The following is a 67600-nucleotide window of genomic DNA, read 5'->3' as shown; positions in this document are numbered from 1 at the left end:
TCTTCTAATGCAAGACAATACTAGACCTCATGTGGCTGGAGTTCCTGCAAGATGAAGGCATTAATGCTATGGACTGGCCCACCTGTTCCCCAGACCAGAATCCAATTGAGCACATCTGGGACATCATGTCTTGCTCCATCCACCAGCACCACCACCACCACCACATTGCCCCACAGGAGTTGGCGGATGCTTAAGTCCAGGTCTGGGAGTAGATTCCTTTAGGAGACCATCTGCCACCTCATCAGGAGCATGCCCAGGCATTGTAGGGATGTCGTACAGGCACGTGGAGGCCACACACAACTAAGCCTCATTTTGACTTGTTTTAAGGACATTACATCAAAGTTGAATCAGCCTGTAGTGTGTTTCCACTTTCATTTTGAGTGTCACTCCAAATCCAGACCTCCATGGGTTAATAAATTTCATTTCCATTGATAATTTTTGTGTGATTTTGCTGGATAAATCTTTTGATGGTTACTAGGGTGCATCAAACGCCCTGACATCTGGAAAGCTTGCTGTCCCTATTCTTAAAATGTTCCTTTTTAGCATAGTACGATGTACAATTTGACTTAGGTGGTCCACCTCCACACCCAAAAATTATCTGTATCTTGGTACTAAAATACTATTGTATTATTCAAAACATCTAACTTTTGCAAAACAAAGCCAATTTTTGTATGTGTGCCATGAATGCATGTCTTACATCGATTTAAGAACATAACAAAGAAAGGGAACAGCATGAAGCTTTATCGCACTGCAACTAGTTTTTTATAGAATAGAATAGAATCAACTTTATTGGCCATGTGTGCTTGCGCACACTAGGAATTTTCTGCGGATTTACAGTGCAGCATCAAGCAGGGATAGGGGGGGGAGAGGAAATTGCATACATTACATTGAGGACATTACATGTAGGGAACACATGCCCGCCGAGCTGCCCAGCGCCTAGGCAGCCATCATCTGCGCCACTGGTCGTTGCAGCAGTCGGTAGGTAACAGTATAAGCAGGGACAGTTACAGTTATCACACAGGGGACCCATACCCGCTGAGCTGCACAGCGCCTAGGCAGCCATCAGCGGCACCACTGGTTGCTGCACCAGCCAGGCAGGTAATATTGGAGCAAAGACACAGGGTTACATACAGTAGCTGAGTGCACAGTTCCTTGGCAGCCATTTGCGGCGCCATCTTGTAGGCCTCAACGGGCCATCTTCCTGTAGGAGAAACCAGCGTGGAAAGCTGGTTTGGTGGTGGGGGCAGAGAGAGTCACTGGGGAGAGACAATGAGGCCTGGGGCTATAGTTGGGCCCTCCCTGGGCTGAGAGTCACTGAGGGGGGGTGATCCTGCTGGCCTCTGGGTGTCATGCCGGGGCCCCCATGGTCAATGTGCCCCCTGACCTGGCCGGATGATAGCTGGTGTGATGCAGGTCCTGCCCTTCCCCCACCTGCATTGTTCTGGCATTTCCCCAAATGCAGTGTGCGGGGTGATCGTCTGATGGTGCTGCCAGGGGAGGAAGGCCACAGTGCTGCCTGATGGTGCTGCCAGGGGGGGGAGGCCACAGTTCTGCCCGATGGTGCTGCCGGGGGGGCCCCCAGTGCTGCCCGATGGTGCTGCCGGGAGGGGCCCGCAGTGCTGCTCGATGGTGCTGCAGGGGGGAGCACAGTGCCGTCCGCCTCTGGTCGGGTGTCACCGCATCCTGCGCCAGGGACACAGCGCTCGCTTCCTCACAGTCTCCTCCCTCAGATCGCCTTCTCCGCTCTGCTCCCTCCGACCGCCTCCTCTGCCCACCGCCGCCGCTTCCATCGCCACGCTGCTCCAGAGGCCGGGGATGGTGGAGCTCCGTGGATGGGAGATCGGAGCTCCACGTGATGCAACCATCCCCGGCCCCACCAGATATCACATTCCACATGATATACTCAAGAGTCCAAAACTGGTTTCATTATCAACTTGTTTAAAGAGGACTCAAAAAGTATGTCTTCTCTATCTGACCAAAATATCAATGAAGAACACCTTACTGTTGTGGTTGGGAATTAAAGAGATTTGAAACTACTTGGTGTTCCATCTTATCAACGTGGCTCTGATTGAAAATCCGGTGATATGATTGCTGAATCTTCAGGGACATGGTAGCATACCCTCCAACATGACCCATCCATGGGTGGACTCACAAGGCTGAGAAATTCACATCATTGTAAGTAAACCCGAATAAGGTCCATTGTATAGCTCAAATTGCACCTGGCACACATCTCAGTATGTGGGCACCACAACAATCTTACATATATTATATACAATATTACATATCACCCTATACTCACTCTGTAAATTAATCACTTGTGGCAGGCATTGTGCAGGACTAAGAGTCTAATCAGTTAGTATTAATCACAAAATAATAACAAATGTAAAATTTACTATACTTGGACATGCAGTTCTGTAGCATCTTCATTTGCATTGGACAGGACCAATGCCAGTAGTGGATCGGCACCCTAACCACTACTAGTAAGTACCTGGTGTCATGTGCTACAGGGTTAGGAGGCATAAAAACCAAGTGATAACACCTAAAATATTAGGTCACAGCCATCCATTCAGGATAAAAACACACACTAGACCTCCATATAGTACCCCTGATATATAGGGCACCCCTCTCCTTCATGTACTGCTACATATCACATACAGTACTCTGCATCTCCTCCATGTACTATGCTGGACCCCAGGACTCAGCAACAAGTAGCAGCAGCAATCAGGAAACTGATGTATGAACCACCAGACATTCCCTCAGAGCAGAGACAGGGCCTGTTACCATAGGGTGAGATGGTAGTCTGTCAGAAACAGGTGAGCAATGCCAGTGAGGAGGAGGGGGTTTGTGCTGGTGCGATAACTGCCCCTCTGCTGGTGTGCACTATAGCCAAAGCAGCAGCATCCAGTATTTGCCACAGGCCTTGGCCAGACCCCACTAACCATGTGCAGTTGGCTACTGGTGTCTCCTACCCCCAGCCTGGCTGGGAGCCCCAACTCCCAGTAGCTGGAGTTCTAGAAACCAACCAATTCCTATGTGAGTGGCATGTTTTCAGTAGAATATAGGATAATGACACTGGTGTTTTAGTTTCTGAATAAAAGTTTCTGCTGCATCTTTGCACAATTGATCTTCCAATATAAAACCATTAGAATCCTGAAGCAGGTGCTGTTGGTATAGGTATATAAAGTGGGCAAGCTTCAAACACTTTCCACCCACTGTACACTCATGTCATTGACAGGATTGCATTAAAAAGCTCTGTAATTGTTAGCAAGGTAACCAAGCAGCCATTTCAATGCACACTACTGTACCTGCCAAAATACTATACATTTTAAAGCATATAAAATCAAATGGGTGGTATTTTGGATAAACGTAAGTTTTAACGACTCCTTCTATTACCACCAATACACCTGCTTTTGCCATAACTGCATAAAATGTGTTGAAACAAATTTCTAACATATAGATATAGCCACACTAATTGTTGCTGCAGTTATGCCAAAAAAAATGCTCATTAAGGCGCACTAAGGCATGAGAATCCAAAACATGTAATTACACTGCTTCACCACTGGGTGGTGATTGCTCCACTATTGGAAAAAAATTAAAGAAATGCAGTACAACACAGTGCCCAGCAGCTGCAGCGGATTATGATGCTACAGTATATAACATAAAATGCACTATAGCAATGCCTGAAAAACACAGCATAGCCCAAAAAAATAAGAATTAAACAAATATTAATTCTCACAAGTCTTTATGATGGCAAATTGCATATATTCCAGAATGTCATGAAGAATGATCAGATGAATTGCAAAGTTCCTCTTTGCTATGACAATGAACTTAATTCCATAAACGTTTCCACTGCATTTCAGCCCTGCCACATAATAAAAAGCCACTAACATACCAATGATTTTCTCATTAACATGAGCAAGTGTGTGGACAAGGCTGGAGGTCACTGTTATTCTGACTCAATCAGCATGACAGACTGGAAGCTTTAAAAATGTGCAAGGAGACACATGAACCTTTCAAATAAATTTAAGGAGAAAGGATTTGTAGTTGTGAAGAAGGCTTCAGGGCCCTTCAGAACGCCCAGGAAGTTAAAGCTAAAGTTGATTCAGCTGCAGGATCTGTGCACCAACAGTGCAAAGCTTGCTCAGGAATGGCAGCATGCAGGTGTGAGAACATCAGCATGCAGAGTGAGATGAAGACTTTTGAAGGATGGTGTGATGTCAAGAAGGGCAGCAAAGAAGCCACTTCTCTCCAGGAAAAATATCAGGGACAGACGGATTCTCCTAAAAAAAAGGTACAGGGATTGGATTGCTGAGGACTGTGGCCCTTATTCAGATCTGATCGCAGTACAAATTTCTCAAAATGGGCAAAACCATGTGCACTGTAGGTGGGGCAGATGTAACATGTATAGAGAGAGTTAGATTTGTGTGAGTTATTTTGTTTCTGTGCAGGGTAAATACTGGCTGCTTTATTTTTACACTGGAATTTAGATTTGTTTCAACACACCCCACCCAATGTAACTTTCTCTGCACATGTTACATCTGCCCCACCTGCAGTGCACATGGTTTTGCCTATTTCGAGAACAAATTGGTACTGCGATCAGATCTGAATAAGGGCCTGTGTTAGAAATGTGATTCATCAGAGAAAATTACTGATTCTTTGGTGCATCTGGAAAAACACTAGTCCTGAGAAGGAAAGGTGAGCATTACTATCCGTCCAGTAAAGCATCCGGAGAACCTTCATGTGTGGGGTTGCTTCTTAGGCAAAATTATAAGTGAGCCCACTCCCTTGGCAAACACCACAGCAATGAATAAAGAATGGTACCAAAACATTCTCCAAGAACAACATCTAACAATCCAAGAATAGTTTTGTGACAAACAATACCATTTCCAGTAAGGCACTTATCACTTTTGCCTTATATCAAGGTGCTCCAAGTGGCTTGGGGTACAAAACATCAACATTTTGGGACCAGGCCAGGAAACTTCCCAACCTTAATCCCATTGAGAACTTGTGGTCAATTCTCAAGAGGCAGGTGGACAAAGGAAAAAACACAAATTCTGACAAACTCCAAGCATGGATTAGGAAAGAAAGGGTAGCAATCAGTAAGTATGTGTCCCAGAAGTTGATTAACAGCATGCCAGGGAAACCTGCAGGTCTTGAAAAAGAAGGGTTGACACTGCAAATATGGAATCCTTGCATAGACATAATGCAATTGTTAATAAAAGCCTTTTTAACACTTATGAAATGCTTGTCATTTTACTTCAATATACCATAGTAACATCTGACAAAAAAAAGTATAAAAACACTGAAGCAGGAAGCACTCAACTTTTGGTTGCAGAGAATACAGGTCTCTTTCAATACAATAATATTGCAGGACAAACTACATAATGAAATTCTACAAGCCCTGAGGATCATTTTCGAGGCTCCATGTTTGCTTTGTATAAGGAATGGCTCATCTTCAGGCTGGTGTACATGGCACAGTGGGAAAAGCTTTACATAGCAATCAGCCAGGTTAAGGGAAATTGGTGGCTGCAAATCTGTTTTCATTTCAGAATCACACTGTACATACATTTTTTATGAATCTATTTATATATTTTTTATCAGGAAGAGATACTTGCAAAGCATTTTCCATATGTATTCATGTTCGGCTACACTGCTAAACTCTTAATACTGTCACAAGGTACTGTAGGCACCTCAAATCATGCTTTGATTTCTATTGTTACTGTACTGTATGTCCCCAAGCTGGTAAAGAAATCTAATTTTGCAGAAGAGAAGCTCGCAAAGCATTTCAAGCCTTGAGCTCAGTTTAGGGTGTGGAACTGGCTGCATGCTCAGCCCTCCCTCCCCCTGTTCAGTACCACTGAGCCAGAGCTTATCAGAAACAGCTCAGCGCCTCCATCAGTTTCTTGCATTTATTGTAGCTATTGAGCCTACAAAACATAAATCAGTTTAGATAGAAAAATATGGTACATTATATTGGGTGTACAATAAAAACGTTTGCAAGTGTAGGTAGTAACTTAGCATACTAGTATATTGTGGATATTTTAAACATGAATACATTTGACCTAGATCTGAATCCATTTTTCCAGAAACCACATCATCAGCATGCAGGGAAAATACAACTTCCAAGCACAATTTTACTTTGTTCTATTAAAATGGTCAGAGATGTGCTATCGTGGCACGCGGTTGAAGCAGGCAGAGCTATAGCAGCATGAGGAGTCAGGAATAGTCAGATGCTTTAACATCTTGCCAAGTGGAGTAGGGATGACACACCCTCGACAGTAAAAATGCCCCAGCAATACAAGCCAAGTAGGCAACGCTTTGTCACAAATGAAATTCATAGGAAATAATGAAGAGAATTCACAACATTCGAAGTTTTAGAATTAACCCACATGAAACATCACAACCTGAAAAGAACCTTCATGGTCTGTATTATATTAAAATCACAACCCAGTTATGGGTTCTCATGGCACTGTATTACATACTGTAGAGTAGTTTTTTTTGTCTTTAATAGGAATATGCAAATACCAATTGTGCTTTTAATACTGACACTGGTAATTTACATGTGGAGTAAAAAAAATAAGATAGTCAAAACCCCTATTATTAAAATTGGCAATTATCCATTATTAGGAAGCAAAAATAATAAAGGAGATTATATTAGACTGGTATGCAGTCATTATTTCATTAGGCATAGGGTCTGCATGTAGATTGTCAAAAGGTTGACATAGTTATAGATGTTAATAGTACATTATTGTTCGTTTTTAGGGTATTTAAGCCTTAATCCTAGGTTGACAAGTACAATTTCAACATTATAACTAGGTCAACATTCTGAATATCAACATTTTGTACCACACCTTATTCAGCCATAAAAGCTAAATTGAATAAGGAATTGGGCATAGTTTATTACATGTGTAATCATCAGAAAACTGATTTTCCAAACTACTTTTAGTCCCAAATAAATTCTCCTGTATTTACCCAACTAGTGGGCCAAGGATGAGAAAATGTAGTGGTGTCAAATATACAGTAAACATTTAATGCACTCATTTTTTAAATAAGTTAATTTATCCTCGGCTTCTTGAATAAGAAATTAGAGAAATTAACATTACAAAATATCCACCTCCTTTCCAGCATCCACCGCAGGCCTAACAAAAGGTATGCAGTTGTTGCCAATGAATGCAATCATATACTTACTGTGGCATTCGCTTATCAAGTATATTGAGCAGAATAAGAGATTGTACATTTACAATCATCTGATGGCCTTAGACCAGGCATGTCCAAACTATGGCCCTGCAGCTGTTGTGAAACTACAAGTCCCATTATGCTTTGCCACAGTTTTGCTATTAGGGAATGCTAAAACTATGGCAATGCATGCTGGGATGCATAGTTTCACAACAGCTTAAGGGCCACAGTTTGGACATGCCTGCCTTAAATTGCCCACACATGCACCGATCCCGGCGTGCGTTGTGGGCTTAACTAGCACACATAGCATCGCATCGTATGCCTTGTGCATACGATGTGCATGCGATGCTATGCTAGAAAAAGCTAGTACAAAAAGTATGTGCAGCACATACTTTTTGTACTGTGCAATGAGGTGCCACGGGAGCGCGCACCCCATCGCATAGCATCGCCAGGATCGGTGCGTGTGTGGGCACCTTTAGGACTGAAAGCCCAGTAAACCAGTGGTTCTAGTTGCTTCACCAATGGATAAACAATTCTAAATGTTAGCATTCTGGCAACAAGACTAGTGGGGGATATCACTCAGACAGTCGGGATTACAACGTATGACTAATGAATGACTGTCGGAATACTAACTGCCGAGACTCAGACAGTGGGGGCGAGTGCAACAAAGTCCCTTGCGGGTTCAGGATTTTAAACAGTCAGGATTCAAACGTTGTGTAATGGCTGTCAGAATCCCAACTGTCGGGATGTCATTCAGCACCCAACAAGACATGCAGTTACCCTAATATTAAAACAGGTTTCTACAGCCAACATAATACATTCAATTGCAATTTTATTTCAAATCAAAATTAGTGCTCAGTCTGTATTAAATAACAAAGATACCAGAAATCTAGCATACATCAGATATAACAAACTCATTTTTTCCTATTAGTGATTTCCATTTTAAATCTTCTGTGAAAATATACAAATCTCCCTGTAAAAGTGAACTTACTAAAAACACAAGTAATCAAAATTTACATTACAGTCACCACTGAAAGAAATCCAAGTGCCTGGATTGTGGTAAGGCACGGCATGACTGGATTTTTGAGGTAAGGTTGTATAGTTTTTATTCTCAGCATGATGTGCAATCCTTCTGTGCAAACACAAAAGTGGGTGTTAACCGATAAAGTGTCAAATCTGTAGTGACTTTTTTTTAGGCACAAATAACACCCACAACATCGAACACACGAGCTGGAAATAATCCAACAATGTTGAAGCTTCCCATGAACCCAGTTTCCACTTGTTTTCAAAAGAACAGAACAAGTAAAGTAAATGTGATGTGGTTTCATCTATTACAATTAGAAAGAGGTTTTTCAGGAGGGCTAGAACGTCAATATTCTTGCAAAAATGTAAGCATTTCCATGGAAATTGTTGCCCTGCAAGAAAGCCAGTCATGGAAGCATCTTCCTTATAGAAAGGAAAAAAAACAGTACGATTCCATAATTTCAGCATGTTTCATTAGGAACATGATTATGGCTGCATTGCACTAAACAGATTAATAAATTATAAAATTGCTAAGCGCTTGTTACAAACGAACAATGATTTTCATACATACAGTCTTTCACGTGGTACATATTTCTGAATCATAAAGACTTAAGAAAAGAACGGACCTTATATGCACTTTTTTTTTATATGCGCACCAAAAAAAAAAAAAACAAGTAACAGCAATATATTTACAAAAAAGTGAGAGTCAATTGGAGTGGAACGGTCAGTAATGTATATACAGCGTTAAATAGTGCTTAATGTAGTGTCAGCATAAATTATATCAAACAAAATGAATCTGAAAAATGCGCAATTTGTACATTGCAAACAAATCAACAGATTGTGGTCATTAACGGCTTTGTATGTACAAAGCAATTAGTGTTTTCTGTGGAATAAAGTACAGTAAGATAAAGATTCTACAGTTTTCTCATGCTTTACAAATACATTTTATATACAAATCGTTCAACATATGGTTTTACAAGCATCCGATTAGTAGCCAGAAATGCGGGATGAAGAGTGTGCTTCCTGGACCTCTTTAACCAGTAATATACGAGTCAGCATCTGCTCCATCACCTCTTCATTTACAGGCTGCCCAGAGTACCAGATGGGGCTATTTGGTGCAACCACAGGTTCAGGAACCAAATAAAAGGCATCTGTGGGTCCTCGGGCCCCCTGAGGACTAAAATAAAAAAACAATATTAAACCAGAGATTGGCCCCATTAGAAATTACAACTACATAAAACATTAAAAGAAAAAAGTAGGTCGACAGGGTCAAAAGACCACTTTAAAAAAAAAAAAAAACCTTCATCCTAACCCACCTCCTAAAGCAGGGGTGGACAAACTTGTCCTTAACATGTATAAATCAGTTCCTGTTTTCCAGGCCACCTGTGGATCTTTACAATGCATTGTTTAGAAATAAATGCAGCACATTTGACAAGGTGTAATGACCACATCTGTGCACCAGCTAGGTGGTCTGGAAAACACAATCTGCTGGTAAGCCAATCAGAGAACGGCCAGTCATTTGACAGGTATTTTAAAAATCAAATGGGTGTGGTATGGGACTCGGACAGTCGGGATCCCGACAGTCATTATCCCGACGTCGGGATCCCGACTGGCCAGAGTCAAACAGCATGGCGAGTGGAAAAAAGCCCCTTGCGGGCTCGCTGCGCTCGTCACGCTGCGGGCACGGTGGCTCTCTACGCGAGCCACCTATTCTATTCTCCCTCTATGGGGGTCGTGGACCCCCACGAGGGAAAATAGCGGGTGGCCGTCGGGCACCCGGCTGTCTGCGTTTTGACAGTCGGGATCCCGACGTCGGGTAAATGATTGTCGGGATCCCGACTGTCGGGAACCCGTCCGGCACCCAATCAAATACCCGCGCCACTGCACGTCCCATCCTTCAGCGCTGCCGAATTATATCTGATCATCACACCGCCCGGCCAGGTCAGCACTCGCCGGCGCCGCCAGCTAAGCGCTCAGGGACCCGCTGCTCCCCCTGATAAGGATCACCGCCGGCCCCCTGCCCCTCACCGCCCGCTGCTCCCCGACGTGATAAAGCGCAAGCGATTTATCACATGTAAAATTTGGCTCATCAAGTGCTAAAAATTGTATGTGAACCTCCCGGGCGGCTCACAGGAGAATTGGGTCCGACTTGTCCAAAGGACAAGTTGGCCTAATGTATGGGGGCCTTTAGTGATTTGAAGGAGTCTGAAAAATCTGTTGAATGGTCTGTTACTTCAGGCTCCTCCCATCATTTTGTGCCTCCACAATGCTGCCATGTATGTGCTGTCTGCTGCTTACACATGTGATGTGATGACCTTCTGCAGTAACTTGCTGGTGTCCCGCAATTATTTTTATTATCTGATGGGTTCCCAGAGCAAAATAGTTTGAGGACCCCTGATCTAATTTAACATTGTACAATCCATAAAAACATTAAGCGTGCAACATTTCAAAAACGTAAATATTGTGCTCTTACTTTGAAGCTTGGTCATTCATTTAATAAATGTAGAGGAAAATATTTGTTCCACTTACCATTTAAAGCGGTAGAAATCATACAACTTGATTGGACACTGTAGTGGGTTATCTGGATTTTCAAGCTGCTCCACATAAGTTTCTTCAGTTACTAAATCAGAAACCGAATGTACGTTAAACTTCTCTCCAGGCAGATTTTCATAAATACAAAAAAAAAGCCATGAGTGCTTGAAATCACCATTTAAAAATAAGGTACTTGTGTAGTATCACGACGCCCACGATGTTGATCGTACTGCATCGCATTGTATGCAATATAGCGGCATGCGATGCTATTTTTAATTGTACAAGCACCCTGATGGGTGCTTACAATGTTAAATGCACCCCCATGCGCAGCGAGTCCGCAAGGGGTGGCAGTACGCGTCCTCCGACCTTTTCATACCCCCACTATCCACGTCGGCGTGGAGTTGATTTTAGATCGTGTGGAGAGTGCAGCGCGCCACCAAGCCCGTGGCGTGTATTACTTTACATGTATTCCGCGTGCGCTCACCACGCTTTGGTCTCGGTGGCTCCCTGCGCTCGCCACACTATCTAAAATCAACTCCACGCCGACGTTGATAGTGGGGGTATGAAAAGGTCGGAGGACGAATAATGCCGCCCCTTGCGGGCTCGCTACGCTTCAGGTTGGCGTTGATAGTGGGGGTGGCATTGACAATGGGGGGAGGGGCATTTAACATTGTATACACCCATCAGGGTGCTTGTACAATTTAAAAAAAAAAAAATCGCATGCCATATGCTGGCATGCGACGCAATGTGATATTTAATTGTACATTTGGGATTTTTCACACGAAAATCGCATCACATACACTATTTAGTGGGCGCCGTGATAACACACAAGTACCAAAAATAATAATAATAATAAAAAAATCACAGAAGAGTCATATGCAACAGGATTTAATTGCTATTAAATAAAAAGAACATTTTTTTAACTAAATAGGGAAAACATGGATGTATCAAATATCCAGCACTGAATGCCTTTATTGGATTGCAGGGTGATTCAGGACAGACTGTTGATTACAATTATATGATCTCCATGAGAATGTGTACTTTCAGGTCACCACTGCATTCTAAAAGATCATTTTGCCATCAGGTACAAAATGCTCTGCTCCTGGAATTTCTTCTTCAAATTTTTATTTCAATCACCTGTATTGAACTACACAATTGATCAGAAAGTATGTGTAAACATAAAGTGAGTGGGAAGTGCAGAAGCAGAGCATTTTTACCTTGTTAAAGGAAGATGGAGGGTCTAACTAATGTAAGAGACAGGGGAGTGTCACAATGACAATTATTCAGCTGTCGTCAGTAATAAAAACCAAAACAAATCATTGCAAATATATTCCCAATGATATAAAATTAAAATGTGACTGAAAGTTACCATACCAACTATTTATCTCTAGACATGGATTAGTGTTTTAGCTAGTGTGTATAAAATACTAGTAAAAAGAGCTATGGCTTCAACAGTACAGTGTTTGACCATTATCAGCTTTATAGATTTTTTTCTCTGCACATTTAAGGCAGTGTTAAATTAGAGTCGGATCCATTCCGACATGGATTTGACGGAATGGATCAGACAAACAACATTTAATGAACGGCCAAATCAGACTGCGGGATTTGGCCCTTCCTGGAGTCCCATCCTGCTGCTGTTGGGGGTCAGGCAGCCGGGGAGCCGCCCGTACACGGGTGAGCAGCAGCCGAGTGGTGGAGAGTGTGGGTCGGGGGAATCAAGGTACCAGATGCATGAATGAGCGGCGGTAGCAAGAGCTGCAGGGTAAGCACAGCAGACTCTGCGGACCCCCAGGAACTATAGCCTGCCCACCGCTGCTGCTGCTGGGATGCAGTTACAATCCCGGCGGTCGGGATCCCGGCGTTCAGAATCCCGACCGCCGAAATGCCGACACATTCTCCCTCCGGGGGTGTCCACGACACCCCTGGAGGGAGAATAAATTAGTGGGCCGAGCGTAGCGAGGCACCGGGCCCGCTGCGTGGCTAGCGCAGCGAGCCCACAAGGGGGGGCGATCCACGTCCCCCCCTTGTCGGCATTTCGGCTGTCGGGATTCTGAACGCCGGGATCCAATACTGAATCCGCTGCTAACCCAGCACCGTCCTCCCCGCCTCATCTCTCCAATGCAACTTTTTTTTTTTAGTTGAATTGAGATGGTCAGAAACAGTCCAAAACAGGTTGAATTTGGCCCAGTTTCCGGCAAAAGCACACGGATTGCCGGCTATCCCGCAAATCCACGTGTCAACAGGTTGGAGCATTTCGACCTGTCGGTAAAAAGTCAAAGAAAATTAATAAGTCGAATCATGGATTAGACTAAATAAAGCCAAGTGGCATTTTCAGACTAAGAATTTGCAGGAACTGAAGACATTTGGGTACTTGTGTATTATAACGGCACCCCCGATGTACATCGCGCGATGTTTTTATCGCATGCCATGCACCCGATGGCATGCGATGCAATTTTGGCCCCCTATGCGATGAAACATTGTATAAGCACCCTAAAGGGTGCTTTTAAGCACCCAAATGGGTGCTTACAATGTTAAATGCACCCCCACGCCACCCCCCCCCCCCCACTATAAACGTGAACCAAAAGCGTGGCGAGCACAGTGAGCCCGCGAGGGGCGGTGGTACGCGTCCTTTGACCTTTTCATACCCCCACTATCCACGTCGGCGTGGAGTTTAGAATAGAAAGTGTGGCGAGCCACCGAGCCCGAAGCGTGGCGAGCCCCGCGAGGGGACGTGGATACCTGTGAAGCCCGCGAGGGGACGCCGATACCTGTGAAGGTATCCGCGTGCGCTTGATACACTTCGGGCTCGGTGGCGAGCCACACTTTCTATTCTCAACTCCACGCCGACGTGGATAGTGGGGTATGAAAAGGTCGGAGGACGCGTACCGCCGCCCCTCGTGGGCTCGCTGCGCTCGCCACGCTTTGGGTTCACGTTTATAGTGGGGGGGGGGGGGGGGTGGCGTGGGGGTGCATTTAACATTGTAAGCACCCATTAGGGTGCTTGTACAATTTTTAATCGCATCGCATTGTATGGCATACACAATGTCATACAATTTAAAAATTGTATGACATTGTACAATATCGCGCGATATCGCATACCTTATGGTATGCGATGCGATGGGCGCCGATATAATACACAAGTACCGACATTTGCATTAGAGGCCTGGGATAGCATCACTAGGGATGAAACCCAGCATCTGGTAATGTCTATACGTTCCAGAATGTAGGCTATAATTGACTGCAAATAATTTGCTACAAAGTATCAAAGTGAAAGTTTTCGATTTAGGATGGTTTAGTTTGTCCTTACGGTTTAGTTACTTACTCCCTTCAAAAGTGAGAGTCACATATAGAAACCGTTGTCATTCCTACGCAGTCCACCTGATTTGGATGTAAATACCCTCAAATTAAAGCCGAAAGTCTGAAGTTTAAGCACATCTTGGTTCATTTCAAACCCATTGTGGTGGTGTATAGAGCCAAAAATATGATAATGGTGTCAATGTCCCAATATTTATGGACCTGACTGTATTTACTTCACTATTTACACGTGACTTATTATAGAAAAAGTCTGTTCTGTGTAATTTGGCAAAAACTTGATGGTTAGTCATGTATATGTTGAGAAATTTGAAAATCGGTGTTACATCATACAAGCCTAGCTGAGGCATCAGCTGCTTCAGTTATTGTTAGTGCTCCCCTCAAGATCACAGCTAAAAACTTATTTAGACAGGTTATAATGAGCGCTAGTAGGTAATGTCACTACAGCCGCTGTCTGGATGGGACCACTCACTCCCAAAAAGAAAAACCAGGGACAAAAAAAAAAAAAAGAGAAGAGAACCAAGACAGCGCTAAGGACAATGTAGGTACAACACATTTAAAATAATGAATTTAAGAATAATTAGATACAATATTACAAAATTAAACAAAAAAAAAACAAAAAACACATGTACTGGCCGATTCAACGGTTAGATTTGTTAAAATCTTATTCATAATATTTAGTTTTTGCAACAGTGGAAGTAATTAGTAAGTAGATTAGTATGCATTCTTTATTAGTGTCAGTGGTTTCCCAAAGAAAGAAAGGTGGTCATGAGCAGCACTGTGGCAGGAGTGTTAACGGGTTCCAAAAACTTAGTCATAGAAGGCACTGTAGCAATATTGTTATTTACCCCTACTATACTCCCAGAGTCTCTGCTGAAACTGGATTGCAATCCACTGACAAGCTTCCCCACTTACGTATGTCAGCGTCTATCTCAAAGAACGTGTTCTCATTCTTCAGAAAGCCGCTGACATGCGCAAGCAGGGAAATGCGTTAGATGTATCTGTCGGCAGTGGGTGAGCAGGCTAAAGATTACAGATCTATTAGTGGACGGACACCGAAATGAGCTTAGCCTTTAACCCTTCATTACATCAAAGTTTTGTACCTTTTAAGCCGCTCTGAACTTGACCATAGAGCCGCAAAAAGCGTATTGTACAGTTTTTGTCTTTTCCTATTCCTGGGTTCTTCCTAGTCTGCTTTGTGATCTTGGAGAAGGCCAACTGTGAATGCTGTTCTACAGTTTTCAAAACAAAGTACCTGAGAAAGAAAGAAGGGAATCAAATTGACAGGAGAATTAGCAATCACTTCTGCCTTAAAAGCAAATATAAACAATTTGCTGTTACATCTATAGTTATAAATTAATTGAAAAAAAAAAAAAAAAAGTTACAGCAGTGCTCAGACATGAATACATCCATAGGGGCTGTTGCCAACTATAATCCCTATGGGTGGACCCCCGATTATGCCAGAATTTTTAACTTTCATTTTTTTTAAATTTGCAGTATCTTCTGTAATATCAGTGACATATTATATGTGTTCTACATAATCTTGCACAACCTTGATACATGCTCAGTGAGTAATGCTGATGCATGGCTTGCATTGTACTTTGGAACACGAACTGTATCAGACCACGTATGTATAAGCATATAAGTGGTATGTGCAGTTCAAGAACCAAGTTCCAATAACAGTAGGAATGAAGTTGTATACAGAGGTTAATATACACTATAATCTTATTTGAATGCTATATATGATGAACATGCACACATTTCCTATATATTCTTACTTGGTGTTGAAATACATCAGAGTGAAAAGTAAAGTGGTTGGTGAATGGGCACCCAACTGCTTGCAGTCCCAGAGCATTTCTTCACAAATATAACTGGAAATGATGTATCCTGTAGAAACATATTGATAAAATACAATGTACCAAAACACTTTATTGAAAATACTAAAAAGGGTCATTTTAATAATGGTTCTAAAAATAAAAAACGGTGATGTTGCCCATAGTAACCAATTAGGTTAGTTAGGTCTAACATTTTCTAGGATGTAATAGAGGAATTATAGTCCGCATCTGTTTGGTTGCTATGGCCAACATCTCATTTCATTTTTAGATCCTTTAGTGAATTTACCCCTAAAAGTTCATTTAAAGTTGCCTTACCGAAAGCATTTACTCTTGGACACCATTCCTTAAGCACTTCATGAAGCTTTTCCAAGAACTTTGAATAGTAAAGATCAGCAAAAATATTATCAATCCTATTGTTATCAAACATATGCTAGAAAGAAAAAAATGAAACCGGTTACTTAAACTCACAGACACATTATATTATTTCCCATTATCAATAATTAAAATCAAGCACTTGTTTGTGGTCATATAGCCTGAAATTTAGTGTTCATAAATTAAATATAGCATAAATAGATACTGTAGATCTAGAATACCCTGATAAAACATTAGGAGCCATATTTTTCCTCAATGTTTCACCAATGTTTTTCAGTGAAACATGCTTGCTTTTGGCAGTCGCAGCCCTGTTTTTCCTGGAAAATGAGGCGGTTACAAGGAATTTTGCTTAACAAAATCTTTGTTACGCCGCGGCATACACCGGCTTATCGGGGCTAACTGGATAGCCCCTCCACCCACCCAAGTCAATTACCCAATCAGCAACTGCATATAATTGAATGCCACCTATAGTAGTACCTCAATTTCAAATACAACCAAATTACTTTATATACAATTGGTCTGATCTGGGTATCCGTTAAGTCCAATTTAGTTTCACAAGTGATTGTGTACATTAATTAATAGAAGACAAACAAAGGACACTGAAGGAATATACCGATTTCTAAAATGCAACAAGAATACACATAGAAAGCAGGGAACAATTTGTAGTGGGTCTGGTGGGCAGCATTCGAAGGCCAAACAAGTCAATAGGGAGGGTGCCACGGCGGGTCAATACATGACTCCTTTGGGACCTGAATCCCCGTGCCCGGCACTCACAAGCATCCAAAAAAGAATTTCTTCTTATATTATTTTATTTAAACAGTACATTGAAGAGCTGCTGGTGTGTTGGAAGGGTGAAGGCAAAATGTTAACTAATGCTTTAGAACAGGGCTTGACAAATGTTTTTAAAATCTGGGAGCCAGGATTAATGTGTAGGAGCCAGACAAACTAAAAATAGGGACAGTGCACGCCGAAGGTGTGGAAAAAATTTACAATGCAATGCCTATTCGACATGTCACACACCCATTGCATGTTATTCCACATGCCATAATGCCCATTACACGTTATGCAACACACCGTAATGCCCATTACACATTCTACCAAACACCAGCATGCCCATTACACATTAAGCCACACTGTAATGCCCATTACACACACCATGCAGTATACCATAGCACCCACTAAATAGGGGTAAGTCATAAACAAAATTTCTAGTTTTGCGCAGGGCCATGTAGCCTCACCGGGGAGGTATTTCGTTCAGGCTGCCGCTAGATCCCACCCATACAGAGCAACAATTGAATTGTTCTGGGTAAGAACAGACACCAGCATTTTTGCTTGCTGGCACACAAAAGTGATCGGATGCCCCAACATTTCTTGCATTTTGCCCAGCACGTTAGACTGGTGTAGTTGTTGAACGCCACTAAAACTAGTCTATTTGGATGCAATCAGATAAAAACATTTTAATTATGGGAAAAAAACAATTGAATCACCCCCTCAGTGAGTGTAGATACAGAAGCCACCAAGGCTGCTGGATGTGCTGGCCGCTGTATGCAACTGTGGAGTTTACTGCCATGCGAATCCCCCCAGTAGTGACACAACCATAATGCCTCCTGTAGTGGCTGGGCAAAGGGGGGACTGAGCTCCTGTGGCTGGGCGGAGGGGAGTGAGGTCATGTCGCGGAGCTCACATGGCCGGGTGGAGGAGGGGGGGGGGTTGTCACAGAGCTCCTGCAGGCTGCTTCCACGTGGAAGGGGGACGGAGCTTCAGCAGCGGGGGGTGTCCATGGAGCTCCCGTAGCTGGTCGGAAGGGGGACGGAACTCCTGCAGCCGGGCAGAGGGGGCGGTGAAAGATCTCCTGCAGCCAAGCAGAGGCAAGGACGGAGCTCCCGTAGCTGGTCGGAAGGGGGACGGAACTCCTGCAGCCGGGCAGAGGGGGCGGTGACAGATCTCCTGCAGCCAGGCAGAGGCAGGGACGGAGCTGCTGACAGTAAGCAGGACCTCCCTGATAGGTCCCGCAGCCGCCTCATTTAATTTAGAAAAAGGAAACAGCAGCATGCTTGTCCCATACACGAGAGCGCATTTCCTATACCTGCTGCCTGTGCCTGACAGGCGGGGGGGGGACCACGCTGCCGCTGGCCTGAAAGGAGGGGGAGAAGGGTGATCGGGCTGCCGACGACCAGATTCTGCTTTCTCCCTCCCTGCAAAAAATCTGGTCGCCAGGAAGCAGAATCTGGTCGCCGTGGCGACCTGGCCCCCGTATTTGTCGAGCCCTGCTTTAGAAGTACACAATTCTACTGCAAGCCTGGTAGAGTTCACTTTTGAATTTAGCCAGGAACGTATACACTTTCTTGATATTGATATCAAAATCAGTGACACCAATATAGTAACATCAGTATATACTTAAAGCACAGATCGCAACACCCTCCTCAAACCCCAAAGCGCCCACCTAAAAAAAAAATCTTATTACCGGTTTATCGTATTCACAAATGATACGGATATTCTGTAATTAATAATAACAGTGAGGCTTGCAACCAACAGCTGAACAATCTGATTAAAAAACTTGAGTATAGAGGTTATCCGATGAAGCTTTTATTGGACTGTAAAGAAAGTCCTTAGTTTGGCTCTTGCCAAAATGCTAGCAGATTAAAACAGCCAAAGACTCGGTTCAAAATAGATCCCAGACACATCTTCCGCGGGTCAACAGATAGAATACCTCTTCATCTACTATTATATCTACCATTAAAAAAAAACATTGGCCAATAGTGCAAACCGATACCACTTTAACGTTCTCTGACTAGACAATAATGCCCTGTTTCTCCAGAGGTCAGAATTTATGTGCTCTTCTTGTTAAGACTGAGGTATCTATACCTAACAGCACCTCTGTATCAACTTTCGCGAGAACCCCTAAACCTGGTTGTTTCAGATGCGCATGCGTCACCTGCCAATTCTTATTGGCAGGAGACACTTTTAGCCATCCACATACAGGTAAAAAATACCAGATCAGACACCATTTCACCTGTGACGACTCCTTCATTGTATACCAGATTATCTGCTCTTGCAATTTAACATATATAGGAAAGACAGAACATAAAATAAAAGAACGCATGGCAGCGCGATTAAACAAGCTTTAAATTCTGGCCATTCGCACGTCATTTTTAAGAACAAAGGCATCTTCTAACCAGCCTCAGGTATCGCATTATAGATTGCGTTTTACCCAATATAAGAGGATGCGATCGCTCAAGAAAACTTCTCCAGTGTGAGACACGCTGGATTCATAGATTGGACAGGATTTCCCCTATGGGATGGAATGAGAGCACCTCTATTTCGGTGTTTAAATAATCTATTATTTCCATGTAATGTTCTACACTTGATAATATGTTATGTATTTTAGCCTATTTTATTGGATTGTACTTCCAGCACAGGTCTGGTTTGCATATCAGTGCTGATATACAGGCCACACTGTGCTAGAAGCACTACAGCAGACAGCGACACCCCGGGAAGAGGAACTGCATGGGTTTTTAAAAATAGCGGGTGCTAGAATGAACACTAAATATTATTCTCCATCTAGAACATAGTAAAGGGGGCACCTGATCGTGCAGTATCTTTTTTATTAAAGACGGGTTTTTTCAATAGTAAAATATTTTTCAAGTATGGTGCCCTGACGAAGTCCTATGACGAAACGCGTAGGGGCGTGGCCTGCGTGAGAAGATTCTGCTGCTGGATTTAGAGCTGTCTGAGCTGAGCACGCATAGACCTCTGAGCCGCCAGTGTGTCTGGAGACCAACTGCCGGGAGGGAATTCAGAGGTCCCGTGAGTGACACCAGTGCTGTGAATAGCCTGCAGATTTGCCAGTGCTCTTGTATTAAATCTTGTGGTATTTAGCCCACACCAGAGGATTGCTTTGGTATAGGCACAAGACGACTAATATTTTATTTTTAAAAAAACGCGTTTTTAATAAAACGATACTGCACTATCAGGCGCCCCCTTTACTATGTAACATATATATCTATCTATATCTTTTTCCAGTACTGGTTTCCTAGCAGGGCACCCAGATTTCCTACGTACGCTCAGTAGTTAATTTATTCACTGCACCCTGAGTGAAATCGCATCGCATGGCCCTTTTTTGTGGCGCGAGATGTGATCTTAGTAGTTCATATGGTAAAACACCACCACTCTCCACATCACCCCAAAGCGTGGAGAGCCCCTCAAGGGGCGGTGGAACACGTCCTTCAACCTTTTCATACCCCCACTATCCACGTCCGTGTGGAGTTCTTCTTATATAGTGTGTCGAGCCACCAAGCCCGAAGCGTGTTGAGCGCAGCGAGCCCCGCGATGGGACGCAGAATACATGTAAAGTAATCCGCGTACGCTCGCCACACTATATAAAATCAACTCCACGCAGACATTGATAGTGGGGGTATGAAGAGGTCGGAGGACGCGTTCCGCCGCCGCTCGCCACGCTTCGGGGTGACGTGGAGAGCGGTGGGGTTTTACCATATGAACTACTGAGATCGCATCTCACGCCACAAAAAAGGGCCATGCGATGCGATTTCACTCAGGGTGCAGTGAATAAATTAACTACTGAGATCGTATCGCACATTGCATGGCACAAAAAGCCATTTGATGCGATTTCACTACGCAGAATAGCAGGGTTCGCAAAAACAAGCTATATCGCGTATTTTACCCGAAAATGGTCCCCGGGGACTCAGATTTTAAAACTAAAGGGGTCCCCGAGGACGCGCTGTACTAAACATGTGAGCCGCCGCCGTGAGCCACTGCGAGCCAATCACAGCAGCGGCTGCGGGGACCCAATCATTGAATAGAGGCCGCCCGACAGCCAATCTCTGTAGGTTTTGCTGCGCACACCATAAAGCCGCGCGCCCTGCATTTTGAGAGCACGAGCAGGTTACCGAGTCACTGTGCGTCCCCCTCCCGCCATGTAAGTTCATTCCGCTGCTGAGAGCGGGGGGGGGGGGGACTGGACAGCCGCTCTCAGCAGAGTAGATGAGCAGGCTGTCAGGGTGGTGGGGGACTGGATGTGACTAAAGCAACTCAGAGCAGGGTGTCAGCTATTCCAGCCACATCCAGTCCCCCGCCGCGCTGATAGCCCGCTCACCTACTCTGCTGAGCAGCATGTCGACATGTTTTCCAGCCTTTGGGAAACGACACCCCCCCCCCCCCCCTCCCCGTGGCAACAAGCAAAAAATGCCCCCCCTCCACTGTGGCAACGAACCTAAAATGCTACCCCACCTCATGGGGCAACCAGCATAAAATGCCCCCCCCCCCAGCAGCATATAACCCCTGCAAGGAGCATAAAACGCCTAGCAACAAGAATGTAGGTAAGCAGCACTTATTTTGCTATAATAAATACTGTAAATAAAAATCACTGTACTGTAATGTGTACTGGGCATAACGGTGTGCGCTGTAATGTGTACTGGGCATTACATGTGTACTATAATGCGTACTGGGCATAACGGTGTGTGCAATAATGTGTACTGGGCATAACGGTGTGTGCTATAATGTGTACTGGGCATAACGGTGTGTGCTATAATGTGTACTGGGCATAACAGTGTTTGCTATAATGTGTACTGGGCATAACAGTGTTTGCTATAATGTGTACTGGGCATAACAGTGTTTGCTATAATGTGTACTGGGCATAACGGTGTGCGCTGTAATGTGTACTGGGCATAACGGCGTGCGCTGTAATGTGTACTGGGCATAACGGCGTGTGCTATAATGTGTATTGGGCATAACGGCGTGCGCTGTAATGTGTATTGGGCATAACGGTGTGCGCTGTAATGTGTACTGGGCATTACGGTGTGTACTATAATGTATACTGGGCATTACGGTGTGTGCTATAATGTGTACTGGGCATAACGGTGTGTGCTATAATGTGTACTGGGCATTGCAGTGTGTGCTATAATGTGTACTGGGCATAACGGTGTGTGCTGTATGGTGTTCTGGGCATTGCGGTGTGTGCTGTAATGTGTACTGGGCATTACGGTGTGTGCTGTAATGTGTACTGGGCATAACGGTGTGTGCTGTAATGTGTACTGGGCATAACGGTGTGTGCTGTAATGTGTACTGGTCATAACGGTGTGTGCTGTAAAGTGTACTGGACATTACTGTATGTGCTGTAATGTGTACTACTATGTGAACACCCCCCCAAAAACATGCCCTAAAATTTTACCGCGCGCCTACGGCGCGCAGTGTCCCTGTTTTCATGTTTATATCGTTTCCAGTATATATGTATCTTTATGCGAGTGTGCCAATTGATACTTCCCCCCTGTCCCACATGAGCCATGCTGGGGAGAAGGGGAGAGGAGGCTTTATTCCGTTGGGACCCAGAAAAGGTCCGGTAGGACCCCAATTTTTAGATGTGAAGGGTCCCCGGGACCCACTTTTTTGGGTGGTTTTCGCGAACACTGGAATAGCCCACTAAGTAAATAGCTTAGTGGGCGCCCTGCTAGGAAACAAGTACACTTTTTTCTCTTCTACTGAACTTATTTTTATTATTCAAGACAAGATTTTTTCGGTGTTCAGATCAAATCTGAAATGGCGCACTACAATAGTTCTCGGCATGTGCCCAACTGTCATCTGCATTGTCCACATTTACTAAAGAGCAAAATAAAAGATTGGTCTCAGAGAATATTATTTTCTTGTATTGCCAAACAGGATTACCTTCTGTATGCAAAGAAGCAAATAAAACATCATGTCTGCATCATATGGGGTACCATCATGTTTTTTAGCTTCTTTGGTTATTAAACATAATCCATAATTCAATTCAGCTATTGGCACTGAAAGAACATCTTCTTTAAAAACTAATTGTTTTCTTCCTGTAAATAAAAAAATAGAAATACTGGCATTAATCAAATATTAGATTTACATTATAAACAACAATGTTGTGTTACATAGCAAATTCAATCTTGTGTTATCAAAATAGCATTGTGATGGAATTCTGTTAGCGGCTGCTGTTAGAAGTGCCAATTGTGTCAACTGAAAGTGTTTGTTTATATCATTTCAATACCTTGTTAATGGGACTTTCATTGCATTTGTATTACAGTTAAATGTTAAAATCACACAATAGAAGAGTAGATATAAGCCCAAAAAGTTGCATACTCCAGAATGAAAAAGTCTTTGGCCGAGGAAAATAATCATGAATAAAAGACAATGTACAGACCTATTTGAGAACTATAAATATTTTATCATAATAGTGTTCTACATGATATTCTAACTAATTCTCACAATTTATTATTTTATAGTATAACAAATGTTCTATTGAATTGGTCTTTAATTAATATGCCCTGCTTTGGCGCATATCACGGTGTCACATAATTTGGCGATTCCAGACTCCTTTTCTAAAGTTATGCCTTTCCAGGCCTTATTCAGACATTAACATAAGTTTTTTATAACATGTGGGAGCCATTATACAAACTTTTCTATCTAATTTATCAGAAAGTTTCCCAATGGGATCGAGATCAGGTGACTGAAGATGCCAGGTCTTAACTTGTAGAACTTTCTTCTTTTATTTACTTAAATACATCAGTACACAGTCTAGACATGTACTTAAGAGTAGTTATCTTGTTGCATGATGAGCCCCTTTCCAATATTTCAAGTTCCACTTTGTACAGCATGATGTTCTAAAATAATCTGGTATAGTTTCTTATCTATAGTATATATTTTTTTGAAATAAGGGGGTGATTCTGGTTGACATGCAAAGATGCATGCCTGCCCCGCCGAATATCCGGGGTCAAAATCATTTGACCATCGAATGATTTTGCAAGAGCTCGCAGATCTAAGACACCACTCTGGTGTCTTAGATCTGCGGGCTCACAGTATGGGAAGAGGGGGGCCTCATCGCTGAATCTCCATTGGAATGCCCAATGCTGGACCTTCCCATGGGCGCAACCACGCCCCCCCCCCCCCAGCCACAGAGTTGTGTGTGAGCAGCCGGTGAATAATCAATTTCTCGTGGCCGCTCGCACAATGTGGTTGCACATGCATATAAACATTTATGTGCGCATGCAAAACATTGCTCCCCTGTGGGGAGCGTGTTAACCAGAATAAGGTCCTAAATCTCCAAACCTCTAATCCACCAAAACTGACACAAATCATGACATGATCACCCAGCATGCCTTGCAATAGTTTTAGCATTTCCTAATAGCAAAACTGCGGCAAGGCATGATGAGACTTGGTTTCACAACAGCTGGAGGGCCAAGGTTGGACATGCATTTGTTATTAGCAGCAGCTCTCAAATTGTGGGTCCTGCCCCCAAAATGGGTCCCAACCTGCTCAGCATGGGGTCGCGACTCCATGTTGCTGACCATCAGGCTGATTACTTTTCTCATTTTAGTCAGTGATTTAAAGAGTCTGAAAAATCTGTTGAATTGTCTGTTATTTCAGACTCCTAACATCATTGTATGCCTCCACAATGCTGCCATGTATGTGCTGTGTGCTGACTACACATGTTTAGGGACTACAACTTGTTTGGGGTCCTGTAATTATTTTTATTGTCTGATGGTGTCCCAGAGTAAATAGTTTGATGATCACTGTGTTATAGTGATGTAAAATGTACAAAAAGACGTCTAATTTATTTAGTGCACTGGTGGCCAAACTGGTCATCAAGATCTACCAACGGTCCACATTTTCCAAATCACCTAGCTGGTGCACAGCTGTAGTCATTACGGTCACATTTTCAAACATGCTGCATTCATTCCTAGTATAGATCCACAGGTTGCCTGATAAACATGAACTGTTGGTAGACCTTGAGGACTGGTTTGGCCACCTCTGATTTAGTGAAAACTTTTCTGGGTTTTTTTTTTTTTTAAATTACATAAGTCTAAAATGACACTTGAAAAAAAAATTATATATTTATTTTGTTTTTGCACAGCTGCATTAGGGCACTGGTTTATTTACAGCGCTGACAATGATTCTTGAAACAAAGTGTTCTGTACTGCAATCTAGATATACTTATTATACATGCAGTTGAATATCTAGTTAAGGGTCACTTCAAGCATGTATTTTAAGTCATCCATACTTCCAAACCATGTTGATTTGCTTTCAGCTTCTTTCAACATTTCTGCATTTTTAAGCTGTGCCCATGTCTTCCAAAACAAAGCTCCTTCTTCTGGTTTAAGGGTGCAAGGATACTCTGCATTGTTTTGTAGCCGCAGGTGTGGCTCAGATGGAGAACAATGTACACCTTGAGTCTAGATAGGCAAAAAAAAAAAACATTTATGAAACATTAACAGTTATAACTCTAAACAAACATAAGTTAAATGATGCAAACATGGTAACGGGGCACACACCGGGTGCGATTTTGGCTTAACTTTCCTTCCAATTTTGAGTATATAGTCAAAATCTTAAGAAAATTAGCCATAAATCACACAGTTCTAAGGGGCTTGTGAAACCGATGCGTGGCTCCACAAGTTTGAAATCGCAAGTACAAATAGACTGTACAGGTAGTGACATATATTCAATTGATGTCGAAAACTGCCGCCTTGCCGAAAAGACAGCAGTTTTCGACATTAATAGGTCAGAAGGGATTCCGATATAGCTAGCTGGTTTTTTTCGCAGGTCAGAATGTTCCAACCTGCCGAAAACCAGGTGGATTGACGGCATAGCCAGTAATTCACCTGCTTTTGACGGAAATGCAAACAAAACCAAAAGGTTTTGGCCTGTTTCCAGCAATCTGAAGCAGACATGAAAAGATGTCGGATTGAGGCAAGGAGGACAGTGCTGGGTGAGCAGCAGCAGCTTACATGGTGCTGTCCTCCTGTCCGCTGCCTCCCGAGCACCCTCTCGCCGCGCTCACCTGTCCCGCCGCCAGGTGAGAGCAGCGCACCCGGCCCAGTTCCCAGGCCAGCTGGGTGAGCATCAATTAGTGGCCAAATCCAACATCTGGATTTGGCTGCTGCATTGAATAATGGATGTCAGATCCATTCCGTCAAAAGAATTTCGAAATGGATCCAACATAAATTGAATATAACCCAGTGACTTTACTATGGATTGGATTGTTAACGAAGGTCAGCGTGCATTGACAAGTGTGTATGCGATGCCGGCACCCCACCATGTCAGACATCGGCGGCTGCAGGTATTGCCCTGTGTGTATGCCCAAGACTAAATTAATTATACACATTCTGTATAGAATTGTTATGCAACCTACTGCAGGGAAACATGAAGGATAATGTTTTTAGAAGATGGCAAAAAAAAAAAAAAGCCTGACAATCTGAATAATAGGTTTGTACTGCTCCTACCAGCATGTAAGGTAAACCGTCCCTGAAAGCAGAGCAGCATAAACATTATACTACAAGTTATTATACGTCCTAGGAAAAGTACCTAAATACCACTGGTTTTCAAAATCCATTTGCGACCCAACTTCCATAATTGGTCTGATAATCTCAGCAACCACGTTCTAAGGAATGAAATACCCAGACTACCTACATTTTCAAATGTGTTATTTTTTTTATATTTTAAATAGGTTAGAAAATGATAACAACCTTCACAAAGCAAATTGAAATTCAAATAATGGAAAAAATTGTAAGATGTCTGAAATAGTGCTGATCAAAAATCTGTCATCCAGTACTGTGTGTATTTTCATGTAGAAATGAAGCCTTAAACTAATGGTGTGTACACACTGTCGACATGCTATCTGATCGCATCGGGACTCGCATCGCACGGCATGAAGGAGTGAAGAGGGCAGTACTGATACCTGTCACAGGAGACAGGGGCACAGATGGCAGGGGCCGCGGCACAGGAACAGCTCCCCCCCGCCGCATACATCAGTGGCCACACCAACAGACCTCCGCAGTGACCCGGAAGTCTATACGGCGGACTTCCGGGTCACTGCGCATCAGCCCTGCAGCCCCAGCTGGCCACCGGAGCTATGTAAGTATAAAGGCACAAAGAATATATAGTGCAGATCTGCACTATATAGTCTTGTAGTCTTGGCTGCCCTCACTATGTCTCTTGCCGATTTGCGCTCACTCGGGAGCGCGCATCGGCAGCGCATCGGGCTCACAAGCCCTACAAAGTACACAATCGGCTTGCGATATGGCTTCCGATGTGCACTATATCGGCAACATTGGAAGCCATATCGCCCCCGTGTGTACACAGCATTAAAGAGATTCCTGAAGGCTAAAGCCCTGTACACACACTTCGTTTTGCTTTAGATTCAATGTTAGATTTGATTTTATATTAGATCTGGCATTAGATCTTCCCATTCAATTTGCGCATTAGATATTGATTTAGACATTCGATTTACTGGATCAAAGTCGATATTTCCATGGCTGCACAGTCTATTTTTCTGTTTGATTTTGAGAAAACGGGAGCGCGCATCGAATCAAATGCAGATCGAAAGTGTCCTAAAAACCATTCGATGTGGATTCGATTTTGCTTCTATAAGCAAAATCGAATCGAAAACCGGGGAAAAAAAAAATAATCGAAGCGTGTGTACACAGCTTTAGAACTCAGTTTTTCACTTTACTAAATAAAATCAGATCTTGTATAGCAGATTCCCAAACATTGCCATTACAGTCTAGGTTTAAAGTTTGTCCATGCTTGAGCACAGGTGACTTGGGGAGTTATTCTGGTCCATTCGCACGCACCAGAACATTTGCACGGGGACCACTGGTGGGCGTATGCGCAGGATCATTTCTGCACTTGTGCATACACCGGATACAGCTGTGGCAGATAGTCGGGCTCATGGCAACGCCCAATGTTTCATGGGCGTTCCCATGTAAATTGCTGGGCATTCTCATGGTAAATCGGCCCGCGACTTCGGTGCCGGGCAAGTGAAATCCCCGGATGTCAGCTGCCAGCCTAATTCCTGCCAAGGGTGCACGCAAATCTAAGTGACCTGAGAGTCACTTAGATATACGTGACCGTTCCACATCATTCGATGGTTGGCTAACATCGAATGATGTGGGTGTTCACCCACAGGCTGCACATGGATGTTTATGCTAAAAAAAGTTTGGTGGATGCGCAAGGCTGTGAATAAACCTGAATAACCTACCTAATTTGAACCTGTCAATTTGATTTAACAATCTTTGCTCAAGCATGGATATCCTGTAAACCTTAACTGTAATGAAGAAGTGTGGAATACTATGCTAAAAAAGTATATCTTAAAACTAAATTTAAACTATGGAAGGAGTTACATCTCTCGCCGACATCTTCGGTATACAGACACTTCCTGCTTTGTTCTAGAATGCCTAAACATTTGTTTCATTTTGCTGTATCATTACAATATTTTAGATCCATATCTGTTCACCAGTTTTCTTTTCTACAGTTGTTCTATTTTACATGCACTTAGTAGATACATTTACTACAAACATAATTATCTACCTGTACTTGTTGCTCCCAGTATTTTGGAGACTGGTACATACGTCCCCCTGTTTGTATGGACAAGGGAATTTGAATATTCCCATTCATGTTTAATAACTGCATAGGAAACCCAGATGTGCCAGCAGAATGCGCCGTTTTATCAGAGATATTCTTTTTCACATCAAAGCTCTCTTTGCTGTCTTCTAGTTTAACGCTATTAATGTTCATTGGAATCTCCCCCATTTGGACTATTCCACAACTATCCTGAGGTACAGAAGTGTTAATTATAGTCTGAGATTCAGGACAGGTAGCATGTGCAGAAAATATTGCCCAAGATTCTACATTAGGTAACTGTCCTGCACTTGAAGTACTGGCAGGTACTAAACCATACAACTGACTACTATCCACAGTTAGCAGCTCCTGGCGAAGTGGAATGTAAGCTTGCTGCTGGCTCTGCACAGGCAGTGCGAGGACTGCAGCAGGACCATTCTGTAAAGAGGTGTGGTTTATAGTGTAGCCGTCCTCAATTGGTAAGTCAAATTTTCTTTTTTTTACCGGCTGAGATAATCCAGATGAGCAAGAACGTCTATCCTGAGAGCTTGCTGTACCAATAATGCTAGAAGAACTCTGTCCATCAGAAACAGGCTGTCCGTCCACCTGCTGCTGAAGGGATTTGCTCTGTTGGCCCTGCTGGCCATCAACATTGTGGCCCTGTCGCAATTGTACATGGTGAACTGGGATGTGATGCTGATCCAGAGGTACACCTGGGCTTACAGTAGAATGTTGCAAAGGAGAAGCGATGGGTCTAGCAAGCTCCAACAAAGAACCTGCTACATCAGAGCCATCCATGTAAAAGTAATGATTCCTTTGCTGATATACGGAAATTGGAGAATGTACAAACTGTTGCATTTCTTCAGTTCCTTTGCTATTGAGTGAATCTAAGAATTCCTTCATGCGGTGGGGTGGTATTGTCTGGGCTTTCATTCTCAGATAGTCTTCATACGGAATGGAGTTTTCTAAAGAATGGTTCATCCTGCCGACAACTGCAAGAAATGGAAAAACTAAATTACACAGAATTGAAAAGCATGGAGAGCCATAACCACAATTCAATAGGTGCGATTGCTTCCAATGAAGCAAAAATAAACCATACTAAAAAATTTAGTGACAAACTCTTAAAGCAGACATTATCATGAAAAAAAAAATTGCTGAATAAGCAAATCTAAATAATACAACAAAGATAAGTATTCTACAACTATTCCCACATGTACAGATGTGTCCTCATACATCTAGCCTTAATACACCATGTAGTGGAGATATTTGTTGTGAGTGAGCGATCAGGTCCCAAGTAATTGTGCTAACGTATGGCTTCTGCCAAAACGGTGTCTTATTTGAACAATTGTACAAATCTGGAGTGGAACAAAAAATGTGTGGTACTTGTTTCCTAGCACGGCCACACCGATTTGTATCAGGGTGATTGTGTCTGAAAAATCGCATCGGTCGCATCGCATGCGATGCGACCGACGCGATTTTTACATTGAATCAAATGTGAATAGGGCCCCTGGGACCAATGTAAAGTAGTCCCCAGACCCCCAATTTTACCCCCTCAACGGCACCCCACGATTGACGCCAACCCAAAGCGTGGCGAGCGCAGCGGGCCCGCGAGGGGCGGCGGTACGCGTCCTCCGACCTTTTCATACCCCCACTATCCACGTCGGCGTGGAGTTGAGAATATAAAGTGTGGCGAGCGCAGCGAGCCACCGAGCCCGAAGCGTGGCGAGCCCCGCGAGGGGAAGCGTATAACTTCACAGGTATACGCGTCCGCTCGCCACGCTTCGGGCTCGGTGGCTCGCCACACTTTATATTCTCAACTTCACGCCGACGTGGATAGTAGGGGTATGAAAAGGTCGGAGGACGCGCAGCGCCGCCCCTCGCGGGCTCGCAGTGCTTGCCACGCTTCGGGTTGGCGTCAATCGTGGGGTGATGCTCACAATAGATGGGGTTGCGTAACTTTTTAACCATGAAGGGGCCATATACAATGTGAAATGGGTCATATTGGCCCATTTCACATTGTTTGCTATGTAAAATGGACTTAATCAAGTCCATCTCATCTTGTGCCATTATAATGGCACAAGACCGACGCGATGCTCCCGATTTCAATGTTAAAAATATTTTAACATTGAAGCCTATGGGAAAATCGTGTTGGTTGCGTCGCGGGCCATGTTAATGCACGCGACCGACGCAATGCTCCCGATTTTGCCTTTGCCAGCAAAATGGACCTGATTTCAAAGGAAATCGGGTCCATCGTGTACCTTAACTTTAAGGTACACGATGGACAAGATTGTGGCCGTTCTAGGAAACAAGTACCAAATGTGTAAAGGAAAAAAAAAAATGCAGAAGCTACATTGTAGTGTATAGATTCAGAGCCTTATGATGTGTACACACGGTCAGATGTGCCTTAAGATACTATCCACGATTCGATCGGAACCAGATCGCAAGGCACATCCGATTTGCATACAAGTCTAAATATATAGTGCAGATCTGCACTATATAGTCAAGGCAGACAAGACTTTCTGCCTTGCAATACGTGAACGCGCATCGGGATCGGATGGGCATCCAATTCGATGTTGACTATATAGTCAACATCGGAAGGCAAATAGTACCGTGTGTACACACTATTAGTCGAACACGGATATACAAAAGTCACATTTTTTTTAATTTAAAAAAAATAAAATAAAAGTGTGTCACTTAACGCTAGAAGATTCTCACATGACCTGGGAAGCGAAGAGGCTGTTTGGTTTAACTGCAGCAAATATGTAGTGTATGGGTAATAGGGTTGACCTACTGTAAGTCATTAGGTCGACAGACACTAGGTTGACACATGAAATAGGTTGACATGGTCATTAAGTCGACAAGCATTAGGTCAACATGAGGTTTTCAGGGTTTTTTTTTGGTGTATATGTCGACTTATATGGTATCAACATGGATACCGTATAAGTGTATGGTGTCCCCTCGGGAACAGTGCCATGCTACGTGTGGCACACATTCTCACTCTATGCCCACTTGGATAGTAAAAAAAAAACAAATCCACGAAACTCATGTCAAGCTTTTTTTATGTCGACCTAGTGACCGTATCCCATGTGGATACATCTGTATTTGCTACACTACATCAGGTAAGCTAAAAGTGGGATTTTCACGGTGTGGGAACATAAAAGTTTAACAAAGGTTGGGTATACCTTATTCTGGCATTTATAATCAAAATAGTCACTGTCCTCATGTCCATCAATGTCAAGGAAAGTAATAGTTGATAGCAGATCATGAACACTTTACCAGTAAAGATCCAATGCAGTTTACAGTCTTAGGTCTGAATCTGTGAGACAAGAAAAACAGTATTAAGTCTACAAAATCAAATTAGGGCATATTCAAATGTTTAATAGCATCAGATCGCCAGTCTGAAGTGATGGGAGATAGCTGGGCAGTATTCACATAGCTTTTAAAGTGCTGTTTTTTGGGGGGGTTTAGCTGTGCATAGCAACTGAACCTGACAAAACGAATGGGCGTGACACGAAATGTCCAGTTCAGACATTGAAATGGATGACAACGCATTTCAGCTCGCCAGCCTCAGGGAGCGCCCGCCAGCAGAAACCACTAAATATAGCTGCCATGGGTGGGAGTACGGGTGGTAACAGTTGAATCTTCCCCTTCATTATTAAACCAAATATTCAAATATACATATATGCTGTTAATATTTACAAAACTTGAAAGATCTTATTTTCTCAATATCATCTGAACAACTTATTTGAGAGTACCAACCTCTTATATACATGTACAAAAGGATTTTGTAAAGATATAACAGGAAACCATAAGACCCCCCCTGGTACCTGCCGCTGGTAGCCGCTCTTCCCCCCTGCCCTGGTACCCGTTAGCCCCCTCCCCGGTACCTGGTAGCAATCCATCCGGGCAGCGGGGCAGTGCAGTAGGCAGCGGCATGCCAGGGCTCCTAGTCGGCAGGTCCCCCACTGATGCAGGAGCATGATTCAGGAGGAGGCTGAAGCTGGCGCACAGACAGCGGGGGCACTGGGGATCGTGCTCAGGAGAAGGAAGCGGAGGAAGGTCCATTAGGAGAATGTCATTTCATCGTCGGGGGTCCCTGCCGCGAATGGGAAATAGCGGGCCCGAAAATTACATATGCGCATATCTAATGAATCACTAATTAAATATGCACATATTTAATGAACTAATGAGCTATTTCCCATTCGCGCCATGGACCCCCGCCGATGAAATTACAATCTCCTAATGGACCTTCCTCCTCCTGAGCACGGACCTGCCCGGATCCCCAGTGCCCCCGCTGTCTGTGCACCAGCTGCAGCCTCCTCCTGAATCATGCTCCTGCATGATGCTTTCATGCATCAGTCTGGGACCTGCCGACTAGGAGCCCTGGAATGCCTGCTGCCTACTCTGCCTACCATGCTGCACCGCTGCCCGGATGGATCGCTGCCAGGTACCAGGTGAGGGGGGGGGGGGGGTGCGGTACCAGCTGCAAGGTACCAGGGGAGGGGGAAGACTAGTGTGGGATCTTAAATACCATTTCAGAGCCATTATCACTGCATAAAAAAACAGCTCTGAAACGTGTAGGACTCTGCTTTTTAAACGTGTTGATATACCGGTTATCTTTAACCGGTAAATCAACTCTGGCACTTTCCCACTGCAGCCTTAAACATTTTGAAAGGGGAAAAAAACGTCTATATATCGTTTAAAAAGTGCAGTGTGAAAGGGGTATAAGTTTTCATATCTAAACAAATAGGTAAACCAGTTTGATAGAGCTTCTATGCAATAACAGGAAATAATATCAAGCTTCAACTGGTGGGCATAAAATGAAGTTGAAATATAATAGATAGCAATCAAGTACATCACACCCTTAAATGTGAAGAAGGGATTCTGAGCAATATTTGATGGTGAACTATTAATAATAGACACCAAAACATACAAATAAAATAAAAACACGGTACTTGTTTCCTAGAACGGCCACAATCGGGGGTAATCGTGTACCTTAACTTAAGGTACACGATTACACCCGATGGACCCGACAAAGGCAAAATCGGGTCCAAAATCGGGTCCAACGCGTCGGTCGGGTGCATTAACATGGCACGCGACGCGACCGACACGATGGACCCGATTTTGCCATAGGGTTCAATGTTAAAATATTTTTAACATTGTAATTCGGTAAAAAATGGGAAATGGGCCAATATGGGCCATTTCTCATTGTATATGCCCCCCCCCCCCCCCCCCATTGTGATCGTCACCCCACGATTGATGCCAACCCGAAGCGTGGCGAGCCCGCTAGGGGCGGCGGTACGCGGCCTCCGACTTTTTCATTCCCCTACTATCCACGTCGGCGTGGAGTTGAGAATATAAAGTGTGGCGAGCGCAGCAAGCCCGAAGCGTGGTGAGGGGACGCGTATACCTGTGAAGTTATACGCGTACGCTCGCCACGCTTCGGGCTCGCCACACTTTATATTCTCAACTCCACGCCGACGTGGATAGTAGGGGTATGAAAAGGTCGGAGGACGCGTACTACCGCCGCCGTTGAGGGGGTTAAAATTGGGGTCTGGGGAGAATTTTACATTGAATCCAATGTAAAATAGGGTCCCAGGTACCCTATTCACATTTCAATCAATGTAAAAATCAGGGCCATCGCGTCGGTCGCGTCGCATGCGATTTGGTCGCATGCGATGCGATCGACCCGATGCGACCGACCCGATCAAAATCGGTGTGGCCGTTCTAGGAAACAAGTACCAAAAACACACTATATGAACAAAAGAATTCTGACGTCTGGCCGTTACACCAACAGGACTGTAATAAAGAATATTTGAATACAATGGGTGTATTCAATTATATGCCGCCTGATTTTCAGGCTAAAATGATGGGAAATCCTGTGGCGATATTAATTTGCTATATATATATTTTTTTGCATGTAGAACACTCACTATGGTCAGGTTTAGCAACAAATTCACACATTTCAATTAGCCACCCCCGTGATAGCTAGCTGAAATGCTGGTGAAAACTATTGAATACCGCCCAATGTCATTATGGATTTGGTCCCTTTGATGCAGCTATAATCAACTTCCTCTCTTTTGGGAAGGATTTACAAACGGTTTCTGTGGGAAAAAGCATTTACAAAAGGTCAGACAATGATGCTTTCCTCGCAATCTTCCAGTTCATCCTAAAGGTGCTCAATGGAGTTGAAGGTAGGGCTGTTCCTCATCAAACTCATCAAATCCTTGATTTGTGCACTGTGTCACAGTAATGCTGAAACAGAAAAGGGTCTTCTCTAAACGTTGTCAAAAAGTTGGAAGCATGGTATTTTTCAAATTGTCTTGGTATGATGAAGCATTAAGTTTCTCATTCACTGGAGAGAAGTAGCGAGCCCAAACCATGAAAAAAAAGTCTAAAACCTAATCTAAAATCCCTGTTTCACCAAACATTATGCAGTCAGGCAGGTAATGTTTTCTCAGCATCGGCCAAACACAGACGTTCACCACTCCACAAAACACGTTCCCACTGCTCCACAGTCCAGAGCTAGTGTGCTCCACAACACTCCATCTGACAATTGGCATTGCACTCGGTGATGTGAGGCCTGCTATACAGCTGCCCAGCCATTAACCCCTTCCCGACGGGGCCTTTTTTGTTAACTTTTCTTTTTTTTTCCCCCCTTGCGTTCAAATAAGCGTAACTTTTTTAATTTTCCGGCTATATAGACACATGAGGGCTTTTTTTTTGCGGGACAAGTTGTACTTTTTAATGGTACCATTTACTATACCGTATAATATTCTGGGGAATCAGGAAATAATTCAATGTGGGGTAAAAAGGAAAAAAAAACGCAATTCCACAATTTTGCGCTGGTTACGTTTTTTTTGGAGTTCATAGTTCGTTTAAAATGATGGGTTATCTTTATTCTATGGGTCATTACGATTCCGGTGATACCAAACTTATATAGTTTTCGTTACGTTTTACCACTAAAAAAAAATTGAAAATTTTACGGTTTTTCTAATTTGCGTCGCCATGTTCTGCGGCTTATAACTTTTTTATTTTTCCACCTACGGACCTGGGTGAGGGCTCATTTTTTGCGGGCTGAAGTGTACTTTTTAATTAATACCATTATGGGATATGTGCGACTTTCTGATCTCTTTTAGTTATATTTTTTTGGGTAGGCGATGCGACCAAAAAACGTAGTTTTGGCGTTGGGAATTTTTTTCCGTTTACGCCTTTAACCGTGCGGGATAACTAATGTTATATTTTAATAGATCGGACTTTTAGGAACGCGGCGATACCAAATATGTTTATTTTTTTATTTTTTATTTATTTTTATTTGTGAAATGGGGAAAGGGGGGTGATTTGAACTTTTAATATATTTTTTTTTTTTAAACTTTATTTTTTTTTTTTTTTACTTTTACTACAAGGCCCCCTAGTGTACTTGACCACTAGGGGGGCGCGATCGCCTGTACTAGGTTCAGCCATAGAGCTCTATGGCTGAACATAGTGATTTTCAGCACTTCCTATTACATCCTGCCTCAGGCAGGATGTAATAGGTATGCTGACATGGCCAGCACAGGGGTCTACATTAGACCCCTGGCTGCCATGGCAACCGATCGGCACCCTCCGATCTCGCCGCGGGGGGGCCCCGATCGGCGCCGGAGGGGGGCGCCCCCCCTCCGATCAGCTATTTAAGCACTGCGGGCGCTTTGCCCGCGGTGCTTAAAGGGTTAAACGGCCACGATCGGCGAACTCGCCGCTCGTGGCCGTGAGAGCAGGTGCCTGGCTGTAATATACAGCCATTACCTGCTCTCTTTCAAGCCAGCTCACTCCGTGAGCTGGCTTGATTCCCCCGCAACCGTCGTATGACGTATATATACGTCATACGTCGGGAAGGGGTTCCTGCCACACCATTTTTGTGCTCACATTAATGGCCGTGTGTCACAAACCAGCCAGGTATTGCCATACCTTAAGAACGGTCTCATTTCATCATCGTGTGAACTTTGGGAATCCTCAAACTGGGCATTTTTCCGGGACACTGATATTCACCTCCAATAAGGATATCCATACCACATGGTAACTATATTCTGGTGTTGATTTGGTCACAAAAGTCAATCCTCCAAAAACTTGAATGTTAGCTGGAAAAATCTTAACCATCCGTTTTTAATATTTTTGATTTTATATCAATTGAGAATTCTCATGTTTATTGTATTTGGTGTACTATTTTTATTTATTTTTTCACTTATTGAATATATATTGTAATAAATTCTTTTCAGGAAAACCCCAGCGCTGTATCATAGTTCTTTTTCTTTCTATATTGCACACCTGGGAGCCTTACACCCTCCCGATACAGCAGCTTTAGCACTACTGGTGGTTCCCTTTTTAATAAGTCCTGGGAGAACCTGACTGAACATCACAGACAGCAGGGCCACTCTCTTGGTGGAACACAGTGGCAGCGGAGAGCAGGCAGGAAGGCAGCAACCGTCTCAGGATGCACCACCATCGTCATCAACAGCAGCAAACAGCTCTTGGAGCCCTCTCCTTGCAGCAGTGATCCAGCGGCTGTCATAGGGCGCAGACTGGCCAGCAGTCCATGCCCTACAGGAAACCATGCAGGGACAAGAGGGCAGAGCTTCTGAGGAAGGAAGGAGCTGGAGAGTGGGCGGCGGCCAACGATAGCACCCACTCCGGCCGTGGAGCAGCCAGCTGGGTACTGAAGACAGTGGAGAGGCAGCGACAAATAAGGTGTGCAGGAAGCCTGGAGGCAGCAGGGGACCTGGTGTGCAGGCTGTGGGGATCCGGCAGCCGGTATACGGAAGGCAGATCGGGTGCTCAGAAGCAGCAGGGATTGGGTCCTTGAGCAGCCCCAAATTGAGGCCCCAGCTTCTGAACAGCAAGTAGGTCGCAACCTGCAGGGAAGGAGGAGGAAGTGTCCCCCGGCTCCGCGAGTCCTGCTAAAGGTGGTTCAGATAGAGGGTAGGGCACTTTAGAGCAATGGTGTCAAACTCATATCCCTCCAGCTGTAATGAACTACACATCCCAGCATGCCCTGCCACAGTTTTAGCAATCCATAATATAAAATCTGTCAGGGCATGCTGGGATGTGTAGTTCCACAACAGCTTCTCTGCACAGTAAATTAGGCCACACCCGCCTGCTAGTGTTTTGAAATAGCTGCGGAAGACCTGCTCTTATACAGCTGTGGTGGGTTGTCCACCACTCTGCCCGGCTGTTTGCACAAGCGCACCCTCCCACGACTAGATTCTGCTTCCTCCCAAAAAAAAAAAATCTGGTCGCCACGGTGACCTGGCTCCCGGGGTTTGTCAAGCCCTGGTCTAGATCATGCATGTCCAAACGATGGCCTTCCAGCTGTTGTGAAACTCCAAGTCCCATCATGCCATGCCAGTTTTGCAATTAGGGAATGCTAGAACTATGGCAAAGCATGCTCGGATGTGTAGTTTCACAACAGCCAGAAGGGCTATAGTTTGGACATGTCTAGAAGGTTAAATTAAATTGACTGAGGTACCCATGCATGGATATCTGTAAAACCTGGACTGTAATATCAGTTTGGGAAAATTTTAAGGGTGGCTTACAGAAATGTGTAAAGCCCCATACACAGTATAAAAGTGTGTACACACTCCCAAGGGTGTACAATGTTGGCAGCAGCAGGGACCCGGCCCCGGCAAGTGCACGCACACTTGCCCATACTGGCGAATGACGATAATATAAGCAATATCACTGACAAGGGTTAAAATGAGCGTGATCACTCATTTTATCACCCAGTTTGTACGGGGCTTTTGATTATCTTTCAATCTGACTGGTCGGAACGAGAAGCTGGGAACAAATTGCAATCAATCAGGTACTCTCAAAAGCTGTCAATTTTTCAGTCAGCATATGAGCTTTGCTACACAATTCTACATTTTCTTCGAATTTTTGTTGCAAACCACAAATTGCTTCAATTAACTGTAGAATCCTAGCTTGTGTTTGCCCTGTCCATGTTCTAATGGGAAGCGGTCATCTATTAGAATGAACTTAGGTCTACAGTCATTAGGTCGACCCCACTAGGTCGACTGGCAGGAAGGTCGACCTGACTTAAGGTCGACATGGGCCAAGGTCGACATGACTTAAGGTCGAATTTGCATACAGGTCGACATGAGGAAGGTCGACATGAGGAAGGTCGACTGGTCATAAAGTCGACATGGGTTTTTCACTTTTTCTTGAGCCGACATGTGCCGACAGGCGGTATTTCATGCCCTACCATCCACTAGGGCGTGGAGGAGGTTAATAAAGCTGTGGCGAGCGAAGCGAGCCACCGTGCCCGAAGCATTGCGAGCAAAGCAAGGATCCGATTCTCATTGCCAACTGTGTCCATGTCGACTGTGTCGACATTCGGGTCAAAAAACCCATGTCGACCTTTATGAAAATTCGACCTTAAGTCATGTCGACCTTGGCCCATGTCGACCTTAAGTCAGGTCGACCTTCCTGCCAGTCGACCTAGTGGGGTCGACCTAATGACTGTAGACCCAAGTGTGGTCTGACAGATGTACCGATTCCGTTCTAATATCCAGCTCTGATGGAAAAGCTGGGAGCATAAGGCTGGGTGCTTTGGGGAAACATTTAGAAGTATAGTGTCTGTATTTAACAAAGTACAGATTAGATTTCATTGGGGAAAAAAAAGGATTAGTAACTAGGGCAGGCAATTTTGGGTACCAACTCCAGCTTCAAAATAAAAAAGCACCTATGAATCAACATTCCCCAGGCACTCCTGATCAGTAAAACTCAGATCCAGTGTTCACCTCAGTGCTGTTTTTTCGGGCGTCCTGCCCCACAAGGTGCATCACTGCCACCAGGCATTCCCCTGGCTGGGCAGAGTGGGCTCGCGGTCTGGCAGTGGTGGCTCCTGATTGGCTGTCGCTGTCCCTATACACATAAAGTATAGGGAGCAGGGTGCCACTGCTAGTCTGGCACACTAACATCACCCCGGTAGCGCCCCCCCCCCCCCCCCCCCCCTCACTGCACTGCTGCTGCCCTCCTTCTCATGGTGCCCGGGCTGCCATGTCGCGAGGAGTGACGTGACCAGATGTTCTGTCAAAGTGAGCGGTCGCAGCGCTGGTGATATCCCCGCAGTGACGGAGCCCAATGACCTGTACCCGGGGGACGAGAGGGCTAGTGTTGACACCTGGCCAGAGGTTGCGCGTGCGGCAGCCTGAGCGCTGCCACCGACAGGAGGCTGGGTGATGCCATGTCCGATCCCTGCAGTAGGTGCTGGACTGGCGAGTGCCGTCCAGAGACACTGACTGCCCTCCACATACATGCATGTCACACAGCCTCCCCCAAATACAGTACATACATGTCACACAGCCTCCCCCACATGTATACGTCACACTCTTCCCCCCCACATACTTACATAGTCACACTGCTCCCCACACACACAGGTCACAGTTTGCTTCACACACAGAAAATCAAAACCTTACTGTAATTTCCCAGTGTATGACGGTTTTCCCAAGTATGGGATTCAAATTTAGCATGCGGGTCATTTTCCTTATACAGTATGTAATGGGCATTATAGAGTATGGTAGAATATGAAATAGGTATTACAGTGTGGCATACTGTGCAGTGGGCATTACGGTGTGTGGCATAACGTGTAATGGGCATTACGGCATGCAATGGGTTTGTGTGACGTGTAGTAGGCATTACATTGTAAAATGATCTCACGGCCTAAACTACCATTTTTTTTTTATTAAGAACCCACCCGGGTGGAAAAAAATTCATGGGAGAACACTGAGATCCATTGGTCTGCTCGGAGATTCACAAATACCCCCTCCTCTATTCTAGCTCACAGCAGTGCAGACAACTTTATGGCTATGTATTCATAAAGATGGCACATTCACAGAAGAGAGCACAGTGCTGTGTGTTGGTATGCCCAGTCTTCACACACAGGTAGACTGGCGTGAGGACATGTTGCACATGGTGCAGGGGAGAGGAATAGCAGCGTTGTGCATTATTTGCTGGAAAATATTCTATAGTAACATGATTACTCAATTACTTGTTGGCAGAAGTGTCTTTATACAATTTTTGGAAATGTTAAATTGATTCCCCTAAAGATTTTATGGAATATTTATGTCTACAGAAGCGTATACAGTAGTAGAATATATTATTCAAATAATAATTACCTCATGCTGCCATCCTCCACTACACTGTGATAATTACTAGTTGCCACATGCAGCCAAGACACATTCACTCCAATATAATTAACCCATCCTGTTGTCAGTATATACACACACACACATATAATACTACTAGTAAGCACGCTCGAAGCAAATGCTTCAAAAGCTAGTCTGCTACCTTGTGATTGCCTCTGTGTTTGTGCGTGTGGGAGAGTAAATGCCAACAGATGGCAGTGTTTCAGAGACACACAATCTCAGACATATGTATAGATGATCTCATGGCCTAAGCTACAATTTGAATCTTAATTACCCCAAGGTTCAAACTGTAGTCTAGACAGAATACAAGTAAATGATCATTTGAACTTTGCTTACAAACATGAAGTTATGCTGATCGAAAACTTACAGCCCACGCTTACTGTTATTTTTTTCAGGCACTGCATTAATCCACTTGTATTTTTGGAGCAGATAGCCAATTTGTTAGGTCTTTCTAGTTTTAAGGGTCTGCTATGGCTCTCCATACTTCAGCATCAGGAGTGAGGTTATAAGTTATTAAAAGGGGGGTGGAGGGATTCTACATTGTTTAAATGCCGCAGCATTTAAACACTGCTTAGGGCATCACCCTTGGCTCAGCTGGATAGCCAATTAACCAAATGGGGTAGTGAACACTTTTGAGCCAGATCCCGCCGATGTAAAGTGTGGCTAGTGTCGGGCAGGTTCACTAGCCAAATCTGCCCGGGCTTTACTTGAATTCCTCACTTTTCCTGACAACAGCATCTGCTTGTGTAATACAATTTAATCTGTAGCTCTCTGCAAACAAAATCATGCAATTGTGACAAGACCTCTATATAATGTACCATATGGTTTTTATTTCATAAACAGAGAATTTTCTTGGCCCTCGTTTGTTTAACGTAATGGAGAACTAGCAGCCATGGCACAATCTATGACTGAATTATAGATTTCATAAGAAGTGCCATCATCAGAAGCCCAGTTGAACATGCAGTTACTGAGGATATCATCAGACTGGACTGCATGATCAGGCTTATCGTAAACAATCCACGGGAGTGCGCATCGTTAATTATATAGTGAGTACACACTGAACAATATGCACAATGATATTATGAATGATAGTCATCATGCATATTGGTTATTAAAATCAGAGAGTGCACCAAGCTTATACAGTACCTTTTCCAGGGAGCTTATAGTCTAAAGTACTTTAGCTCAATAATGCATTTGCAGTATTGAGCTGAAGTAGTCAATGCTTTTGTCTCTGTTTATCTTAAGTCAGAGGAACTGCAGCAAATGCTGCTCACTGATTGGATCTTTTTAGCTGCTCCCCAGTCATGTGGTTTAGCCTCATGCAGTTGATGTCATTGGCAGGTGCTAAAAATTAGGGATGGTCAATGAAAACCAACCAAATGATGGATGAGCTTCTGACATGAAATCTTTTGATGCAATGGTGACTGATCATCGCATCAAAAGAATTTCAATAAAAAAAAAACATTATTTGATTTGCATATGTGCACGAAAAAAAAAAAAAAATTGTGCATGCGAAAAACCTGAGCACGAGAGCCTTCAGATGTCACTGGGGGGGACCCAATATAATCATCGCAACACCATAGATGAAAGCAAACATAAGAATACTGCTATTGAATGGTAAAAACACTACTATAAGTTTAAAAACATTGATGGTTTGGAAACATCCTGATGCGATGTCCATCTCCACTCATAAGAACACAAATGAGATACTTTTCTTAAAACCCAGGTATGAGGTAGAGGAGACCTGTGTTGCACATAGGAAAATCTGTGGTACAGAGCAGGGTTGTGAACCCGAGACTTTGACCTGAGACTTTCAGTTCACACATAGCAAAAACCTGCGTTAACACGTGTTCATGGGGGGGGGGGGTGAAAAATATTGAGCGAGTTATGGGTAGATCTGAACCAATCAGTAAACTGCCCAAATGAATCCTCCTGGGGGCAGCTTAATATCAAAAAGGCATACTCTTAAATCAAACTGAAATAATTCAAGAAAACAGGGTATAACACACACATGCCCATTTATCAATTACCGTATATACTCGAGTATAAGTCGACCCGAATATAAGCCGAGGCACCTAATTTTACATAAAAAAACTGGGAAAACGTATTGACTCAAGTGGGACCCGCACTCGAGTATAAGCCGAGGGGGGCTTTTTCAGCATAAAAAATGTTCTGAAAAAGTAGGCTTATACTCGAGTATATATGGTAATATTTGCAGTTAAATATCTGAAAACTATTAGCCACAAATATTAAGAATCGCCTTAATGTATCAGGAGGGACCGCCGCAGGAATCTCCTTCTTGCTGTGATCCCTCCTGCACATCCACATCCCACATTGGTTTCTATGGGGGATGCGATGCCGAATGTATCAACATTGGGCAGCATCGCAACAGGTTCTTGGGCTACCGCCATTCTAAGATGTAGCCTGACCACCAGGGCAGTGCTTCAGTGGGGGGGGCAAGGTGATCAGCGCTGACAGAGCATGCACAGACCCTCCCTTCTTTTGTAGCCCTGTCCCTGTGTGTGCAGGATGATACATCCCTACAATAGGATCACATATTACAATGCGATCCTGGGCGGTAATATTCCGCCCAGGTATGTGATCTGTAATAAATGGGCAAAACACACACACAAAAAAAGAAAGCAATCACACATGGCTCAGACGTCCATTAAACTGGGTGACTATCAGAAAGTGACAGATTTTGGGAGTTTTCCCAAAATATATATATATATATATATATATATATATATATATATATATATATATATATATATATATATATATATATATATATATATATATATATATATATATATGTGGAAAGAATGGGCGGCACTCACGGGTTTAAATCCAAGAATAAACTTTAGTGGGGGTGTCACAGGAAAACCGACGTTTCGAGGCTTCTCTGCCTCTTTTTCAAGAGGCAGAGAAGCCTCGAAACGTCGGTTTTCCTGTGACACCCCCACTAAAGTTTATTCTTGGATTTAAACCCGTGAGTGCCGCCCATTCTTTCCACGTCTTTGTACATCTCAGCATCGGGAAGGCAACACGGTCAGTTGCAGCCAGACAACCAGAGTGCCGACCGACCCCCGAATAAATAAATATATATATATATATATATATATATATATATATATATATATATATATATATATATATATATATATATATATATATATATATATATATATATATATATATATATATATATATATATATATATACACACACACACACACACACACATACATACATACATACATACATATATATATATATATATATATATACACACACACATATACATACACACAAGGCAGCACTTACTTGGAAAGAAGCACTCACAGACAGGGAGTGATGGTCAACGTTTCGGATTTTAATCCGTTTTCAAGACCTGACAAACCAGGTCTTGAAAACGGATTAAAATCCGAAACGTTGACCATCACTCCCTGTCTGTGAGTGCTTCTTTCCAAGAAAATCCAAGTGAGTGCTGCCTTGTACCCCCTCCTGCATTTACCCTTCAGCAATGCTGGAGTGCCGGTTTCCAAAAATCCATATATATATATATATATATATATATATATATATATATATATATATATATATATATATATACACACAATTTTTTTATTTGGAACCATAACAAGAATTATATGTTACTGAAAGGAATCTCCATAGTCATCTAATTCAACTAACATTTGGGAACTAAATGCAGCCCCGCAACCACGGTATGCGGGGACAGAAGGAGCAGCCTGGGGGCACTAGTAACTGTCCAGCAAAGTACGAAGCTCCAGGGGATAAGTAATAGCTGGCACAGTCTCCGGGCTGCGCGCAGTACCGCCGCTCCTCCATCTCCTTTTTATTAAGCTGCAATTAATTTATTTGCAAAGCCTTCTCAAAATGGAGCTGTGGCCGCTCCCCCCGTACATCACGCCGCTGCCCCTGATGAAACTTTTATAACATGCATCTGCCCCATACTGCGAGCACCGCGCACCCTGGCATGGGCAGGACCGTATACCCCCTCCCCTGCAATCTGTGGTCCCCAGCCGCCACGCCTGTAATGTGCGGGGCTGAAGCCCTATGCCTTGTCCCCGGGCAGCGGACCTGTTGGTGCAGCAGGGGGGGTGGTGATGGACGGATGTTGCTCCATAGCCGGCGCTACACCGTAGAAGCAGCGCCGCCGGTGCCCGGTAGGAGGGCGCCGGAGCTGAGCTTGGTCCCGGGCATTTACCTCTTTGTTGTTTCCGGGGTGCCTGCGGGTTCCCGGGGTTAAGGGCGGTCTCATCAATACAGTAGAGAGGGGAGTATTCCCAGCAAGCTGCTCAGAACCGTCTGTCCGCCGCCTTCTCCCGGCGCTGTCACGCACACAGCCAGCACTGTCACAGGCAGCGGGGGGTCCGGGGTGCGCCAGGCGCCATCTTGCATTTACCCACGAACTCCGACCCCGAATGCACAGCGCAGCTCGCGCGCCTCCCAACGTCACTCCGGGCATTGAGCGCGCGCTCGTCCTCATCCTCATCTTCGTGCGGAGAGTAGAGGCCGGGAGCGCGCCCTGCTCCTTTCCCCTCCGGGCGTGCAAACGCGGGCTGGTGCTGCTGCTGTGTGAGGCTGTGAGCGGGTGCGAGCTAGGTTCCATCATTCGGTATCAGATATTACAACTCCCCATAACATTACCAGACGTATCGAAATCTCCTAAATTCCATCGATCCTCTAATGCTGTGCATGCAGACACGTTACCAGACAGCAGATATCCTTGCTCCTGCTCATATGTTGATGTTGAGTTACTGCTAAACAATGTGTGTCCAGCATGACCTCGTTAGCAACGGGACACGGCGATGGCGCGGGCATTGATAAGTGCCTACACACTTTCCGTCAAGTCAGGCCCGGTGCTTGGGTGTTCGGCGCCTTCCTGCAAACTATGCATTTGCGCCCTCCCATACTTTACAAAGAGACAATGCTTGCCAAAGGCGCACGTTGAAAAAAAGAGCGTATAATGCCCATAGTAGTAGTGCCTCTGATACTTATAATGTGCCCAGTAACAGCAATGCTGTATCTAGACGTTTTGGTGTCCAGTGCCAGAAAAGGAATTGATGGCCAACCCCCACACAGTGAAAACAGGTATAGTGCACAAAAAATGTAGTGTAGACCCCTGGGCATAGCAATGTATTGGAGCCCCTACCGATCCTCCAGCGGTAGGAGTGGGGGAAGCTTTGATGTCCCGCGGGTGGTTGGGGGTATTATATCAACCGCTCAGCATGTAGGGCCTGGATTAGTAATTTCCACTAATTACCCCTTTACTTTACAGATGGTGGGAGATGGGGTGGGAGAAGGGGGCATTGGGCTGAATAAAGGGGCCCTGATACATAACTTCTAGGGTGGTAGCGGATGTTTAATATGCAGAGGAGGGGTGTATAGTGGAGTGGGTCTATTATTTATAATTTTCTGGTGGGAGGACAGCTTGCTTGACTGCAGATATCTCCAGTTCCCGGAAATAGATTTCTTAGATTTTAATGGAATTAAAAACTAGATCCTCCCACCTGCTATTAGGCACTAGGGGATCAGAGTTCAGTGGGCAGAGCAATCTGCCGAGTATATAATACTACATACCAGGTGTGGAGCCGGAGCAGTAACCAGCTGCTGGAAGGCTGATATCTCTGGTTCTGGGAAAAGTAGAGACAAGCTGCTAGTGCCCCTTAAAGGGGGAGAGTCCTAGCTTTTGGAATATACCCTCAGACAGAACCTGAAATATCTGACTGGGAAGAGCAATTAACAGGCTTGGATGGGGACCACTAATTCAAAGTCAGGTATCTCCAGTTCCCAAGGGCCGATTTTTAAAATTCTTGTACCCATGGAAAGAGGGGACCCTCAGCTTTCAGCCTAGGGTGCTTATACTCCTGGGGGGTTTCTGTACTCAGAAACCCCCCCTGCGTGCGCTACTGCGACAAACACTGTAATGCCTTTTACACATTACGTCAAACCCCGTAATGCCTATAACACATTATACCACATGTAATAATGCCCTTTACGTACTCTGCCACACGCCATAATGCCTACTGTATTAGGCATTATGCCAAAATGCCCATTACATATTATGCCACACACCACAATCCCCCTTACACATGATACTGCACGCCTTTATGCATAATACACAATATGCCTATAACATATATTACACTGTGGGCTTAATTGTAGTTCGATCGATAAGCTTTAAGGATCGCAGCTTACTGAACAATTGAGATACCGCCATACCAAATAGATGCCCCCCTACCCCTGCTGACTCCCCTCCAATAGAAAACACATCCCCTCGCATTCCTCCACTGGTGGAGAAATCATTTGATGGTCGCTGACCATTGAATGATTTCTCCTGGCTTTGCAAATAGAAGTTAGTGGGAACTGATCTTTCTTAGCGAGTGCCAGGATGAAGACAGGGTCTGTGGCTGATATCCAGGCACACATTATCCCATCCACGTACCGATGGAAAAGCCCAGTATTTTCATGGGTGAGCCCATAAAACGCTGGACGTTACCATGGGCGACCCCTATCCCTGCCGCCCCCTGCCTGCCCCGATCCTTGTGAACGGCTCGGCGACTATGCAAGTACCCGAAGCCGTTTGCAAAGGGGAGCTGCACATGCGCATAATATTCTCTGAATCAGAATGAGGGCCTGTGATGCCTATTACACATTTTTATAGACCCCGAAACGTGGGGACTATTGCACGCTATGTTTGGATAAAAAAAAAAATTTGAACTGAACAAGTCTCTGAGTGCCACTACTTATATGCACATCCATCTACAATCCTTGAATTGAGTGTTTCCTAATGCATGAGTGCCGATCCTCCCCAAACTAGCCCAATAAATATATATACACATAGTATGTCTCTGTGTGTGTTATTATACTGTGTGTGTGTGTGTGTACGTATGTATTACATACATACACACAGTATAATAACACACACAGAGACAATGCTCTGTGTGTGTGTGTGTGTGTGTGTGTGTGTGTATATATATTTATATATAATGTACACATAGCTCTGGTTAAAAAAAAAAAAAACACACACACACTTACACATCACTGTAGAAATCCAGGGTATGAAAGGTTAAACTTTTGGTGTCATCTAGCAGAAGCTCCCCATGCATCAGCAATCAGAATGTAGAAGGGGAGGGCTTAAGTGCAGGAGGAGAAGAGAGGAGTGTCTTGCCTTCACGTATAGGAAGTGGAACAGAATGTACGTAGCTGAGGGGTTGCAGTGCCAGCCTGTGCGGATATTCAGGCTGAGCACACAGTCACACACTGCACAGAATACAGAAACCCCTTGCGACTGTGCTGCTGGGAGGGAGGGACAGGAGATCAGCTGCTGGACTTAGGGGTTTCTGTCTGTGCTGCTGCTGCCTATATCAAGCAGGGTTTCAGGCGCAATGGCAGGCAGCACACAGTAGCAAGCAGGGAGCAAAGAGAAGGCGCCTTTACTGTCCGACACCTCCCTGCACCGCATCCTTTGCTGAGCGGTTAGCGCCGGCCCTGCGCCAAGTGCGTGCCAGACATGGCATCGCTAGCAAAATCTCCTAAATGAGCGGCAATTTAAGCCCCCATACACAGTACACTGCCGCAGCTGTTACAGCTAACCATATGGCCGCAGACTGTCGATATTGCCCATTTAGAGTGATGTCACCAGAACCCGCTGAACATACAGGTCGTTTGGCTATATTGCACAATTTACCTGCATGTTCAGCAGTGGCGGCTTGTACTTCATGGTGGGAGGGGGGTTTATCTCTGTGAGTAATGGTGACCATTGCCATCATTATAGTGTGTACACATGGACGATCAGGGCTTCATTTCTAAGTGATCTAGTCAAATTGCTTAGAAATAAGGTTTTAATTACCCTGTGTATATGCCCCTTAACATTGGGGACACACAATGCATTTTTTTCAAGTGAGATTGTTAACAATATTATCATACATGTCATCCAGCATACGCACTATGGGTCTGATTCAGACATCATCACTGGCCTGCAAATTTGAATTCTGAGCGATTATAAAACAAATGCCCATGATTTTTCATTGTTGGTCATATGCAGGCTGACTGACAGCTGATTCCTGGAAGTGTTATTGAAAAACGCAGGCGGACCCAGGCGTTTTCAAGGAGGACCTCTTAAGTCAGCTCTGGCCCCAAACTTTTTTTTTTTTTTTTTATTCATTTATCTTTATTCCATTTTTCATATAAATTACATTACAAACATTTACCACATAATACATCACAATTACAATAGAATAAAAAAAAAAGAAAATACACCAAAAAAATAATAACACCAGTTTAGGTCATCTAGGCCCTTATTCTGGTTGGTGCGGATATGTCCGCGTGCGTTCGTTCCGCCGATGTTTTGTGTCTGCGCATGTGCAGAGGCATATCTGCGCATGTGCGAAAGGGACATACGTCCAAATTCCGCATGAATTATTTACACTACGAACAGGGGGAGGAGAGGGGCGTGAAGGGCTATTTGGCCTCATTAACATATGCATACGCCCCGCGTTTCATGGGTGTTCCCATGAAAATGCTGGGCGTACGTATGGTAATGCGGCCGTGACGCACGTGTAGGGGGCGGACATATGACATTGCCGGATGTCAGCTGCCCGCCCAGATCCCTGCTTTTGCACGGAGAAATGCCCGAGTGGTCTGAGCTCGCGGGAGCTGCCTGACCGCTCGGCCCTGCATTCGATGGTATGCAACCATCGAATGATGGGGGAGGTTTCCAGAGATGGAGGAGGTGTATACATGAGAAATCCAGTCGTGCTCCGTGCGGTCAGTGGCTTACCGCATTCGGACGGAGTGAGCGATCTGTACGGAAGGCGGGGTTTAGGACGCACGGTCCTGGCCGCATATTCGGCTCCGGCCGCACAGACCAGAATAAGGCCCCTAGTCATTTCAACATTGTGCGCTTAATTTTTATCTCTCCTCCGACCAGCGACTTCCACTGCCTCTTCTCCCGGCAGTGTGACATTTTCATCTGCGACCATCGCAGATGAAAACGGGACACTGAGCAATATGATTGCTGAGCAATATATTGCCAGCGATCATATTGCCCCCTGTGTACGCACCATTAGCGTCTAATTTTTTTTTTCATAATTCCAATTTTTCTTGATTTTGCTTGTATCACCGAGGAATTTTATCAAGTTAATCAGGATTACTATAGTGAATATACGTGCATCTTAGATCCAGTATCAGCAATCTTAAGAAGATCTATCTTTTAACTATTCTATTATGTGCACTATGAATATTTATGCATTAAATTCTAAATAAACGGATTTAATAACAGTTCTATATATATAATTGTGAGTTTTGTAGCTATACTAAGCTAAATTTAGGTGTAAATATATACACAGCATTTTCAAACTGTGTTCTTCCTAATGTTAAGTGAAAGGAAAAAATCATGTCTAATTGTGTCATACAGTGATCAAGTGTTTGAATGGTACTTATGTATTATCTGGGCTCCCATGTTAAATGCACCCCATTTTTTCATACCCCTACTATCCAACTACGCATGGAGTTGATTTTATATAGTGTGGCGAGCCACCGTGCCCGAAGCGTGGCGAGCGCACACGGTCTCATAAGAAAAACGGGAGCCCAGATATTACATAAGTACCGTTTGAATTCATACATCACTTTATACTAACCGTGCCTATTCCCCCCACCCCCACTATACACCCAACAGTTTCTTCATTTAAGTTATTGTCTCCTCTTCTCCTTGCCATACTAAACACAAATCACGCCATCTATCCCACTTATCGTGGATTTTTTTTTGTGGATTTCTTGAGTAGAATATATATTTTTCATGTTTCATCACTTCACTGACCAATGCTCTCCATTTTGCTATTGCTGGGCGTTTGGTCAAGAACCATATGCGGGCTATCACCACTTCGCCATTGTAATCAGGCTAACAACATAGGGGTAGAGCATCTGTGAGAGATCCCCCCTTATTTCTAGACCAAGCAGACAGGCTCTGGGACCCATTTGAGCTATTGAAGGGATTGTCATCTTAATATCATTCCAAACTTGTTCCCAGAAAGAGTACACTTTTGGGCAGTCCCACATCATATGATGAAAGTCAGCCTCTATTGCCGCACATCTCCGTCATCTATCATCTACTCTAAGACCTGCCCTCTGCATCCCTACTGGGGTGCGATATATTCTGTGAAGTGTGAAATAATGAATTTGTTGATATCTAACGGAGGAGGTTGCATGCTTAATGGAGCCTAGTATAACTTCCCAGTCCTCCGTTGATATTGGTCCCAGATCAATCTCCCATTTCATTCTTAGTCGCTCCAGTGGGGTTGGCTGTTGACATATATTTAAGGTGTTATATTAACTAGATACCTGTCCTCTATTACCTAATCTTTGAAGCATTAATTTAATTGGTGATGAGGATGTTTCTATGGTGAGCCCCCCTAATTGGCTTTGGATTGCATGTCTTAATTGTAGATATCTAAAAAAGTGCTTGTTTGGTATATTAGATTATTTTTGTAATTGTCCGAAGGTCTTTTACAGCCCATTAGTATAAAGTTGTCTGATAGGGGTGATACCATTTTGAAACCATATATTATCAATCAACAGTTTTCTAGCTCTGGGTATTTTTTATTAAACCACAGTGGGGATTCCATTTCTATCCCTGACCATTTCCAGGCAGCATGAATATATCTCCAGATTAATATTGCCTGGCGAAGGATAGGGGGTAGTTTATATGTAGAGATTCCAGACAGAAGCAGTGCAAGTGGGGAGTCCCAATGGCCTAGCTGTTCTCTAAGATATGCCTGTAATAGCGGATCATTTATGTTGGTAACCCAACCCACAAGATGTGACGCTTGAGATGCCATATAATAGTTTCTTAAATTTGGAAGGGCCAAACCACCCTGTTTCTTAGGATTGTATAGCATTTTTTTGCTATACGTGGCGACTTATCATTCCATATAAAAGACACTATTTGTTTCTCTATTGCAGTGAACACTAATTTCGGTATATATATGGGCGAGTTCTGCCAGATGTACAAATATTTTGGCTGTATTACCATCTTGAACATGTTTATACGCCCAGTAAGTGTTATGGGTAACTTTTTCCATGTATGCATACGCTCTTTAAATCCAGTTGTCACTGGATGAACATTAAGGTCCACATAACGCTTTGGGCCGGGGGTTATCCATATGCCTAGGCATTTCAATTCCACGGTACACTTCAATGGATACGTGGCCTGCTGATCCTTAGGTATATGACCCGAAATTGGTAATATGCTTGATTTATCCCAATTAATATGTAGTCCTGAGAAGTCACCAAATCTATTCACCACATCAAGCATTTGCTGTAAAGGTTTCCCAGCATCTTGCAGAAAAAGCAGCATATCATCTGCGTATTAGGCTATAACGTCCTCCATCTCCCCTATTTTAATAACCCTTATTTCTGGATCTGTGCGCACTAAGCATGCGAGCGGTTCTATTGCTATTGAGAATAAGGCCGGAGAAAGAGGACAGCCTTGACGGGTGCCTTTTTTAATTTAAATGAGATATAAGATATAACCATTTACAGAGACTCTTGCCATCGGGGATGCATATAGCATTTGGATCCACTTAATAAATTGGGGACCAAATGCCAAGCTCCGGAGCACAGCCCACATATAATTCCACTCAACTGTATCAAAGGCCTTGGCTGCGTCCAATGACACAACCACGGCCTCAGTCTTTAGGCTCTGACCCCTCTGTAGATGATAATATAAACGCCGCAAGTTTTGCGTTGTGGTTGGGTCGTCTGGGTGTATTATGGTCATTATTACTCTATTTAGTCGTGTAGCTATCATTCTGGCCATAATTTTAACATCTGTATATAACAGAGAAATAGGCCTATATGATTCCGGGAGAAGAGGATCCTTATCTTTTTTTGGTATTAAAATAATCAATGCCTCTGACATGGTGGCCGGCAGAGAGCCCCATGCTGGTAGTGAATTTAACAGTTCTGTAAAATAAGGAATAAAGAAATCGCCAAATCTTTTATAGACTTCAGAGGGAATTCCATCCCTACCTGGTGCCTTAGAGGCTGGAAGAGATACAATGGCCAGCCCCACCTCTTCCCTGGTAAATCGAGCTTCTAGCAGTTGCGAGTCTACCTCAGAGAGAGATAACATAGCTATCTGGCTCAGGTATTCCTCCATCTGATTTACATCAAGTATATTCCCGGAATCATATAGCTGAGAGTAATACCTCCACCATTTCCCCGGTCGGATAGCATATTTTACCCTGAGGGTTTCTAATGCTAGGTATTTTATTGCTACCATTTTCACCTTTGGCCAAAAATGCCAGTTGACTTCCCCTTATATCTGTCTGGTAGTAGTGCCTATGCCTGGAAAACGGCATCTGTCTTTTTGACTTTTTATATAAATAGTCCAACCACTCCTGTTTTGCTTCTATTAGCTGTGTTCTGGCACTAATAGTACCTGAGCTAATATATTCCAGTTCAAGCTGCTGGTATTTGTTCTCCAGATCACTTTCTTCTTTCTCACCCTTTCTCTTTATCTCTGTGATCTTTTTGATAAATGTCCCACGCATGAAAAAAAAGAGGGGGGGGGGAGTTCTGAGGGTGGTGTGTGGCTTTTAAGGACCACTCACAACCGACAGATTCCGGCGCTTAATGTTGAAAAGTCTAAAATAAATAAAATATATCAATTAGAATGTGTTATACCACCGCTGCTGCAGATGAGAAAAATGAGTTAGCTTGAACTCATACTGGAGGAAAAAAACTTGTAGAAATGTTTAACACATTGCACTGCTAAGTGGATATATTGCTCTGAGAGAATATCCCTGAATAAAATGGACACCGGACACACCATAAGAAATAATGTATTTATATGGTTTGCATAGGATTAATTATTTAATAATTACAATGTAATAAAAATATATATAAAATATAACAATTAGAAAATCTATACATGAAAAGCTACATAAAGCACCAATAATGTATGACAATCACATGTAGCATAGAAATCTCTGTCACACAGTAAGTTCTATAGTACTTATCTCAAAAACATGACAGGAGCTTACGCTTCTGCAATGATTTCCATTACTTAAATAGTGTGTATAATACCCCTTTCCCACTGCAGGTCTTAAACAGTATATTGCCGTTTTTTTCCCCTTCCTAAACGTTTAAGGCTGCAGTGGGAAAGCGCCAGAGTTGATTTACCGGTTAAAGTTAACTGGTATTTCAACACGTTTAAAAAGCAGAGTCCTACACGTTTCAGAGCCGTTTTTTAGGCAGTGGGAATGGCTCTGAAACGGTATTTTGTAAAAAAAAACAGCACCAGGCTGAAAGAGCCGGGGCTGGTATTAAAAAATCAGGAAACTAGCTCCAGGGCCAGGGCTGGTTCCCAAAATACGGGGACAAAATGACTAGGGGTCCTCCGTATTTTAAGAACCAGCCCCAGGCCCAACCAGCCAACAGGGTAATGCCACAGCGGGGGACACTTATTATATAAGGTCCCGCGGCCAAAGCATTAACCCTACCGACCTGTCAGCCTGGCCAGGGGTCCTGGGGGAGTGGGGACCCCCCCAATAAAGGAGTCCCCCCCCTCAAGGACTTACCTGACCAGGCTGAAGCCTGGTGCTGTCCTCGATGCCCCTGGGCTGTGGGCATCGAGCTGATCTTTGTGTAAAAAAATAGATTCAAAAGTTGTCTTATACCGTGGAACTATGAGTCCCAGCAAGCCTCCCCCGCATGCTGGGACTTGGAGAACCACAAGTCCCAGAATGCGGGGCATTAAAGGGCCCGCTGGGTCTTGTAGTTCCACAGTACAAGAAATAGTTAAATAAACACACTGACAAGCCAGAAAACTAAAAGTTTAATACATACATTACACAAACACACTGATACTTACCTATCTTGAGCCCGTCCCTGGGTCCGGTGGCTTGGTTTCGGGGCTGGTCTGGGTCCGGGGCTCCAGGGCAGAAGAGTCCAGGGTCCAGGATCCGTAGTAATCCAAAGGGGTACCTGTGGAAGGAAATCCTACTCACCTGGTCCTCTGGCGACCATCCCGGCATCTTCTCTTCAAGTCGCGCTTCTCCTGGCTGCTGGTACCCGCTCCGCTCGGATACTGGAGAGACGCAGAGATATTCATCTTTCCCCGCCTCTACTCAGAATGATTTCTATTGGCCGCCTAGCGGCCAATCAGGAGCCGACTTTCTCGGTCGATTCAGCAAAAATCATGTAATTGTGCCCTTATGTTGGGGGTGTAGGTGGCAGGATGGGGTGTGGGAGGCTTGCCCACTGCTTCAGGGGGCAGGGAGTAACCATTTTCAGGAGCTTCTCAGCTATTAGGCAAGCAAAGGTTGTAAGTATGCCCCAGTCTTTCCATATTAGGGCTGTTTTAACATTAATAACATGCAGAATGTGTACAAAAGAAAACCATAATGCACAGAAAATTATACTTATACAAAACATACACATATCTGAAAATCAGTTTATGCAGTTTATATTTTTCCCATTGCGACCCAAAATGTTTTAACAGGTGCACATTTTGCATTGATTAATTAGATAAGATGCTGAGTCTCTTTGTATGTACCGTAGTTTACTACTCTGTCCACTAGATGGCTGCCATGCATTGTTATATTGTAATATATATGCTATCACATGCTGATTCAAATTATAACATTTATGTTGTAATTATCAGTACACTTTATTTAAAGCTGACTACAACAGAAATTTATTTTATTTTAATGCAACTTTTCGGAGTTCATAAAAATATATAATAACTATTTAGTGTAGCTGAGCAACGTACACGATCACTTATTTCATTATAACAATATCATAGTTATATTAATAAGAATAGACTGGTAGCACAGTGGTTAGCATTGTCTCACTACAATGGGGCCATGGGTTTGATTCAAACCAGATCCTTATCAGAAGTGTGTTTACATGGTAGGTGAATTGGCTTCAATTTAGATAGATCTAATATAAAAGAGGTGCCTATAGGGATGGGAAACCAGTCTGGGAAATTTGTAAAAGCAGCTGTAAATGGAGTGATGAGATCTTTGTATTTGGAAAGGAGACCCCTTTTTAGTGGAGCGATGATGTGAAAACTGCTTGGCAGAAATTCATTTTCGCCCATCCGTGATTTTCATGGGGGTAAGCCACTTTTTAACAGTAGGAGACTATGTAAAGTGGTTCAGTTGGCTGGTAAAACCAGCCAACATATGGCCAAACACACTGGGGAATTTTGAACTGAAAGTAGCTCAAAACACCAAAAGTGAGCTTAAAATTGCCTAGCGTGTATGGGCCTTTAGCAAGAGGCTTACTAGTTGCAAATAAATTAATATAAATAGATACATATGATAGCCTGCTATTGCAGTCAACACAATATTTTTTTTTTTAATTGAGCTGCTAGATTTAAATTAGCAATAATTTAAAAGATAAACAAACCTGGAGCAACGTGGAAAAAGTGGAATCCTGTAAGGAGAATATTGGAGGATGGACTCCAATGAAAATGATAGCACAGTGGGAGAGGGAGATTCATGGTGGCACCCCAAACTACTTGATATACTTGCCTATACTCGCCTCACATACTTTCTTAACTTTAGTTACAAACAAAGCCATATATCAAACTACGCCAACATGCATCTCTTCTCTTATCTCAAAACATCTTCCAACCCGACCTCTACGCTCCTCACAAGATCTATGTCTCTCATCCACACTCATTACTTGCCCCCATTCCCGATTGCAGGACTTTCTTCGGGCTTTACCCACTCTGTGGAATGCCCTCCCAAGCACAGTAAGACTCTCCTCCAGTCTCCAAACCTATAAGCGTTCCCTGAAAAGTCACCTCTTCAGGCAAGCTTATCAAATTCTGGAACCAGTCACTTATACCCATTTCACCCAGTAATTTTGACCCGGGTTTTTTTTTCTGTTTGCAAGGGTCAACACTGGTCTAAATTCCCTGGACTTCGACTCAGGTATTTACCTGGGTTTTTCCTGTGTCTCACCCCTGTTTCTGGCTGTGTTAAAGGCTCCAACACGGGATTTTTATCTCGGCAATTGCTAAAAAGCACTTTTTGGCTGTGCAGCATGGCGCTGCGCGATTGACTGTGCATTTCTGGGTCCCTGATTGGCTGAGCAGGCGTGGCAGTGGCGTCAGACATGTGCTGTGCTCTTGCACAAAAGCAGACAGGCATGGTGCATTGGAAAGATGAGGAGGTCCATGAGCTGCTGGCAGTCAGAGGGGAGGAAGAGATCAGGAAACAAATCATTGGCAAAGTGAAGGATGCTGTAGTCTACACCAATATTGCCAAGATCTTCACCTCAAGGGGCATTGTGCGTACCCAGCAACAGGTAGTCAACAAACTAAAAGCTCTTCGCAAGTACCAGTGGCGTAGCTACGTTTTGCGCCCCCCCCCCCCCCCCCCCCGCCGCCGCCGCCCATGCAAACCCCCCCTCAATCCCCCACAGCCTTACCTATCGCGCTGGTCCCGGCGGCTCCGTTCTTCTGCTGAGGACCACCAGAAAATGCCCGCCCCCATACAGCAGACAGTTTTAGAGAACTGTGTGCTATATGGGGGTGGCCATTTTGTGGTGGTCCTCAGCAGTAGAACGGAGCCGACGGGACCAGCGAGATAGGTAAGTCTGCGGGGGATTGGGGGGTTTAACTATAGCACCGCAGCCCCCGGCACCCCCACATGCACAGCGCCCCCCCCGCTGGCGGGGGCTGCGGTGCTATAGTTACTCCGCTGGCAAGTACTACAACAAAGGTTGTGACAGTAACAGGAGGAAAAGTGGTGCTGGGAGGATGGAATGGGTTTACTTTGACCAATGTAATGAAGTCTTTGGCAACTCTGCCCTGGTGAACCCGTTGCCATATCATCGTCCAGTGCAGCTTCATCACGGAGCATAACTCCAGAATGCAGCCCACCTTGCCCACGTACTGTATAATCGATTTGGATGATCACAGGCAACAGCATTCCTGATCCTATTGCCGCCATGGAGGACCCATTAACTGATCCAATAGAGCGTGAGGTTGAGGACAGTGGAGCCAGCACCAGTACACCATCTGGGACACCAACTCCTGCACAGACTGTGACCCCGACATTGCATCGTAACAGTAAGTTTTTAAAAGTATTGTTTTTGTATCTATTTTAATATTTGATTTACAAGGGAGCCATAGGTACTGGAGGGCCTTTAATGCCCCACATTCTGGTACCTGTGGTTCTCCCAAGTACCAGCAGGTGCGGCAGGCTTGCTCGGACCTGTAGTTCCACTGTAAAAGCCAATATTTTGTAAAACAGCTAACAACCCCGCACCCACCGCCCAAGGGTGCGGGGGATAGCCTGGAGAGGGGGGACCCCTATATTTGTCCCTACCTCCCCAAGAACTCTCGGCCTGTGCTGACTAGTTTGGGTGGGTAATGCTATGGCCACGGGACCTAGTCAAGTCTGTCCCCTGGCTATGGCATTACACCCCCTGCTAGTGGAGCCCATATATACTAAAAGTTTGGGAACCGCTGCATGGTATAAAGGATTGTGAGTACATTGTGTGTCTAACAAACACCAAGGGCCAATCAATTGGTGGGTGGCCACGAGAAGGCCAAGTCAGTATATATACTGACATAGCTGCTATTCGATTGTGATTGATTATCTTCCTTTCTTTGTAGTATTTGATGTACAATGCAAGGAAAAAGAAAACATCAAAGATGGAGCTTGCTACACGCACAATGTCAAGTATCCTGGTTGATCATCTGAGAGAATCCGATGTTGAATTCCAAACTCAAGAGGATGCCCGGCTGCAGCGCTTCTTTGACAATGAGAGACAGTTACAAAATTTGTTTCTCACACAGCTCGTGAGTCTCCACGAACGAATAGCGCATGAAAACAGAGAGGCACCCTATATACTTCACCATATGCCCGAATTAAAATCAATGGCTCACTATCTGACCCCTTCACAATTACTAATGGTACGAGACAGGGTTGTCCCTTATCTCCCCTATTATTTGTCCTATGTATAGAAGCATTAGCCAGAAGCATCAGGGCAAACCCAAATATCACAGGCCTTACGGTAAAAGGGAAAGAATACAAGCTAGCTATGTTTGCTGACGATTTACTTGCCCTCATCTCTAACCCATCAACCTCCCTCCCAAACCTGATATCAGAATTCAATAAATTTGGAGCCCTGTCTAATTTTAAAATAAATTACTCAATCTATCGCAATGAACTTAACTACACCTACCAACATACTTCTAAACTTGAAAAATAGCTTCCCATTCACCTGGCATGACTACAAAATAAAATATTTAGGTGTACTGATCCCGAATGACCTGTCCAAACTATTTATATTAAATTTTATCCCTCTGCTGAACACATTGCGTACAGACTTTCAGAAGTGGCGGAAACTACATCTGTCATGGTTTGGCAGAATAAATGTAGTTAAAATGAATGCACTACCAAGAATTCTATTTTTCTTACAAACACTGCCAATACACATCCCATCTACATGGTTCCGCTCAATCCAGAACTTAATCAAAGCTTTTATATGGGACCGCTCTACCCCACGTTTTAAACATGACATCTTATTTATGAGAAAACACCAGGGAGGCCAACAACTCCCACATATCCCAAACTACTATGATGCAATAATCCTGCATAGGATAATAGATTGGTCACGTTCAAAGAGCGATAAACAATGGGTCCTTCTAGAGGAAACTTGCCTCCAACAATACATAGAAATTACCCCTTGGTTACCTTCATTGCCAAAAATTTCTTACCCAACGGTCACCCCTACACTTAAAAGATGGGACAGGCTCAGAGATAATACTGACATAACCTCTAGAATTTCCCCTCTTACTCCCTTCCTTTATAACCCAGAATTCACTCCAGGACTGGATAGACCAGCATTTGACCAATGGGCAGAATGCGGGATTTTCAGACTGGGTCAGCTGGTGAGTTCAGGTGAGGTGCGGACATTCTCTGATATTCAGTCACTCTGGAGCATACCGAACTCAGATTTTTGGAAATATCTCCAGGTGCGCCACTTTCTTACCTCCTCCAGAAAGCTACCTGATATCAAAAGAGATCTCACTCCCTTCGAGAAGTTGTGCATCTCACCCCAGACCCCTACTCATACGGTATCCCAAGTATATGCGATCATTATGGACAACTTCGCAACTAAAACACCCTCATTTATAACCACTTGGGAGAGAGATATGCAAACATTAGCGATACAAACTAATTGGGACACAATTTTCCGTAACACACAGTGCAGTTCTCTATGCCTATACACATTAGAAAACCTCTATAAACTCTTATATAGATGGTATAGAACTCCACATATTCTTAATAAAATGCTTCCCTCAGTGACCAAACTCTGTTGGAGATGTAAGTCAGCAACTGGCACTTTCGTACATATCTGGTGGGAGTGCCCCCGCATTTCTGCTTTTTGGACGAAAGTATTTGAGTGCTCTGAACTAATATTGGGAGATATTGTGCCCAAAGACCCAGGATTTTGGTTATTAAACCTTATCCAGATAGATACATACACTTACAAAAACTCACTACTTAGACATTTTAATAATGCGGCCAAAGCCATCATTCCTACCCTATGGAAGTCCTCCACACCTCCCTCAATGAAACAATGGTTAAAGAAAATCGACTACTATTTGGATATGGAGGACCTGATCTCCTTCTCCTCTGGTCAGTCCATTATCCCTCTGGAAACACACCGACTATGGCATAATTTCAAACTTACACCCACTTATAGGTCATATATGTCCACAGAACCTCTACCCCTAACTTTCTCTTACTTCCTTTCTCTCTTTCCCCTCTTTCATCCCCTTTTGTAGTTTATCTATTGACTTTATTGTAACATAGACATATTGCCGATATCATCCTATAGATTGAATGTTATGATCAATGATGTTGTCTACTGCTCAATAAAAACAGTTTACGCAAAAAAGAAAACAGAGAGGCACAGATGACCTTCCTTACCAATATGGGGTCTACATTACAGAATCCGCACCCTTACAAGATGTATAGTCCTCCGTACGCTGAGGGTGATTATTGTAATCCACCACATCATAACATAAGCCGTACATTTATGCCTTCAAACCCTTCAAATCCAAACCAAACTTCTCTGCAGGGCCCAGGGCGAAGTTATACTGAAGACACAGGCAGTAATTATGCAAATGCCACAGTGCCATGCAGGCCTCATGCCAATACCAGTCCACAGGAGACAATACATAAAACATAATAGTCCAGGGTCCCGAAAATCGGGTTCTGGGGGACCCCCGCTCCCCTCCCTGATTGCGGCTTCCCCCACCCCAGCCGCAGCGTTTAAATTACCTTTTCTGACGATCTTTGGAGAGGGGGCAGGGCCAAAGTGTCATCATTGCGTCGTTTAGCCCCGCCCCCCGCGGAGATCGTCAAATTGTGACACTTTCCTTCATGGGGCGGGGCTTAATAATGTATCGTTTAAGCCCCGCCCCCCGAGCGCCTGCTGAAAGTCTCCTCTCCGGGCTTCTCCCGGAGAGGAGCTTTTTAAAGTCGGCAACCCTGTAATAGTCTCAATGGCACAGGATATAGTAGGAAATACAGCTATGTGCATAATTATGCAGATGATTCAGGGTCTAGTTTTTCTGAGAGTACTAATCCTAACAGTCCAGCTAGCACTGTAATCAGCAATGCCTACAGGCAGTTGTAGTAATGTAACCATATTGTTGAAACATTCTTTATTCTATTTGGCTGCTAGAATATTTTTTATACTATCCTATGCAAGTGACACTTACAAGGGCCGTCAAGTGCGGTGTTCTAATTTTATCTCCACAGTATGTGTTCTTTTTGACGTTATGTGGGCATTGCTCTTTCATTTTATTTATATTCGTGTTGAAGCTGCAATACAGGTCCAAAACCGTTCTTTTTCATATTTGTGGCAATCACTGCGGTATACTGTAGATATGTGAGGGAACATAATCTAAAATGTACTGTATACACAGTATGCCTTGTTCTTTACGTACAGAGCCAGGTACATATTTTTTTTTATATGGGTTGCTGCACTATGGCACCGTATTTTTTTTTTTTTAATATGTAAGTTAACAGTTAGGGTGTTGCCAGGCCCACTGATGACTCCAGGGGGTGGGGTCCAGCAATGTGGCGTGGGGGGGGGGGGGGTTTCCACTCACCTCCATGCCATCCGGGGGGACACCTGCTCCAACTTCCGCCCTCCAGTGGCCAGCGCCCTAGACATGCCTAAAGCTGCCTAGTGGTAGCACCGGCCCTGGGTGTTACGGATAACTTCAGCACTGGAACAACTTGTCTCACCCTCATAGCTTGCTGATTCTACAGGGGCATCAGCCAGGTTTTAGTCCACCACATTTCACTCAGGTAAAAAGTTCTCTTTCTGCAGCTCACACACATTGTGCAGAATGCCGCAAGCTGCCACTACATCCAGAACCAGGGTAATGGCAATGTCATTCCTCTTCAGTAGACAGCGCCATCACCCCTTGAGTCTACCAAAGGCGTTTTCCACCACTATATGAGCTGAGTTCAGAGTGTGGGTGTAGTGGACTTGGTCAGGAGACAGTGGGGCAGGGGCGCCGATTTACAGTTTTTTTAGCAAGTACCCATGAATCATGCGCCTGCCCAGGCCAGCCAATGTAGACATCTGTGAAACTGAACAGAAAACTTATTTGTGTTTAACAATATACAGTGCGACCCATCCATAGCACTCACGTGTCAACACTGCATACTACTTACCAATACTTATGGTCCACCACAGCCTGCAGGATGATGGAGTACCAACCTTTATGATTATGGTAATCCGCTGGGTTATCTGATGGTGCAATAATGGGTGTGTGTGTCCCATTGATGGCTCCAGCACATTGCGGATAGCCTCTTCGCAGAAAGCCTGTTATAATCTCATCCAGTCAGTCGCCTTGCGGTAAGCAGATGAAACGGTGGTAAAGGCTCTCCAACAATGCCTGTGTCACTTCCCGCACTAGAACACACACCGTAGAAATGCTCCCATCAAGCAGACTTGAGATGGTATGGTATTCCCCTGGGGTTGTGTACTACCACAACACAATCCCCAGTCTCCTGCACGGCTCGATGGTGTTCCGATTATTGGTTCATCCCATTGTAAGTGCTGGGGTAACCAGTTCCAGCAGGTACTTGAAGGTAGCTCGTGACATCTGAAAATGTGCCAGCCACTGCTCAGGTGCAAAAGCTTCCACAATGGCCCAGAAAGCTTCTCCATGCCTGCGGTCTCTGGCCCATAACGACCGGTTTCAGGCACTTGTAGACTTCAATATGGAGGTAACACTGGACAGCACATATCGTGCTGCTATGCATAGGCGAATCTAGAATTATGGTAATGGGTGGTCCCAGATCTAAACACAAAAATAGGGGGACCTTTGCGCGGCGTAGCCGCGTGGCAAAAAGGGGGTGTGGCCTCATGGGAAGGAGGCGTGGCCTCATGGGAAGGAGGCGTGGTATCACAAAAAGGGGTGTGGTATTACACTTTACACCATACACAGTAATGCCCATTACACATTTTAGCAAACTCCGTAATACCCATTACACATAAAGCCACACGCCGTAATGCCAATTACACATAAGGCCACACACTATAATGCCCATTACATACTATATTACAAACCGTAATGCCCATTACATATTTGCCACATAAGTGCTGCTTACCTATGTGCTCATTGCTAGGGGGTTCTTGCTTGATGGCACCATAGTACCCATTACACATGATGCCGCACACCATATTACCCATTACACATGATGCCGCACACCATAGTATCAAGTAGACATGATGCCGCACACCATAATACCCATTAGACATGATGCCGCGCACCATAGTACCCATTACACATTACATAGTACCCATTACACATGATGCCGCACACCATAGTACCCATTAGACATGATGCCGCACACCATAGTACCCATTAGACATGATGCCACGCACCATAGTACCCATTACACATGATGCTGCACACATAATGTCCCTTACACATAATGCTGCACACATAATGCCGCTTACACATGATGCTGCACACCGTAATGCCCCTTACACATTAAGCCACACATTATGCGTAATGCCCCGACATACCGCCACTTGTAGCATCCCTTAATGCCCCCAAAAGTGCCACTTACTGTAAATTTTTATATGAGCCTTCACTGCTGCTGCAGGGATAGATGGAGAGCAGTACAGCTGCTTCTATGGGGAGAGGAGCAGAGCATAGCGCAGAGCACGCTCCCACTCCCCTCCTGGTGTCCCCTCTAGCCGAGTGGACATTTGAAATATTGTGCACGCTGTTGTTGTGCGTGACGCCGGGGGAGCACGCCGGGCGCCGGCACCACATGATTAAAGGGGGGGGGGGGCAGGCTGAGGTGAAAGCGGGGAGAAGAATTGGAGCGGAAGCTGCAGGGGTGACAGTCATTGACAGCTGGGCAGAGAGCAGGGGGCTGCCCGGCTGTATTCAGAGCACTGCAGGTCACGGCTGTTTAAAATAATACCCCTTTCACAACAGAAAATGCAATATGGTTCCAGGATCATACAGGGACATTCCCAGGCTGGCCCCTTACACACCTGCATTTTCTGGTGTGAGGGGGAGAGACAACCACTCCCCTCTCCCTACCCCCCTTTAACCAACCAGCTATATCTTCAGAACCAACTGATCCATTTACATGAGACCAGTATCATATTGAAGAACTTTTGAGTTGGCTTTGAATGATTTTGGTCCCGTGAAACTGGGCTATTTGGTTCCAGAGAAATCTGCCCTCAAAGAACATAAACAGTCATGAAATTACATTTAAGAATGAAAAAAAAAAAAAAACGGTTTAACCTCAATATCCCTGGAAACAATTAACCCATATGGATCCAGCCTGGTATCAGATTGAAGGCCCAGCGATTTGTGTTAGACTGAGATCAACCTCGAGCTTCAGTGATGCCGAAGGGGGAACTGGCAGCCATTGAACTGGGTGGGGGTCTGAATTAGCGGGTCCCATGTTATCCTATAGGGAAAACGTTCCAGCTTTGCCTGTCCGTATCTCCGGTTCCCAGGGGGATAGAGACACGGAGCTGGGCTCGTTGGAAAGCCCTATCCCTCAGCTACAAATGGGTGGTCCTGTGCACCCCCGGACCACCCCCTAGATTCGCCTATGCTGCTATAGCACTTCCTTCTTCGTGTCATTACCATGGCAAATCGGAAAGCTACATCGCAAGAAGTTTTTAACACCTTGTCTGCCAAGCTGGTGAGTAAAAAACTATTGTTACCCTTTAGAAGGCTATGGGCTTCTTTAGGCATTATACTGTAGTGGGATCTGATCAGAACCCGCCGAGCTCCCCCGACGGCTGCTGTGTCACTATGCACATGTGCAGGCTTATACCTGGAAGTCCAGTAACCAGCACTGATCGTAAAGGGCACTCTTATCAGGAGAGCTGCCCTTTGCATTACTAATTGCGTATGTAATTAGTATCAATGCCATGTGCGACAGGCAGGATGTACTGCAAGTGCCTGTATAATACATCCACACCCAGGTGCGCCAGGGGCAGAAATGTAGCCCCAGCTTATGTTAAATGTGATTTCTTCTATTCTCCATCATCCATTGGTGATAAAAATTACAGCAAGGATCACTTGCTCCCGTCTGTTAGTGCTGGCTGTTAGGATCCTTCGCTGTGCTCTCAAGGCTGCTTGGGTTCTGCCGGCGTCAGTATCTTCCCTGTTCTTGCTTCCGCTCGGTTGCAGAGGGTAGTGGGGTTAAGGGTGGTCAGCTGTATTTCCCTCCAACGCGTTTCGGCCTTGTGGCAGCCTTCTTCTAGGGAGATAATACTGGATACTGACTGTGAGCACAGATTCACCATCCTCCTACATGGTAAACAGCCTTACCAAATTATTAATTCCTGTGGGTAAAAATAATCTTGTTATGATGATGAGGCTACAACTCCGATACAGCAAATGTCTAACAAATGTAAAGCAAGATATTAAGCTGTATATGACAAGCAGAGTACACAGTACCCAGGTTTCCTGGTCTGGGGCACTAGAGCACAACATAAATTAGTATAAGGACGAAAAATTACATTAGGTCCATAGCTTTGCATCTACAGTAGTTCTACTGTCCAAATGGGAATATTATGATCATGTCATTAAAACTATATTCACTTAATAGGCTTTTGAGTCTCCGGGCTCCCAATTATTATTATTGTTGTGTTGTTATTATTATTATTATTATAAGTGTCATTTGTGTTGTTAATTGATTCTCCATAATAATCATTTAACTGGTATTATTTGCAATCTCATATACACTTTATTTCGGTGTAACTGCAAATTCATGATTTGATTGTATTACAAAAGACTCTTGTCTATTTAGCCATATTCAACCAATGTATCAGTATCACATATACAATTTGTAATGTTCTGAAAACACATTTTGTGACATTGGGGTTTATTCTGGTTCGGGCGGCTGGGCCGTAAGCGTACGTTCCGGGAATTTTTTTTATCTGCGCATGCGTACCTTCCGCAATGCGCAGGCGCGACGACTCCACAACGCTCACGGACGGTTCTTTCCGTGCGAAAAAACCTGTCCGCAAGAGTACGGTCATTGTGGGCGGCATATGGGCGTGTTGAGGGGAGAGGCCGAAATAATGAGGGAAACTTGGTGTAAACATGGGCGTACACGGGGTGTGCACAAAAAATGTACGGTGCTACTACCGCTCGATCGGCAGACGCACCGTGCATTTCGGACACAAAACAGGCGGCCGCCACCTCCAGACCACCCCTACAGATAACGCTTGAGAGCGGACGCCTGGGTCTGCTAATTAACGCTGATTACTACTCAAACACATACACCTGAATGTAATAAGCAATGCTGCAGTCTATTAAGTCCAAACCATTATTTTACTACCTGCAAGCCACACACAGCACTCAAACACATTGGAAGCGTATCTTTCTACATTTCTCTACATGTAAAGGTTGGTTTCATTTTAGTTAAGATTCTTTTTAAGACCTGCTTATATATGCCAAGGTAGTTATTTGGAAACCATTTACACACATTCAGTAAGTGTTTTCATATACTTTAAACAGCAGCACACTCAATCTACACAAGTCGACATGTGTCAACGTTTTCACTCTAATACAAACATATTTTTTGTATTTATGATAAAAATACATAAACCACATCTAACAGCTACAAGGATGCTTCAGCCGGGCTGCTGCTCTGACGGGCAGTCCCTGTTTGGGCTGTTTCTCGCGACTCAGTTCCGGCATCGTTGGATGGCCTGCCCCCCTCCCCCTTCGAGTTGGGAAAAGGGGAAGTATTTTTAAAGCAATGAGGAAGGCTAGTCAGATGCTTGGTTGCATAGGGAGAGGAATCAGTAGCAGAAAAAAAGACGTAATAATGCCACTTTATAGGTCATTGGTACGACCTCATCTGGAATACTGTGTCCAGTTCTGGAGGCCATATCTTCAGAAGGATATAAATACATTGGAGAGTGTACAGAGAAGGGCAACTAAAATGGTTCATGGCCTACATCACAAAACTTACCTGGATAGACTAAAAGATCTTAACATGTATAGTTTGGAGCAGAGAAGGGAAAGGGGGGACATGATAGAAATCTTCAAATATATCAAGGGTTTTAACATAGTACAGGTGGGAAATTTTCTTCAAAGGAAAACAAGTAATAAAACACGAGGACATGCACTGAAACTGGAGGGAGGTAGGTTCAGGGGAAATGTTAGAAATAATTACTTCACAGAAAGGGTAGTGGATAAGTGGAATAGCCTCCCATCAGAGG

General features: G+C 44.2%; 1 protein-coding gene across 1 annotated transcript; it reads right to left on the bottom strand.

Annotated features, from left to right (window-relative positions):
• Positions 1–7991: 7991 nt before the first annotated feature.
• Positions 7992–45291, bottom strand: LOC146074595 (transcriptional regulator QRICH1-like). Its single transcript, XM_083182890.1, has 10 exons — positions 45030–45291; positions 31802–31935; positions 28590–29611; positions 25285–25456; positions 22929–23083; positions 16194–16308; positions 15822–15930; positions 15147–15298; positions 10729–10819; positions 7992–9376 (listed from the first exon to the last, which is right to left on the bottom strand). Exons 3-10 carry the CDS (start codon positions 29598–29600, stop codon positions 9187–9189), a joined length of 1995 nt encoding a protein of 664 aa, XP_083039016.1. The 5' UTR covers positions 29601–29611; positions 31802–31935; positions 45030–45291; the 3' UTR covers positions 7992–9186.
• Between the last annotated feature and the right edge of the window lie 22309 nt (positions 45292–67600).

Source organism: Crinia signifera, chromosome 4 (assembly GCF_055691185.1).
Source record: "Crinia signifera chromosome 4, ASM5569118v1, whole genome shotgun sequence".
Taxonomy (NCBI): Eukaryota; Metazoa; Chordata; class Amphibia; order Anura; family Myobatrachidae; genus Crinia; species Crinia signifera.
This window is presented reverse-complemented; position numbering and strand designations above follow the sequence as displayed.

Coding starts and splice junctions, on each gene's coding strand:
- LOC146074595 (XM_083182890.1), bottom strand. CDS start 29,600: ATGAACCATTCTTTAGAAAACTCCATTCCGTATGAAGACTATCTGAGA. Junction 16,309..22,928: donor TGCTTCTTTGCATACAGAAG/GTAATCCTGTTT, acceptor TTTTCTTTCTAG/CATATGTTTGATAACAATAG. Junction 15,299..15,821: donor CTGATGTATTTCAACACCAA/GTAAGAATATAT, acceptor TTTCTTTCTCAG/GTACTTTGTTTTGAAAACTG.